The sequence below is a fragment of the Molothrus ater genome, chromosome 16, assembly GCF_012460135.2.
Source record: "Molothrus ater isolate BHLD 08-10-18 breed brown headed cowbird chromosome 16, BPBGC_Mater_1.1, whole genome shotgun sequence".
Lineage (NCBI taxonomy): Eukaryota > Metazoa > Chordata > Aves > Passeriformes > Icteridae > Molothrus > Molothrus ater.
Window position 1 is genome coordinate 3,049,107 of NC_050493.2, and position 60,948 is coordinate 3,110,054.

General features: G+C 50.2%; 6 protein-coding genes across 9 annotated transcripts; 3 read left to right on the forward strand and 3 right to left on the reverse strand.

Annotated features, from left to right (window-relative positions):
• Positions 1-27,503: 27,503 nt before the first annotated feature.
• Positions 27,504-29,212, forward strand: ATP5MF (ATP synthase membrane subunit f). The gene is made up of 4 exons (XM_036392418.2): positions 27,504-27,596; positions 27,691-27,798; positions 28,620-28,736; positions 29,058-29,212. The coding sequence occupies exons 1-4, from the start codon at positions 27,584-27,586 to the stop codon at positions 29,084-29,086; spliced, it is 267 nt and encodes an 88-aa protein (XP_036248311.1). The 5' UTR covers positions 27,504-27,583; the 3' UTR covers positions 29,087-29,212.
• Positions 29,213-30,132: 920 nt separating this feature from the next.
• On the reverse strand, positions 30,133-36,886 carry CPSF4 (cleavage and polyadenylation specific factor 4). 2 transcript variants are annotated; one of them, XM_036392417.2, is made up of 8 exons: positions 36,634-36,882; positions 35,661-35,711; positions 35,031-35,183; positions 34,206-34,301; positions 33,988-34,081; positions 33,213-33,285; positions 32,568-32,660; positions 31,076-31,337 (listed from the first exon to the last, which is right to left on the reverse strand). In XM_036392417.2, the coding sequence occupies exons 1-8, from the start codon at positions 36,734-36,736 to the stop codon at positions 31,269-31,271; spliced, it is 732 nt and encodes a 243-aa protein (XP_036248310.1). In that variant the 5' UTR covers positions 36,737-36,882; the 3' UTR covers positions 31,076-31,268. The 2 variants fall into 2 exon arrangements, with proteins under 2 accessions (XP_054372525.1, XP_036248310.1); XM_054516550.1 differs by lacking the exon at positions 33,213-33,285 and having other exon boundaries at positions 30,133-31,337; positions 36,634-36,886.
• Positions 36,887-37,151: 265 nt separating this feature from the next.
• PTCD1 (pentatricopeptide repeat domain 1) lies at positions 37,152-41,654 on the forward strand. The gene is made up of 8 exons (XM_036392416.2): positions 37,152-37,642; positions 38,184-38,324; positions 38,507-38,725; positions 39,075-39,176; positions 39,494-40,246; positions 40,483-40,599; positions 40,926-41,108; positions 41,340-41,654. Exons 1-8 carry the CDS (start codon positions 37,178-37,180, stop codon positions 41,517-41,519), a joined length of 2,160 nt encoding a protein of 719 aa, XP_036248309.1. The 5' UTR covers positions 37,152-37,177; the 3' UTR covers positions 41,520-41,654.
• Positions 41,655-42,107: 453 nt separating this feature from the next.
• BUD31 (BUD31 homolog) lies at positions 42,108-44,136 on the reverse strand. Of its 3 annotated transcripts, none has more exons than XM_036392853.2 (5): positions 44,065-44,136; positions 43,542-43,694; positions 43,006-43,128; positions 42,674-42,840; positions 42,108-42,369 (listed from the first exon to the last, which is right to left on the reverse strand). In XM_036392853.2, exons 2-5 carry the CDS (start codon positions 43,633-43,635, stop codon positions 42,319-42,321), a joined length of 435 nt encoding a protein of 144 aa, XP_036248746.1. In that variant the 5' UTR covers positions 43,636-43,694; positions 44,065-44,136; the 3' UTR covers positions 42,108-42,318. The 3 variants fall into 3 exon arrangements, with proteins under 3 accessions (XP_036248746.1, XP_036248750.1, XP_036248748.1); XM_036392857.2 differs by lacking the exon at positions 44,065-44,136 and adding an exon at positions 43,818-43,915; XM_036392855.2 differs by lacking the exon at positions 44,065-44,136 and adding an exon at positions 43,791-43,809.
• A 161-nt stretch (positions 44,137-44,297) lies between these two features.
• PDAP1 (PDGFA associated protein 1) lies at positions 44,298-51,772 on the forward strand. The gene is made up of 6 exons (XM_036392779.2): positions 44,298-44,392; positions 47,342-47,433; positions 49,270-49,377; positions 49,732-49,853; positions 50,660-50,811; positions 51,430-51,772. The coding sequence occupies exons 1-6, from the start codon at positions 44,383-44,385 to the stop codon at positions 51,486-51,488; spliced, it is 543 nt and encodes a 180-aa protein (XP_036248672.1). The 5' UTR covers positions 44,298-44,382; the 3' UTR covers positions 51,489-51,772.
• A 1,781-nt stretch (positions 51,773-53,553) lies between these two features.
• Positions 53,554-60,586, reverse strand: ARPC1B (actin related protein 2/3 complex subunit 1B). Its single transcript, XM_036392859.1, is given in 11 exon segments — positions 53,554-53,840; positions 53,990-54,080; positions 54,503-54,593; positions 54,596-54,698; positions 54,781-54,856; positions 55,408-55,614; positions 55,902-56,009; positions 56,431-56,653; positions 57,328-57,432; positions 58,047-58,120; positions 60,472-60,586. Coding segments are annotated over 10 exon segments (1,107 nt in total). The 5' UTR covers positions 58,111-58,120; positions 60,472-60,586; the 3' UTR covers positions 53,554-53,801.
• Positions 60,587-60,948: the final 362 nt, after the last annotated feature.

The window sequence follows — 60,948 nt, forward strand, 5'->3', positions numbered from 1 at the left end:
GAGACAAGTGAAAGGTTTCCAGGTCATCCCAGACTTCTAGGGCAGAACTGGGGAAAGATCCTGAAGGAAGAGATGAAATCAGGGTGTTTAACCCCTGCCATGACAGCAGCCATGGGGGGCCCAGCACCTGTGGGGTTGGGCGCTGGGAGAGTTCACTTCTGCTACAACAGAGAGCAGTGGTCCTCAACTCCTCTGCCTCTGCACCGCTTCCAAAAATCCTCCAGATGGGAGCTGGGGATGGTTATGTTTGTTGCCTTGCAAACAGCAATGTCCCCATGCAAAGTGGTCAAACAGGGAGCTGTCAAACTTCCCTTTACCCCCTCTGCACCCTCCAGACAGTGCATGAGAGGCACCTTGTTTATGGGCTTGACACTGGGTATGACTTAACCAGCTTTGACAGGGGTGATCCTATTTATAGGAGGAGCTCCTAATGCCTCTCATTCAATGTCATGTTTGGGGAAAAGTGAGAAATGAAACAGAAATGACCCCTGAGTTTCTACTTTCAGTAATGGAAATTTCAGCTGCTGACCTGGGCAGGTTGGGCAGCACTGAGCCAGTTTACTCAAGGTCACTGAGAAGTTCACATCACAGTCCAATTTCCCCTATTTGAATGTCCTTCCTGGCTTGGCTTGGCACTCCTGACGCATTTTCAAGTCTGGATCCCTCTCAGTTTGGAGCCTTCCAGAAATTCAACTGCAACTCAGCCCATTCCATAAGGATGTGAGGAGCTGAATGAGAGGTGTTGCTTCCTAGATTGCCACTCAGAGTTGCTAAAGCACCCTGATCACAGGTCAAGCACAGGAACAACCAACCAAACACCTTTATTGCTCCTTACACACCAAAGGCTTCAGCAGAGGTCAGATCTCATCAGGGCCTGCAGCTCCTCCCAAGGTTTAGGCTGGAGATCAGGAAAATGTTCTTCCCCAGAGGGTCTTTTAGCACTGCCCAGGCTCCCCAGAGAATGGTCACAGCCCCAAGGCTGCCTGAGCTCCAGGAGTGTTTGGCCAATGCTCTCAGGGACAGGGTGGGATTGTTGGAGTGTCTGTGCAGGGCCAGGAACTGGACTGATGATCCTGGTGAGTCTCTTCCAACTCAGGATATTCTATGATTCTACAAAAACTCTTTTTTTTTAACCCCTGTAAATTTTCCTAGCATCTCAAAGGATGGCTGGCCATGCATTTGGCCCTTCTGAAGCCCTCTGGTCAGCCCCTCCTCAGAGGGAGCATCCAGAGGTGCAGTGCTGTGTGCTGAGCCGTGCCAGGAGACAGCGTGTGTGCGAGGCATCCTGAGCTCCACCATGACTCAGAGCCAGTCGCCTTTTTCCCTGCAGTGCAATTGTACCAGGCCCTGACAGCATCAGCTGGCTTCTATCACTGCTCCACATCAGAGCTGTCAGTCCTGAAGACAATGGAAGGTGTGTGGAGGGGGAGGAATTGAGCATCTCTGCGCTCTGTTGGCTTCCCAGAGTGATGCCAAAGTGGCGAGCAAAGAGGTTTTGATGAGCAGCAGCAGCAGCAGAGTGTTTGATTAGCAGCCTGCTGCTGCAAGAGGCTCAGCGAGGACGTCAGTGACTGTGGCAGCACTGAAACAAAGAAGCGACACTTCTGGAGCTGCCTCCACTGCTGTTCTGTGGGGAAGAGCTCGGCTGGTGGTGATGAGAGCTCTGGAGGGCACACAGCCACTGGATGGTTCATCCATGCTCACAGCTCTGTGGATGGAGGGCATCTGCCTTCAGATCTACTGGCTCCAGTGGGGTCTGCAGAGGATTTGAGTCATTTCCTCAGTGCAACTCATCTTGCCCACGTGTGACTTCTCAAACTCACCAGTTGCTGTGGCAGTGACAACGACAGAGAAGGAAGAGACTCGAGAAGCAAAGTCCAGGGGCATTTAGTGAACAAACAAAAGCCTCAAGCGAACCAAAAGATCAGATCTCACTGAGTCCTCTGCCAAGGAGGAGGGAGGGGGGTGTTTGTGCCTCCTTCAGGGTGTCTCCTGCGGCCCAGGTTTGCAGGGAAGATCACCCACCAGGGTTCTCAAGCCGCCCCTGTCCCGTGCCTCTCTCCCTCGCGCTCGGGGGCCGCTTCCTGCGAACGCCCACGGAGAGATTCGCACTCTCCCTGCACGTCCCCGGTGAGATGTGATGGAAAAGCTGACAGCAGCAGTGCCCAGGTCTGTCTGCCTGTCAGCTCTGCCTTGTTTCATTCCTTCTCAGCAGACTTGCACCTGCCTGCTGTCCTCGTCTTGCACTTAGGCACCAAAGTCCCCCAGCACAGAAATCAGCTTTTTATTCTGCTTCTGAAGCACAGAACACAAGGGCTTTGATGCCATCTAGATATTATGTTTATCCTAAAACCAGGGCTAAGGGAAGTTGTTATATTGATTATTTTCCAGACTCAAAGGTTAGGTTCAAAGCAGGGTAAGTGATTTGGGAAAGGTCTCGGTAAATCTGTGAACCCTGTCAGAACAGGGTCTGTTTCTCTCAAAACTCAATCCAAAACCTGAAGCAGAAGTCCACCCTTCCCTTCAGGATGGACTTAAGACTGATTCCTAAAGTGCTGAGGCATTATGTAAAATAAATTAGCTTGGTCTGTGCAGGCCCAAGCACAATGGGTTTCTAAATTAAGCCCTTGTAAATGGAAATGGTAAGACAGGTGTGAGAGAAGATACCTACAGGCTGGAAAGCTTAATCAGAAATGAAAGTTGCTGAATGGACCAGCCAGTGATTTCAGCAAGTATGATGTGGCGTTGTGCAAAACAGCAACAAAATGGTCATTGTTTTATTGATCCCACACAACCTGCTCTGCCCGTGCTATTGATGCACTCAGGCACTGTGTCACCGTGCCCCTGAGAGCTGCTGCAGTGACAGAAGTCACCTCTTGTCCCTGGGCCCTGCATGGCCCCAGCCTGTGAGTTTCCATCCAGCCCCCACAGGTGAAATGCCCTGTGATGACCAGCTGGCATTTCATCTCCACAGTATTGCTCTGGAAGTGACACAAGGGGAAAAGAACACATTCAGCACCAGGACAAAAGCTACAAAATAAGCAGAAAGGGAGGAAGTTTAAAAATTAATCAGAGCTCAAAGTGCTGTCAAATTTTTCCTCCCCTTGCCCTTCTGGACACACAGCCATCACCAAATATTAAAACTGATTGACTGACCAGGTCAGGGCAGAGCAGATGTGATAATGGGAAAAAAGGGAATGACTTCAAACTGCCAGAGGGCAGGGTTAGATGGGATATTGTGAAGAAATTATTCCCTGTGAGGGTGGTGAGGCCTTGGCACAGTTTGGCCAGAGAGGCTGTGGCTGCCCCATCCTGGAAGTGCCCAAGGCCAGCTTGGACAGTGTTGGAGCCACCTGGTTCAGTGGGAGGTGTACCTGCCTGTGGAAGGGAGGTTGGAACAGGATGATCTTTAAGGTTCCTTCAACAAAAGCCATTTTAGGATTCAGAACATTGTGTTAGACTCTCCTGGAAAACAATTTACAGATCTCTTCCTCCACCCCCTTTCCTCTGTAGCTCATTCCTGTTCCTTTGCTATGAAAAGTTTGGTTGTCTTCTCCTTTTTCTGTCTGAGTCTTTCCATGGCAGTTAGCTGCCATGGTGATAGAAGTTAGAGAAATTAGTAAGAAGAAGAGTCATAATTAACAATTGACTGACAGTCCCATCTGACCTGAGACAGTAGCTGAAAGCTGCCTCCCACTTCAATCTGCTTGCCACGAAACAGCCAGGAACAGGCAGATCCACTAGCCAAGGTGGTCTGGCTGCTGGCTCCATTCCTGCAGGGGCTGCCCTCAGTGGGTTTGGTGCTCAGAGCCTCGGTGAGGATGTGTCACCATTGCCCTCTTCTGGATCCACAGCCAAGCCTGCTCCAAAGATGGGAGATGTCACCGTCAAGTGATGGCAACATGTGGTGACCCCAAGGGAGCTGTTCCACAGGGGGCCACTGGGACCTCGTGCAGGGGCTTTGCACTATTTCACCCCAAGAGCTTCAAGTTCTTTGTGTTTCTCCTTCCATAATGGTAGGAGAAAGCTCCCTCCTTCCCTACACTGCAGGGCAGGTTTACAGCAGATGGTGGCTTCAAAGGGAAGGAGATATTAGAAAACAAATTAACGCTAAATATATGACTAATTCAGGATCTTTGTGAGTGTGTACCACTGTGAAAGGTGGGTGGTTCAAAACCTCCCAGGAAGAGGGGGGGATCTCAGGTTCAAAAGGAAGGAGATGTGGTTAAGCTAAGGAACTCCTTGCCACAGGATGCTGAAAAGGCTAAAAATATATGTGAACTTAAGAACCTGGAAAAGTTTGTGGAAGAGAAATTCAGTGAGGCTTACTAATTACACAGAACTTCTAGCCATTTATATAAGTTATATTTCTACATTAAATACATATTTATGGAAGAAAAGGCTTCCTAGTCTATTCAAGGTACCTTCTTTTGGGATCATAGGACATGATCCTGAATCAGCCCTTTGCTGGCACACTATAACTCGCTCCTGTTTGTATGAATATGGAAAAGCAGGGGTCAGGTCCTCAGCTGCTCCCTCAAGGTTTTATTCAGCTTGAGGCAGGTGAAGACTCAGTAATTGCTCAGTAACACACTTGGGGCCTGGCCCACCATGGAGCCCTTGAGATCTGGTGTTTTTGTAATGCACAAAATTATGCAGAAACCTCACTGTTTTGTACAGGGAGGAAAATTAGCTCAACTCAACAAGGCACATTACTGATGGACTGAGCGAGGCAATTTTTCACACTCAGCTGGAAAGAATTTCTGCACTTGTCTGTCTGCTGGAGATCGTGCAATATGGTAACACAGAGAACCAAACCTGACACTGGAAATTATGGGGCTGTTGTCAGCATCCAAGCACTGAAAATAGGCAGGAAATAGGAATCTGGTGATGAGTTTCAACAGCTTGACCCTGGTCTGTAATGGACTTTAGAGTCAAGAGCAGGTTGATGACAGTTGTTAATCCCTTCCAGCACAGCCCTCCCTCACAGCTCTGCCCGTGCTCCCTGCTGTTAAATAATGTATCTCCCAAACAGGGAAAAAATAGGAGCAGGCATCTCCTGTTTCACCTGGCATGGGGGAAAGGAAAGATGGGGGAATGATTGTCCCTGACAGCAGGGAGAGTGATGGATCAGGGAGACAGGGGAGGTGCCTGGCACATGGAAGGAGAATGGTGGGTCCAGGGTGAAGGACAGAATACAGGGGACATATATCCCTGAGCCAAGGATTTAGGGGGAAATTGGAAACTGGCACACACACCTCTTGAGTCAAGGGTGGATCAGTGAGGTAGAGTGGGATGCAGGCTGGGATTGTCCAGAAAAGTAAGAATGGAAAGCAAAGTGCTCCTAGTCCAGTGCAGTTGGTCCCAGCACAGGCTCTAAGTGTGAACAGTGTGACAGGAGGGACAAACCCACAGCTGAGGTGTCTCAACATTGTCTCCAGTGGGTTTCTGCCAAATGAAGATCCCAGCATTGAACTGCAGAGGTCTGGAGAGGAACCTGTGAGACAGAGGTGTCCAAGGGTGATAAATGGGACAGAGAACATGCAGCACACAACATGAATGAAAGAAGCTCCTCAGGGCCTGGGTGACAGAGTGCCGAGAAGAGAGATCAGGGACTAAAAGTCCGGACTCCTGACTCACGATTAAACTTTGGCACATGTTAACTTACACTGGACAAAAGACACACTCTGCCCCAGTTCCCTGCTTTCCAGCAAGTGTAAGAGTCATTGTCTGCCCTAGAAAGAGAGCATTCTCCATTCATGTTTGGAAGGCTCCTGGAGAGCAGAAGCTGTGCAAGTGCAGAGCATTATCTCCTCAGCATGCTGCAAGAACATGCCAGCAACATTCAACCTCCCCTCAAATCCAGTGGCAGGTCACAGCGATTGGCGGGTCTCGCATGTGTGTGACTGTGAGTCACCCAGGATTACTGATCTTCGTATTAATCTATTGTTGTAAATGACTTGGAGCTGCCTACAGACAATCCTTCAAAGTATGGAACAATGGAGAACCTGCACATCTGAATAAAGCCTCCTCTGCATGGCAACTTATTGCCATCGTAACCAGCATAAACAAGAGCAATTAAGACAATTTCAGAGCATCACCTCCTCCCTCTGGGGTCTTAATGAGAGCACGCTCAGAAGGGGGCTGGAGCAGAAGCAGCAAGGGCTGGGAGTTAACTTGTGCAGGAAAAGAAGGGCAGGGAGAGCGCTGGATCCAGGGGATTGCTCCTCTCCACTCCATAGTGTAACACCAAGGGCAAGCAGGGGGAGAGATTCAATCAGCTCTGGGGTAGATAGCAAAGGCTCTGAGAATCAGAGCTTTTCTGCTGTCTAACCCTCACACCAGCTGTCTCTGCGGCTTTGCAGATTTTGCTGACATATCCAGGTGACCAGAAGTAGCCAGAAGGGGTGAGAAAAACACAGGCACCACACAGAGGGATAACAGGGTTCCGAGCCATAGTTCTGGTAGACTCGGGATTGGACTGATGACCTTCTAGGAGCAAGGTGCTCAGGAAGAAGCTCTTCAAAAGTTGATGATTATCCACCCCAGAAAATAAACACAAGCCTCCACATGGTGCTGTTGGATTAGTGTATGGGTTGCACATGCTCCATAAATCTTTGCTATATGCTACTGATCTACAAGCACTCAGACAACTGAGAAGCTGTTTGTGGGTGGCTGTGCAGTGAGGAGAGGTGGAAAACTGGGAATTTCTCCTTTGAGGAATCTGTCAGGAGATGAGAGGGACTGACCTCTACAAATACTCCAGGAAAGGAAGAGAGGAGACAGCTCCTATCAGTTTGGTGATGGCACCTCTTTCTTTGGAAATCTGGCCCCTTGCAATGGATGGGGCTCTGGAGCAGAGCTTTTGTGAAGGTTTTCATAGGATTGAAGGAACTACATGATTTTCAACTGACTCTTTTCCAATTTAAGGCAGAAGTCAAAAACGTGGTTCCTGCACTGTCACAGTGTATAAATAGCCTGATGGAAGCATAACAGCAGCTCAGTTTGGTATGTATCATGCACTCAAATAATTTTATAAAAAATCCCACAGAATTCTATCCAGTTCCTCCTGCAAGAAGCTCACCAGCTTCTGTTTAATGTGTGTGCAATGACAGTTACCCGTACTTCAGGTGGATCACAAAACTCACCCTAGAACCAAAATGGTTCTTTCCATTCTCTGCAGAGACAATTTTTTCCTTTTAACTTGAAATTTGCTATCATAGATTTGATTGTCTGTTTAAAAAAAAAATGAAGAAAAGTGGCACATTAACTTGCAAAGAGAAGAAAGGAGCTAAATCTGAGACCTCTTATCTCAATCTTCCCAATGCCTAAGTGCTGGATAATTGGAATTGCTGTCTGAGCCATAAAATGCAGTTTTGCTCAGATGTTCCTAACCCCAGATAGTCTTCTGCCTTCTGCTTCTCCTTCAGAAGCACCCTGGTTCTAAGATCTCAGGAGATATGTGAAATCTGACCTTCAGTGGAGAAAGATCCTACTTAAACTTCCTAGAAGCCAGCCAGCATGAGATAAGTGCTTTGCAAAATGAGCAATCCACTTTTTTTTGGAGTCAGGAGTTTTTTGGAAGGACAGGGTCACTCAGCCAACCACATGGACCAGCTTACCCTCAGCTAAGAATGTTCACAGCCCTCCCAGCCAAAGCACTTCTTATCACCAGGTAGGTTTTTAGGAGGGAAATATCTGGGAAATAGTCACCTTTAGGAAATTGGGTCTATCTGCTGTACTCATTGCCTTGTGCTTATTCTATGAGTGTGCAGAGCTGGTGTCCACCTGAAAAACATAGATGAGTCTATAAAGAGAAATAACTATTAGTAGTTGCTGATATTCAAGACAAGACAGCTTTCCCCATGGATTTCTTGCTTGGGTACTGCCTGGAGGGCAACTAGTGAGGACTCAGCAATTCTGAACATCAGCTTACGTATTTAGGAACGTCATGTCAAATGCATCTTAAAATACAGGGAAAGAAAAGGCCATTTGACAGAGAAAAATGGGGAGATATAAACACCTGGATCTGTTCTCTGTCACTGACTCACCAAGTGACATGGAGCAAATCACTTTATTTTTCCATGATTCAAATACCCCCTTGCAAAATGAGGCCAACAGCAAAGCAGGTCCAGCGCTTCCCATAGCGCTCAGGTTTGTACCTGGTGGGGTATGTGTGTGTCAGCTGGGGAGCACCAGAGTTTTCGGTTCACAAGGAAGGTCTGTAGAGAGACATCAGTGTTTGTTAATCCATGCTTTATAACGTTCTGTCATCTGGAAGGGCAGAGCAGAATCGTTATCGTTCAGATGATGACCACTGCGTCCCTTATGAAGAAGAAATTAAAAATAGGAAGTGGTTATAATTATCACTTTGGACACCATTCCAGTGGCATCATTCTCAACACAGTGCTGGGATTATAAAGTAATAGCTGAGGGAATGTCAATTTACAATTCCTTTTTTCAGTGCAGCAGAGTGTGAGCCAGTCCGATCCCTGCTATCTCCTTCCCCGACATCCAGCCGTGCATTTCCCAGCACTGCTCGTTCGGCTTTCTGAGGTCCATTGTAACATTAACAAAGGCAGCCCAGTGATATTGTTACATCCAAATGATGGGCAGCGACAGAGAAAAAACTCCCAGTACCCCTAGAAATGAAAACAATAATCTTGTTCCATTCCAAATGGGAAGAGAATTTCCCAGATAAAGATTTACCTGTCTCCTGCTCTAAGGCAAAGTGCTGTTGCCCGTCCCAAGCTCACTGGCTTTGCTCAAGGAAGTGAGAACCTGCCTTTGGAAACTGCTAACCTTTTCCTGCATGGGAAACCAAAGGAAAGCACTTTGTTTGGGAAAGGCTTGCGCTGGGATTCATAATAAGCCATCATTGACGTGACAGACCTTGTTGTTGACTTGGAGCCAAATCTTGAGGTCCTTGCCTGAAGGATCAGAAGGATTTGACCCCAGGACTGTTATTAGCCTTGACATCACCAGCTCCTGACATGGGATAGTTTTCCAGTGAACTTGCTTGAGAATGTTTAGAAATGTCAAGTGGCCAAGCCACGAGGACACAAGAACGAGAAGGTATCAAATTCGCCCAATTGAACGGGAGAATTTCAGTCCTCCCCCTGCTCCCGCTGGCGATGGCAGCGCTGCTGACAACGTATGTCAGGGTCACACTGCCTTATCAGGCCCCTCTCAGCCCAGCACCCTTCATCAGCACAATCCACGTGTGCCATCCCAGCCAAGCGAGAGCAATGGGATCCCAATGTAAGCTCTGAGACCCATGAGAGAACTTTTCCAGCACTAATTGTGTTGTGGTGGACAGAGCTTGTACCAAACAGTTTACACAGAGGATGGACACTGTGTGAGCTGGACAGGAGCCTAAAAGTTCTGGTTGTGGTGTGGTAGCATTTTGCCAAAGGGTTCCTGGTGTCACGTCACGCTGAGAGCTTTGAGGGTGGGGAAGGAGAGGGGCAGAGGAGACTGAAGAAGCCACAGAGCTGTAGGCACTGATGAGCTTGTGAAGTGCAGCGACTCACACATTTACTTTTACTCCATATAGGCCAGAAGTCCATGCTGAACTCCAGCAGAGGAAAGGCTGTGTGTTAGGTAAAACTTCTATCCAAACTTTCTCCATGCAGGGAATGGCTACAGCACTCACTTCAAGACTTGCAGAATAGCTCTGCTCACCATGGTTTAAACCAAACTTCTCAACAGCCTTTGCCTTTCCCCATTGTCTTCCCTGTGTTCAGTGCTGCCAGCTTTCCTTGGACACATCCACAGCACAGTAAATCTTCCTCCTCTGCTTCTCGACTCAAGCCACTGTTCTGGTTGCTGAAATTAGTCAAGGTCTAACAGGATCTACTATTCCATTCACGCCTCCAGAAGATTTGTGCCATCCAGATGCCCTTACTAAGTGAAACTCCCATTGTTTCATAGAGCTAAAATCAGTTCCACTAACAAAAATGATAAGGTGTCAGAATCCATATTGATCATATATCCACCCATCTCTCTTGCCATCTCTCAGCAATTTCCGCAATCCTTGAGAGCATCACTTGTTAGTGCGCTGCAGGAACTCATCCAAAATGCTTTAAGATCCCTAAATTAATCATGGAGGATTCACCTTCCCTTCCATCAGGGAAAACAAAAGCTTGAAATTCAAGGGGAGGGCTGGAATCTCCCCAGCTGATTGGCTGGAGGATGCCTTCGCGCCCACACGTCCCACTCAGTAACATTTCCAAATATTTTTGAGCAAGCTGAAAACAATTGTGTTGGAGGGGCAGGGGGGCTGCTAATACCCTATCGGTTTCACATTCCTAGGAGAGTTCCCAGCCCACCAATCTGCCATCCTATATCAGGCAATGAGCCCTCAGCTGGAAACTCTACCCTGGCTCTACCTATTGTCCAATGTTTTCCTTCCTGCCAGATGATTGGAATTGCACCAGTTGTTAATTTTACACCTGCTGTTTGTGAATATCCCAGAGTGACCTTTCCGACAACAGCCACCCCAGGGGATTTCTTGGTGGAGAGATGCACACACATGCATGCAGGAGCAGATAGAAAGGGAACAGGAAGGGGCCTCCTGATGAATGATGAGGGATTAAAATAGCTCTTGCTGGGGCCATAGTGGGATATTGGACAGCAGGAATGATGAAGCGGATGTTTGAAACATAGCGAAGTGTCAATCTAAGCACAGAGGGCAAAATAGTGTTAGCAGATCCCTTCCTCTTTCCAGCTCTTTCCTTGTGGCCCGCTGGCTGAGCAGTGCAACTCCCAGAGCCTCTTACAAAACAAGAATGGCTCCCTTAGACTCTGAAGCCAAGGTCTGGAGAGTCTGAAAACCCTTTTATTTGGGAATCTGAAAGGAATATCTGCCCTGTGGCCCCATTAATCACTTCTTACCTCGATGTAACTGACCCTAATGCCAGCTCTGGAAGGTATCAATCACCCCAGAAGGGATGTGTCAGTACAGCATGGACAGGAAAAGCCATTGGCTTCTCATTCCTGAATTCTAGCTGGCCTGAGGAAGTCACAGGTGCTCAGATATCACTGTGACCAGTTTTAATACTCAGATTAGGTTAAGCAGGTCTAGCCCACTTTGGAGTAGATTAAGAGCACTCTGGTTTTTAAAAATTATTTGTGGTGCCAGAGATGGATCAGAGGAGAAACTGTCCATGGGCTGTAGCCACACAACCTCGACATTTCCTACAGCAAGCTGGTACTTGGCTGTAGAAAGTGGAGTGGTATACAAATAGGAGCAGGAGATGGCAAATTTTCCTCTGAAAAAAGACTGAATATTGGATAAATAACACAGTGGTGGATGTCTGCTGAGTGGTAGCAGATGTTCAGGGACAGACAAGCCTGACCCTTGTGGAGGAGAAATCACTGATGTGGATATCAACAGAATTCTGTGTGTACAGTGCTCAGTCCCAGGCATCCATCCCCCTGGTACAGCAGTGTGCCAAGCAATCCCTCTCCCAGAGATCTCAGCTCAGGATAATGCACCCTGTTCCTGGAGAATGGCTCTGGCTTGGGAACATTTCCGTTCAGAAATATGAGGCAAATCTTGTGTCCATTCTCTAATCTTGCCAAGCACAAATCAAATGGAAAAAAGCCTTCTCAGATCTGAACCTCGGGTCCAAATCAAGCTGTCCTCAACTCCTGTAATTTCTCGCTACAGGATGAGGGGACCCCATGCTGTTCTAGAGGCTCCTTTGCAAGCGAGGCTCTCCCCACAGCTCAGCTAATGAGTATATCCCACTGTATCTTGAGCAAAATGGGAGCTCCAAGGGTTGGCCACTTCCCAGTTTTGAAGAACAACATTCTGACAATCTAAACTCCTGCTTTAACCCCAAAAGACATTCCTCACATCTTCTCCTGATCAAGTGAAGAAGACAGAGCCATTTCTGCAGAGAACCTGTCTAAAAATGCCAGGGGAATAATGACAACACACCTCTAAAAGAAAGGATGTCCCTAATGCATCATTTTGCTACGGTGTTCTTGTGAGTCCTTCTTCTGAGACTTTCAGGCCACCAAGCCACTACTTTCTAAATATTGTTGGTCAAAAATTCACTCAAATGAATGGACAGCTGCAGACAGGACGACATGCTTTGGGCATCATTGGAAAGGGTCTGTGTGTCAGGTATCTCGAAACTCCTAGCAATCAGGGGAACAATACTTGTAATCTCCAAAAAAAGAATTCCTTAGCTGAGTGAAACCCATGGTGGAGGAACAAGGATGGCAGATGAGCTTCTCTCTGCAGCCTCATCAACATATTAACGGCCATCTGCATCTCTGGATTCAGCTCTGTCCTTGGCCAACTCAGTTTAGAAAAGGTTTTGTTTTTCTTGGGCTGGTTTTGTTTACAGCTGCTTGACTGAGGCAGAGAGGTCACCAGCAGCTGAGTGCAACCCAGGCTCTCCCAAGTGTACGTTCTCCAGTGAAACATCTGGTTACAAGGCAAGGTCAAACGGGCCTGAAATGGGAGAGGGCCACAGATTCTGCCCGCTGAAGCCAGCTGGGAAAAGAACAGGCTTTTCTGGGTATGTTGGAGGATTTGGCTGGGAAAAGAAAGGAGAAAAAGAAACATACTGCAGAAAAGCTGAGGATCAAGAGGCTGGTTCTTTCATCAGTTAAAAATCAAGACCACCCTAGTTGTCACACGAATTGCTGAGTCTTATTTAGCAGGAATTCTAGTTGCTCCCAAACAGACAGAAGGTCTCTTCAAATCCTTCATTTATACATAGTATCAGTGAATGTATATGAATACCTCTATTCCCCATTATCCTGGGATTGCCTCAAATACACATCTCAGTCCTTCTCACTCTGTTCTTTCTGATTTTCACTGCTCACAAGGCACTGGAGCCAGAAGGATGAAGACAGATCCAACTTGCAGCACATTGCAAACCTTGATTTCCTGAGTTCCTTGGGACAAGGACCACCCAGCTGCTCAGTGTTTGTCCAGCACCTGCACCACTGGTGCCCAAGTCAGTGTCTGGATGCAATAATGACACAAATAACAACATTGTTCAGGATCGATGTGAGAGCTCCTGCAAACCAAAGAAACCATTCAGGAAGCCCAAAGAATAAATCCTTCCATGCAGCCCGTGGGAATACTAGCAGCAAATATTTAGGGTTTCTTTGTTTTTAAAGCAAGGCTTGTTCCTCTGAATAAGAATCAGAGAAAAAACCCCCATGTGAATTGGATGAACCAAGCACACAGAACACCAAGAGAGGAAGCTCATCATGCAGACACAGTGGGAGGTGTTTGGTGAACCGGGATTGATTCATGGACAAGCAAAAAACAGTGGAAAACACTAAATTCACATTATGGTGTTTATGTAGCATGAGCTGACCAGCCTTAATAACACTAATGCTTAGTACATGATTTCAGAGAGAAAAAAGTGAAGAATAATTGTCTGAGCATGGCACCAAGCACTGTTTCTAAGCTGTGATACTTCCTTCTTCTGGACTTTCACTAAATATCCTGACCTGTTTGTGCTTGAGCATCCTTCTCTAAAAGGATAAGGACAACAGCAGTCACTCACCTACTTTGGTGGGTAATGAATGACTCAGATAGCTCTCACTGACCTCTTGAAGTCCTGCACACAATACCCGATGTGTCATGCAGCACCTCACAGCAGCCAGAAAGCTGTCACCTCCTAATGCGCCTGCCTTGCCAGCGTGATGGGCAGGGCAAAGCCTGCACAAGGTCCTTTGGCACCTCTGTCCAAGCTGGGAATGGTTTGCAGAAGGATCCACTGTGCCATGGAAGGGTACAGAGTTGGGGAAGAGCTTGAGCAGGGTGTGTGCTGCCATTCCATCGGGCCCTGCTGGAATCCGGACATTGCGGGCAGAGGGATCTTTTGAGGCTCAGCACATCAGCTGCTGCCTTCATGCACCAGAAATAAAGGACTCCGAATCCAAACCTGGAAGCCAACCAAAATACCAGAAGATCGTTGTGCTTCTCATGTGCATAATCTGATGCCTAATTTGCATGCAACGCTTGTGTATCTTAATCCCAGCTTTCCAGAGGATGCTGTCCCATCCCTGATCCCATCAACAGATGGACTCCATCTGCCCAAATGAAAGCTACAGTTTCACCCTGCTCAGATTTTCCCACCAAACTGCTGGATGCAGCTGTTACCCAGGCCCCTGCCTTATGCAGCCCTTGGTCTGAATGCAGAGGTTTTCCTTCAGAAGATTGTTACCATTTCAGTCACCCTTCAGGCTGCCTGGACATGAACGAGCTCTGTGCTCCAATAAATTCCATCAGCACTTCCCAGCACACAGCACTGGCTGGAATCTGCCTGGCTTGGAGCACAGATCCAGTGTAAAACTCCACACAGAGCAGCCAGTTACTCAAAACAGTCTATACAAGGCACATCTGGAGTGGGACTCAGCTGACACATATCTGGGAGTGCAAAAGCAGCCACTGCTTGCTTGAACGCAAACATCACCTTTAAGAACTTCCTTAAAATCCTTTTAAAAGCCAACCACGTGATTTTGGCAACTTCATGCACCCCTCATGCTGTAGGTAATACTCAGTGAAAAGACATGTTTGCTCTGATCCTCTGGTATCTGCAAATATTGAAGAGATAAAATGGAACCTGGTCCCTTGCTTTCCCCAGAAAAGGGAAAACCTAAGACATAAGTGAGGCCCTGGCGCAGGCTGCCCAGAGAATCTGTGGCTGCTCCATCCCTGGAAGTGTTCAAGATCAGGTTGGACAGGGCTTGGAGCACCCTGGGATAGTAGAAGGTGTCCAAGGCAGGGATTGGAACAAGATGAACTTTAAGGTACCTTCCAGTCCACACCATTCCATGATTCTATCATTCTGTATTTCATTCCCCAAATAACAAGCAATAACAAGAACACAAAGTCACATCCTTATTCCTGTCTCCCAAAACTAAGGCAGGGGCATTAGGAATAGGTGCATTTGCAAACCCACAGAATTAGATTTGCTAGGACACACTGAAGAGTTAAAAGAGTAAAAACACCAACTGGGAGTGCTAAGTAAGCACATGTGGGAAGATGCTGTAGAAACTGGGCTTGAGAAGCCACACAGTTAAATGTTGATTCATCCTCACCCCTTTCCTTCTCTTCTGTCTTTTCTCTCATAATGGGAGTCTCTCTAGAAAAACCTCATTGTGTATTTAGTGATGAAAGCCGGGATGAAAACCTTCCTGCTGCCCAGCCCAAACCCAATGCTTTATGAGCAGAGTTTTGTCATAAGGTAAAGGGTCAAATAGTTCCCCTCTCCCTTTACTCATTTACCCCATGGTAGGTAAATTTGGGTCATTCCCAACCTCTAAAGGGCACAAGGGTTTCTTTTGCTATTGAGGCTGTACCAAATTAGCAGTAAAGTTTTTTGAGGCCTCCCCTCTCTCTGCTGCCAGGAGGGAGGGAACCACACTGACTGAGAAACTGTCTGGGACTTGGGCACTTCCCTTCCTTTTTCTTTCAGAAATGTTTTGATTAAACCAGTAAAACCATTCATTCTCTCTATCACTCCTTAACTTTATTTTTGTTACTTCTAGACAGCTCGGAACACCCTTTCCTAGGTAACGTTCACTAAATCTGTCTCAGAAGCCAAACCTGCTGCCTCCCTGCACTCAAGTGACAGAGACACTCCCCTGCAGTCAGATCTGGCATCACCTGGGGAGCACCAAAGAACCCACCCACCTCCATTTCTCTGGCCCCTGGTTCTGGGAGGTGCCATCCCCCAGCTGGCAATGATCCCTGCCTCACTCCCCATGGCTCTCAGTCAGGAGGTGCCCTGAGCCCTCAGCCCCTGAGCTGAGGGGACAGGGAATGCTGTGGGGACAGCTCTGTGGCCTCCCCACAGCAGTGGTTTAAGGGTGCTGACTGAAAGCATCCGCTGTGGCTGGGCAGCCATCCAAGCACGCCGGATCCCAGCTCAGTTGTGCTTCCACAGGGATCACACTCCCGGATCTCCAACCCTTGACTGCAGCGGGCAAAATCCTAAAGCAGGGAAACTGCCCTTAAAGCTTGTTCCCTTTCTAGTTGTTCACAGCAGGGATAAGTAAGGCCTCATCTATAATCACCTAAAACCATCACATGATTCCTGCTCTGGCAGTACAACAGCTGAGCACGCTGCAGGATACACAGCAACACACATTGGAGATGCACCATTACACATTCCCCAGTGCAAGCCCTGTTGAAATGCTGCCATCAAATTATTTCAACTGATCAAATCAGGAAAAAAATAGAATATTAAAGCCCCAGATAACAAATTAATAAGAATAAAAGCATGTAGGTGAGAATTAAGAAGGCATTAACATTCTGATGGCATCTGCTGCCTAAATTAAACTACAGGGAAAAAAAAAAAAAAAGAGTTCAGCTGACGCTCAGGATCAGGACAAATAGTTCTCAAATGGAAATTACAGTTTTGAAAATTATGTACCAAAAAAGGATCCAAATTAGGACATTTCTGATTTGTGAAGTTCTTTCTCCAGGTGGGGATCTCAGGCTTGACTGGAGGGCTGGCAACATGATTGGCAAGATGCTGGAATTGCTCAGTTCCTGCATCCCACAGCAGGACCAAACTGGCCCAGAGCCCAGCTGGGATAGTGTCTTGTCACTTCTCTGATCCCTCTGGGGCTCTGTCCCTTTTTGGATTTGGACCATATGGATATGGTGTGTAAAGTGTGTTTCATTCATGCAAACACCATCTTGGAAAAAGAGGAGGAATTCGGCCTGGATTTCCAAAGGAGCTCAGTGCTAAATTATGTGAATAACTGCATCAGTAATTTACATGAGCAGTTACTGTGACAACTAATAGTGAACAACTTAAGTAGCCAGTTGAGCATGTAATGACCTGAGTTATATGCACCATCATGTCTCTTTGGCACACCAAATTAGGTGTGCATACACATTTTGCATGCCCTGAAGGACTTCTACCTCAGCAACAGCCTTAATTTCACAGCACAAGCCTGATCTCAGCACAGCCAGTTTATGCAACACAAAGAGCTGGCACAAACTCCACAGCCCAGGTCAGAACGGATCCTCAGACAGCTAATTAATTTTTACTGCTCCTTTGTGAACTGTAAATTACCCTTCATTTCCTAGATTTCTGTCCCATTTTTTGCCTGGCTTTCTCTAGTGAAGCAGTAAAAAGGGAAAAGTGCCAGTAATGGGCTCTCGTTGTGATAAAAGCAGCCACGATTCACTCACGCTTTGAACAATGCTCTGCTTATGACCAGAATATAAAGGCAATTGGGTTTCAAGAAAGTGTCCAGAGATAATGACTTTTCCTGTAGATGGGAGGACAGGAGGAATATTTTATAAAAAGAAGGGCGGGAGAAGTGTCTGGTTTTACAGGACAAACACAACTGAGCTCGTCTTCTGCTGAGGGTTAAAAACAAGATAAATGATCTTCACATAGAGACCAAGTTCATCAGTATTGCCTGCACAAAAAAGAAGGGAAACTGCTTACAAGGCTGAACTGCCAACAGCCTCCCCTTCTCATTCAGACAGGAAAAAAGAGCCTCTTCCCGAGAAACAGTGACCTTCAGACCACACACACACCCCCAGTGTCTTCCGAGAGCAGCCCCTGAGAAAACGGTGCCGGAGCAAGGACGGGCGGGGCTTTTCAGCACTGCTGTGACCCTGTGCAAAGACTAAAGCTGCTGATTCTGCTGAATCCAGAAAGCAACACCCTGCCAAGAAAAGATCTACCAGTGTATACGGTCCCGCAAGCCGTGGTTCCAGTCTCTGTTCTCTGCTGATGCCACTGTCCACAGAACTGTAGAATGGGTTGGGTTGTGTTGGGTTGTGTTGGGTTGGGTTGGGTTGGGTTGGGTTGGCTGGTTGGGTTGGGTTGCGTTGGGAGGGACCTTCAGCTCACCTCGTTCCAGCCCCTGCCATGGGCAGGGACACCTTCCACTATCCCAGGTTGCTCCAAGCCCTGTCCAACCTGGCCTTGGACACCTCCAAGCATGGGGCAGCCACAGCTTCTGTAGGCAACAAAATTAATCTAAACCTTTGATCTGCAGCCACACACTGATCAGAGGCAGAAGCAGCTGTCAGGAAGAAATCACAACACACCTGAGATGAACTTTGCTCAGGCACTGCTGAAATTAAGGACAGATTTAGCATTGTGAGACTCACTTCACCCTTGTGTCAGGACACCAGCATTTGCATTAAACCCACAAATAACAAAAAGATATTACAGGAATTTTCTTGTGGTTGCATCTACCAAATACCCCTTGAAAGGCCACGGCCACAAGAACATACAGAAGATCTCCAGGTCCCAGCTGTTGGGATGCTGCAGGAATGAGAACACAGCACTGCTGGGGTGCATTTATGGGGCCTTCAGCATATGAGGTACTTATATTGCAAAACACCACATTCCTCAGCTCTGACAGAGCCTCTTTTATCTCCGTGGCAGATTCCTGAGCCGCAGTCGCTGCCAGAGGAGGGTGCACAGTGAGTTACTGGCCAGGGACCCTGAGCTCCTCGTGCCTCAAGTCATTTACCCAGAGCACCAGTGACGTTATCGGGTTCAGCCCATATTTACTACAGCTACAAACTGATTCAGAGAAACCTGGAGTACAGGATTAATCATTACTCTTGGGATGTTGAAAATGGATACCAGAACGGACTTCCAAATTAGGTATCTAAAAGTCCTGCATCTCCCAGGAGAGCCCCATTACATCTCCCTACTCCTTCTAATGGAATCCATAGTATGTGAGCACGGCTTTGCCTCCCACAAGCCCTCCCTGCATAATTATCCCCAGCTCAGATTGCTGCTTTCTGTAATGGCTGGAGAACCACTTTCTTCAGGCTACTGAGATGTAAAGAGGAAATGTTTATTGCAAAATGCAAGTCAACCACAGCCAGTGGGTCTGGGCCATGGTGGAGGGATACAGAAATGGCTTCTTCTTTTTTTTGGCCTCAGAAATAGAACTCACTAAAAATAGCAGTTCCACAGGAACAAGACTGCCTGAAAATAGCTGTTTCTCAGGAGCAGGGCTGGCTGCTTCTGAAAGAAGTAGCTATTAATGTATAATTGTCCCTGAGGCTGGTTTCTGAGAAAATGCTGTACATACAGAGGGCTGTAAAGAGATATGTTCACAGCAGGGAACACAGGCACCCCTCTCTTGTCAGAGGTCCAGTGAACTGCAGTAGCTCATATCAGTGTATTTGGTTCACTAATCATAGGCACAGTTAGATCCATCTCAGCACTGGGAAGTATTTCCATCTGTTCTGGTTAAGGCAGCACTCTAGGATGCTCTTACTAGCTAGACTGGTAAATAAGAAAACCTCCATCACCTTTAACTCAATGTGCCTCTCCCAGGACTGAGCAAGCCTTACAAGCCAGAGCCAGCTCTGAAATCCCAGCACTTTCTTTCCACAGAAGATCCAAGAACTTTGTTGAATTGCAGGTTGTGCAATCTACTCCCAATTTCCTGCTCTACTCAGCACTTAAGAGTTTTCTTGCGCAGATGCTACAGGGCAATAAATCTTCTGAAGAATGGCTCTACATTTCTCCCGCTATGGTGTTGCCTTTTAATGAGGAAAGACAAATTGTTTGTGAGATTGGCTGATTGGTTGGTTATTCCCTAAAATGTCCCACTCATCCCTCTCATAACACCATGGGTTCAACAGCTCATTTCTTCTGTCTTCGTTTTCCTTCCCAGCACAGTCAGACAATATCTATATCAAGGCCATTCTCCTCCTGTTCTTCTCCCCTTAAGGAAAAATCCATCTGGCCAAAAGCAGCAGAGATTATGAAAGGTCCAGAAAAGGCAAATTTTGGAAAGCAGCAGCTTTAAGGAAACTGCAGTGGGGATGAAACACAGAGGGCCTGGCTGCTGCCATCACTTCAGTCCCTCAACACCAGTGCCAGAAGCCGAAGTAGCCTCTGCTGGGAGCAGCCCGGATCCCCAAGGCTGTGGGACTGGGCTGGGTCATCACAGGATGGAAATCTCAGATTGCTCCTTCCAGGCTCTGCTCTAAGTGCTGCTTCAAGTCATATCTCCTCTGTTCACTGGTGATCTGACACTTCAGCATTCCAGTAACAGGAGAAGGTGCTTTCCACAAGAAGCTGAAGTTCTACCCTCCAAGTGACCCAAGACTGGTCTTCTACCTTGAGAAATTACTCTTTCTTTTCCTAACAGAATTCCAGGAAAAAAACTAAATGGCACCCTTCTTGTCCTTACCCCAGGCTGCAGTTTCCAGCATGGAAACTACTGGTTCCCTGGGAAGGTTTACATTGCATGTGCAATGAAGACCAACATTCCCAGGCTCCATTTTATCCTTATTTGCTTAGTAGAGGGAACCAGAGATGCTGCAGCCTGGATGATTTCACATGACTACAACTGGAAAACATCTAAAACACAAAATATACAGTGCCAGAAGTGTGGTGCCTGATGTGGCCCAGTAATACTGGAGCAGGTACACACACCCTGTCACACAGCCATGACATCCAGCCACACCATTCTGATCCTTCCCTGTTGCCAAGTGGTTTGTTATATAACTGCACACATAAAGGGAAAGATCTGTAAAATATAGAGACACAAATATGCTCCTTGCTTTTTTATTTTGCTAAAGTTTTGAAAAATGTCTTGGGATCCTCAAAACCAATAGCCCATGAAAGACAGAGTACTTGATTCCTGTTGGATAGCAGCAGGATGAGGATTTTTTTTGCAGCTCAGATCAGTTTGATTAAACAAGCGTTTTGTTGCAGCCGTCATACAGTGCTCGCTAAAAAATACTCCACATTTGTGTAGCATTTATCATCCAAGAATCTCATCATGTTTTACAAAATGTAATTAATTAAACTTTACAACTCCCCCCAGAGAGGGATAAGGAAAATGGAGAGCTGCTTTAATCCATCACTGAACTGCAGCAGGTGCTGGGTTAGAGGAAAGCAGCTTTTCAGCAGCACACAGCAGCACTGGATCAAGAAGAGAACATCTCCAGGCAAAGTCACCCAGGGAATATATCCCACACCTTGTGTTTGCATGAACCGTGCACTTCCACGAAAGGTTAAATGCCAATTCTTGCAGAGAAGAGGGGGATTTTTCACCCCCACCCTGCTCCCCAGGTTTGTATCTGAGGCACCCAGCAGCACAATGCCTTCCATTGAATCCCAAGCAGTTCTAAAGCCCAGGGGCACCCACGACCCTGCCTGGAACCCAGGAGGCAGAAGATATAAAGCCACACAGCTACAAATTGCATCTCACAGTCCTGGAATGTTGTGCAAGCTGGTGCTTAAAGTGGAGGGAGAGTAAAGTCCCTTTAATCCCTCGCTTACTTCCCTCTCCCCTCCCCATCCGTAAATCCACACCTGTTAAAGGTCACCCTGAAATGAAATACATTTAAATGCTTCCTGCTGCTGCTTGGCTCCCCTGTCCTGGTCCCCTGTGATCCCTCCCAATCCACCCTGCAGAGCAGAGGGAAGGGGGGTGCCCACGTGCCCTGCTTGAATGTCAGTGTCTCATGGCTGAAATCCCACCCGACTCTTAGCTGATCTTTAGAGAGGAATCTCCCTCTCACCCTTCCTTTAGGAGCAGATAGGATGACATGGCCATGGGGCAAGCCTGATTAGACAGATCTGTTACGCCACTTTCACTACCTAGGAAAAAGGTAGAATTTGATCTGGTGCAGGCTGGGGAGGGAATGCAAAGGATCACTTTTGTGAGAAAGTATGGCAACAAAACCACAGGGATATGTGCCAGGAGAGAATGATGCAAACAAACACATGGAGGGGGATAGATGGAGCAGCACCAACTCATTCACCAGTGATCAACAGAGCTGTGAATCCAATAGCAACTGCATGTATGGATTAGAGAAAGAGCCTTTGCCTAACCCTGGGATGCAAACCCTTCCAGTTCTCAGAGGGAAGATGTGCTGGGTTGAGACTGGCTGTGGTCTGGGATCTGCAGGAAGCATCATCAACCGGTGCCACAGGGCTTTGGAGGCAATAATGTCCCAAAGCCACCAGTGTCTTTGGTCTGAGTGAGGCTCAATGTCAGCAACTGAGCTTCTTCCAAGAAACAAGGTAGGAGAGGGAGAACAGCCATTGGCTGCTTCAGCTGGGAAGGTCAGAGAGACAAATTCCACATTTATTTTCATCAGACATAAATGTGGGAAGAGAGAAGTATAAGGATTGTGCTGGAGGAACTGACAATGGATTCAAAGATGGTAACAAGGTGATTTATTTTAAATGTCTGTCACATCAATTTAATTAGTCTCCAAATCCTCCCCTGATAATATGAGGCCCATTTGTACATCCCCCCTGCTGGCCCACTCACACTTAGCCAAACAGACACGTGGATAAAATGGAATTTATCACACCAATCTTCTCCCACTAATGAAGGCAGATCGCCCTGCCCTTCTGGACTGATACCACCATGCCATTCCCACTAGGTACATATCTTTCCTCATTTTAGCATGAAGAAACTGGGTTTTACTGGTCCCTGGTTCTATTTTCATGTTTGTCTCTGGGAAGCAGCCTCAGATACAGCTGTTGCTGCAGCAGATTTATCTCTGTGAAAATTCCTGCTTTGGTTTTGCAAGTGTTTTAATTAATGTACATTATTTTAGTACACTTTACTACTGATAGCATGTAATTATCTCCCCACAGGTATATATTTAGCTAACCACCAGGCTGATCAAAGAGTTATAAAATAAGGTACTTTTGCAACTGACACCAGATACAAGCAAAGGCCAGCAAGACGGGGCCAAAGGAGGAGGGAGGAATTCCCCCTCCCCACTCCTAAACCCAGGGCTCAAATTTCACCACTTAAAAAGATAATCATAACATTAATGTACACATTTTATCACAGGAGCAGGAAGATGCATCAACACTCCAGTGCTGTGAAGGAGAAAAGAACTATGTACATGCTAAACTATTAATCATTGGTAAGTGATCTCCTCTGCAAAGTGTTTTGAGGTTGATGAAGGAAAATGGCTCCATAATAACACAGAGCAAGCAATCTGCTTGCAATCACAGGTTCATTCTCTCAACTGCTTTTGCCATGTCAATCCCTAGGTATTATTATCTCTGCAAGGCAATTCACCATTTTCCTGAGGAGGTCTGGCCATGGAAGAGATTTCAAACTCCACACCCTTTTCTTATCCTATTCAATGCTGGAGTCTGGTTTCCACTGCAAGCACAATTTTAGATGAATGATGCTGAAACCCCAGCAGCTGCTCTGCTCTCACCACACCAGACTGTTCATGCAATTAAAAAATAACTGACTAGATGAAGTAACCTGGGGCCATAACTTTTCTCCAAATTACTGGCTGATAGAACGTGCATTTCTCTGTTGAGCTTCTGCAAGAGCTGGTAGCCTGTGATTTCTCTTTCTCCTTGATGGCTGCAGCTCCTTAACCTGTGCTGGTGGGAATTCATCAGATTGAAATGAGTGCTTTGGAGCCAAGAGGCTTCCTGTGCCAAACCACATGTTTCAGAACCGTATCTGGTCCACAAACCACTGAAGGTTTGATCCTTTATTAAAAGCACTGGGTGCTTTGTCATCAGTTTCAGTGGGCACAGGATCATTTAGGTAAATCCTCGTTTCTTGACCTTCTTGAAGGCCACTCTGTGCTACCTCACACACCTGCAGAGACTGTGTCTGTATATTCCTGCAGGACCACTGACCACTCAGGTGAGACCCTGAGTCTTCAAAGGGTGGCACATGGAACAGGAAACATGATCCCAACCTCTGAGGGAGGCTGTTCTGCTTTTTATTTCTCCTTTTCAGCAACTCAGATGAAGTGTGACTTAACTTTTTGGGCCACATCTGAATCTTTGGACTAAAAGCTGCAATATTATGTGTTACCCTTGTTAGTGGAGAAAGGAAATCTCTTTTGTGTCCATTGACATCTTTTGCAAAATGCTCTGTGTTTTTTGAATTGATTTCTATTTTTATTTCTACTTCTATTATTTCTATGCCATTATGTACAAACTTCACAGCATTTTCTAGAGAGGTCTTCACTAAGATGAAAACCTCAGGGCAAGACTCCATTAGGCTTTTATTTTTAGAGGTTGGGTTAAACCTTCTTGAAATTGGTAGGTTTAACTGCATTCCTTTATTTAAGGTAGCTGAAGGAGACATTAAGTCTATTGCCACCCACAATACAAGATTGCTCAAGAAGCTGAAGGCTCTGGGAGGACAGTTTGGAGTAGGATATTAAAAGGAAAGAAGGTTACGTGTGGATGCTACAGTTCAGGTGGAGGAAGAGATAGAGAGACAGAGTATGGAAACAAGCAGAGAACGGAAACTTCAAAGAGCCTGAACAATCATTGATATAAGACCTGGACTGAATACAAGGATTTGGGGTCACATTGCTGCCGGGAGCAGGTGTGGAGCTCTAAGCAAGGCAACTGGTTCTCAGTGTGTGAATTCTTCTGTGGTCAGGAAAAAAGGGCAACGAGAATTCTTGTAAGCAAACAGAAACACATCAGAAACATCTTTCTTTGTCACAGATCCTCCCATCTGGATCCACCAACAAGACCCTGAGTTTTGGCCAGCAGCACAGGTCATAAGCAGGAAATGTGCAGCAAAACCTCCTGCACATCTGTACCATTCCACTCTTCCTGCTGGGTCAGGTTAAGGTGGCATGAAGAGAACAGCCCTGTTCCTCTCACCCTGCCAGCATGGGCAGCTCAGGCCAAGGCTTGAGTCACTGCTGCCTCTAATTGAATTGGAGATGGATCCTCATTAAGGATGTCCATTCTTACCCTAACAATCCAAATTTCCCCAGATCTTGCTATAAGCAGTTTGAGCAGCTTTATGTGCTCTTCTACTCTGCAGGGAACTCCTTAAAACGAGGCCCCCGCCACTGGCTTTCTTCCTGTAGGTGAATTAATCTGCCTTGCATGAGTAATCCTATTTAAAACAATAGGTTGCCTTGCAAGAATGAGGGAAGCAAGTTTGGAGCATGATTTTCTGCAAGTACTGTAAAAAGGGCACATAGTAGTTCATCAGGGGACACTTCAGCCATAAAACGACAGTTACCGGTAAAGTCCAATAATAAAATAAAGGATAATTTCATAAGAGGATTTTAAACTCATTTAGCAGGTCTAAATTTGGAACCCTTTCTTCAGGTGATCAGACACACTATACATTCCTAATCTTACTTTCTGTTAATAAGAAAAAGAAAATTAAAAATCAAGCAGCGAGCAATGTATTCCTTCTGCCTTTTTTTTTAATGGTGTTATGTTATGTTATGATGTTATATTATTTATGCTATGCTATAGAAGTTCTCAATGTAAATAAATTAATTTTGGTAAAATAGAAGGTGAAGCTAGATGTGGATATCAGCCTCTGATGTGTGACACAGTTCCATGTATCTTCAGACAGCACAAGTCCCTCAGCTCGTTTAATACCAGGTAACACAACCCTGCAGACTCCAAGAATCCTGCAGTGGCAGGAGGGAGGAGTATGGAATAAGACTCTGTGAGCTGAGAAGTAAAAGCTGCAGAGATTAGTGTTTATGTGGGAGCCCTGTGGGCTCCTTTCAGCGTCCTTAATTTAGTTTTCATCTCTGATCCGCTCTACCAGTCCTCTGTGGGATGGAGATTTCATACCCTGGAATCCCGGGGTGCTGTTTGACCTGTCAGGGGCAGCGGGGGAACGGCTGCTCCCTGTTTACCGCTGCAGCACTCTGCTATTCAGCTTCGGCACAATAAACAACAACAAACCCTGACACTGCCATGAACCTGCACGAGACGATTTGAAGCCTCTAGAGGTCACTACACGGGGACCATCAGCAGCAGCCGCTGCCTGCGAGTGACACCTGCTGGAGTTACACCTGGTGCCACCACCCTGGGCTGCAGGTGTGCCCAAACCCCCAGCAAGGCTCTGGGGAAAAACAAAATAAATCTGGGTGGCTCTTTCCCGTTTTACTCTGAGCTGGTGCGGTCTCACCTCAAGTTCTGCATGCAGTTTTGGGCACCACAATACAAGATATAAAGCAATTAAAAGGAGGGGTAGAGAGATGGGGAAAGGTCGAGGGGAGAAGCAAAAGAAGGAGTGGTTGAGGTGACTTGGGTTGTTCTGCTGGAGGAGACTGAGGGGAGATTCATCAGGGCTGCAGCTCCTCCCGAGGGGCAGCGCAGGGCCAGCTCCAATCTCTGCTCTCTGGAAGCAGGGACAGGACCCAGGGAATGGCTGGAATGTCAGGGGGAATATCAGTAAAAGGTTCTTCTCCCAGAGGGGAGGGGGGCACTGACCAGGCTCCCCAAGCAATGGTCGCAGCCACTGGCAGGGCTGCACAGGCTGTTCTGTGCAGGGCCAGCAGTTTGATTCTGATCCTTGTGAGTCCCTTCCAACTCGGGATATTCTGCAACTCCTGTTTCAGGAAGGTAAAATTTATTTTTATCTGGACCTTAACTGCTCCACCACTCTGGTTATTTGGGTTTATTTACACCATGTACCCCAACCCAGCCTCTCCTTTTGCCTTTGACACCCTTCCAGAGGAGCTGGAGCAGAACACAGCGTGTTCCCACAGGGTAAAGTCTTCAGTGGGTACTGAAAAAGAACTTCTTACAGTACAATAAGTGACAATTTCAATGTATGTTGCAGTATATGCTGTCTGTGAGCACATATTTACTGTGTTAGAGCTGTAACTTAAGAACACACTGGAAAAGGTTCATTTGTGGGACATCGACAAGATTGCTGATGGAGACGTGTGAAGATGCTGATGACAACTTGTGAATTTTTCTATATTTCCTCACAATCTGAAGCACTGCAAGGAGGGCACCTGACACCCCGTAATGTGGGACGGTGCGAGGCGCTGCCCTGGGGGATTGAGGGACATGATCAGGAGTTGTTTACCATCCCCTGAGGAAGAGCACAGCTGATGAAGGGACCTGATGGATTGGAAATGAAGGGAAAATCCCTCAGGTGCCCCAGTCCTCTGCCAGGCTGGCAGTGCCTGTGGCAGCTGGGGCAGAGTGTGCAGCCCCCACTGGGGAGTTGGCTCCTAGAGAGGAGATCACACAATCACGGAATGTTAAGGGATTGGGAGGACCTTAAAGATCATCCAGTTCCAATGGGCAGGGAAACTTTCCACTAGATCACGTTGCTCCAATCCCCATCCAGCCTGGCCTTGGACACTTGCAGGGATGGGACAGCCACAGCTTCTCTGGGCAACTTGTGCCAGGGCTTCACCTCCCTCACAGGGAAGGAATTTTCTCTGTATATCTAATAAAATTTCCCCCACTTCCAATTAGTACCCATTACTCCTTGTCCTGTCCTTAGGACAGGCTGGACGGGCTCAAGGTGGCACCGGGACCGCCATTGTCCCTCGTGAGGGGACAGTGACACACCCAACATGGCGCCGTGACACACCCAACATGGCGGCGGCCGCGTCCCGCCCGCCGTCCGCGTTCCCGTCCCTAAGACAGGCTGGACGGGCTCAAGGCGGCACCGGGACCGCCATGGTCCCTCATCAGGGGACAGTGACACACCCAACATGGCGCCGTGACACACCAAATATGGCACCGTGACACACCCAACATGGCGGCGGCCCCGTCCCGCCCGCCGGCCGCGTTCCCGCCCTTCCCTCCTCCCATGAGCCCCCGCGCGCGTCCCTTCCGGGCACACCAAGATGGCGAAGCCGGGTGAGTGCGGGGGGGATCAAGGTGACCGCGGCGTTCCCCTCCTTCCCTCCCTCAGCCCCGCGCTGACCGCGCTCTCTCCCTCTCCCTGCCGCAGTTCTCCTCAAGGACACGAAGCTGATGGATGTGAAGCTGGGCCAGCTGGGCAGCTGGCTGGCCATGAGGGACTTCACCCCCGGCGGCATCTTGGGGGCCATTCGGAGAGGTGAGGGGGCTGCGGGGGAGGCCCGGAGGGTGCGGGACCCTCATTCCTTCTCCTGACGGAACCAGGGAAAATCGCACACAAGAATCCCTGCCTGCCAGAGAGGATGTTGTTGCCTGAGGGAACGGTGTCTGGCAGCGCAGGGGCTGCTCCGTGGCCAGTTCTGCCTTCCCAGAGCAGCTTCTCCTGTAACATCTCGTTTTTCCCTCTGTAAATTTATTTTTCATGTGGGTTTTATGCACTGGATGTTTGTTCTCAGTGTTTCTTCTTGTATAAAGGGGAAATGGGATGCCCTTAGTCCTTGAACCCGTTGACTGGAAATTTTGGGGTTTCACAGCATCACAAGTAAACAAAAAAGAATTAAAATGCAGTTGATCCCTAGAGATGGTAAAAGAGGAGACAGAGCCGTTATGGATCACTTGGGCCCAATGTCATTTGCTGTAGATACAAATGTCATTCGGGTAGATTTAAACACAGAATGTCAACTGCAAGTGTCTGCCTTTGATAATACATGTGTGCATGTATATAATGTGTGGAACAGTTAGATAATTCCAAAGCAGCCACATTTAGGAAAAAAATGGGAAAATTGGGGTTTTTCCCTTTTGTGGTTGTTTGGGTTTTTTTTTTAAGGCTTAGGTCTATTAACTTGGGATCACCTTGCTCAACCAACACACAGGTTGCCTCCTCTCAGACTTGCTTCTGAGACCTTCAGATGTTTCATTAGAACCAATTTCCTGAAGTTTTGTGAATCCAGGCTGCTTCTTTCTCTCACAGGGTAACAAACAACTCATCTGGCTGCTCTGAAACATTTTTCTCCTCCACAGGTCATGAGAGATACTACAACAAATACATCAATGTGAGGAAGGGGGGCCTCGGGGGTCTCTCCATGGTGCTGGCTGGGTATATCATCCTCAGCTACATGTGGAGCTACAGTCACATCAGTAAGTAAAAACCATGGATGAGTGTGTGCAGGGCAGCTTGGAAGGTTGCCTGGGGGATAAAAACAATCACCTGCTGCTGCTTTTAGAAATAAAATGAAAGATTGTTGGCAAACAAACTTCTTTTAGCCGTAGAAAACTTAAATGCTGAGTTTTTTCTTGGCAACAAAGAAAGTTTAGACCTTGGTGCCTGTCTGCCCTGGCAGCACCTAGGAAATACATGCTCAGGGGTTTTTCAGAATGCTTTCTTGCCTGGAATTTCAGGTGTGGTGGGGTTTTTTTCTTGAGAGTTCAGCAGAATTAACTTGCTGTGCTTTGCTGCAGAGCACGACCGCAGGAGGAAATACCACTGAAACACCCTCAGAAGGTGAAGGTGCAGCTCCTGGCACAGCCACCCTGACAGAAGACATCAGAACTATGGATATTAAACCTGTACTCTTGTGACCAATAATAAAGTGCATACACTTTACATTTCCTGAGCTGACAGTCTCCTAATTGAGTTGTTAATTGTACTGTGCAAATAAATTTGTATTCTGAGAGTTTCACCCCTCAGGGTAAGTTCAGAGGGAAAGCAGCTGCTCCTTGGGCTGTATTATGAACTGGGGGAACTGTTGGCAACTGATTCCTGTTTGATAAAAATGATAGCACGGGATTGCTTCTCCCTGGCCATTAGGGACAGGCTGGACAAGGGGCTGAGAGGATGTGTTTTGATTTGAAAGAACATCTGAGCTTTGTGTGCCCTGTGGGTGTTTCTGGTTCTCAGTCAGGCTGTCACCAGGGCTGCAGGTGTTTTGGGCAGTTTTCCATCATTGCAGAGCACTGTGTGAGATGAGGCAGGGCTGCAGCTCTCCTCCTATCACTGCCTCAGGTAACCCAAAATTTCCACGAGAGCTCCTTTCACTGCCAAAATTGGGAGGTCATTTTGAGTGGGAATAAGCTTCAATCCATCAAAATAAAGGAAAACTTTACTTCTTAAATGCAGCTTAAAGGAGCACCTGAGGGTTGGCCCCAGCTCTGAGCTTCCTCATTCCCCAAAATCACACCAGCACCTGGACCTGGGCACTGGTGCCCACCTGAACCATCCTTGTCTGAACAGCAGGGAGAGTGAAAACCACTGCTTGAGGGACATGAACACTCTCCCAAGAGCTTCAGTGGTTAGAGGAAGGCTTTCAGTGTTGGAAAACTGGTACTGAAGCCCAAAAGCTCCTGAACTCAGTGGGGAAGGTGATCAGACACTGGAGTGTTTTGTTTTAGCTCCCTTTCCACATGCCCAGTTACAAACAGGTCACAGCTCAGCCTGAGGGGGGCACAGAGTGTTATCAAAGTGTCTGATGGTCTGTGACTCCAGACATGAAACTTCCACAGTGAAGTAAGTGCAGTCATTGACACCAACACAGGCTCTGGTCACTTCTCTTAATCCAGCCACATTTACCTCGTTCTTCAAGAAAAATAAATTCACAGCCAGCTTTTGCCATCAGTACATTTCAATAAAAACAAAGTATAAAGGCAGGCAGCAAATGAAGAGATGGGGTAGAATCAATAAGGCTCACATTGTGGGTATTTTTTTCTTTTAATTCACATTTTGTCATTGGCCCTTTTGAAATAGTCATCTCAAAATACACGGGGTTTGCATTGAAAAAAAAATGCTTTCAGAAGGGATCTCTACCAACACTTTAAAAGCAGTGTTCCATAAGAATAAACAGCTCCACTTCTGCTCTCTAGTGTGGGAATACCTGCTCAGTGTGAGCTGTTTGATGGGGGCTGAGACAAGGCTCTTCTATTCCTACTCCAAGCCGTGCTCTTGTCCCTCCTGTCTGCAAGTGGGAACTGAGCACAGCTGCAGCTTTCCTATAATCATTGCTCCTTATTGTCTGGCTAACCAGAGAGATGCCAATTTATTCTCCCCCTGATCAGTTCTCTCCCAGAAGATTGATTTCTAACCTTCAGTACAGCAAGAAGCACAGAAACAAAGTGAGTGGACACAGGTTTTACTGCCTGATGTACGTGAGGGGTTTTGTCAGCCACCAGCACAAGCTCACCAGGCTGACCTGGAAACAGGACTTGGCTTTTGAAGAGCTACAGGACAGCAGAATCCCTGCTTCCTCACTGAGGAGAAGGCATTGCAAGTGTTAAGTTTTCCCAGTCAGTCTTCCTGCTTCCACAGGGAGGGCTGAAACGCTGCAGATTCTCCAAAGAGAAGTGGCAGAAGGAAAATACTTTAAAGAAACACTGGCCTAAGATGTGTTTATGTGGAGTGCTGCACCAGTAAGGGCTTGGTTTATCTACTGGCTTTTACATCTACCTTTCATAAGGGCTCAATGAACACAGGCGGAGGCCAAAACTGATTTTAAAAAGGTTAAAACTTAAAAAAAGTTGGGAACAATTACAAAAATGTTGCTTAGCAGCAGCCAGCCTCTGACCAGTTCTTTCAGTAATGGCATTAAAAAAACAACCTGATTAATAGCTCCAGACATTGTGCTAGGCAGAAACCTTTCCTCAGTGGTAACAGCTCCCTTGCACCTTCCTGCTGCTCCTTCACTGTCCACTGAGAAAGGCCAGGTGTCCTTTGGTGCATCTGTTGGCATAATGACCTTTTTCACCACACTGAAACAGAAAGAGACAGGAATTATTGCAGAGATACAGCTCTTTCCTCCTAGCTGCCTTTATTAAGCACCCAGCAAGTGCTCCCATTTGGAAGCTTTTCCACACGTGGCAGATGCAGCATTTAGCAGGTGCAGTGAAACAGGGCGTCAGGAGGGACAGGATTTATGGGCTGCTACCACGCCTTGGAGCAAAATCTGCCTCTATGCTGGGAGTAACCTGATGCCATGTTATTCTAAGGCATTTTCAAGGAGAGAACCCTCAGCACACAAGGAGGAGTTCAGCATTAGAAGCTTCTCAGACTACTCCACGTGATATCCACCATATCCATGGGTACTCTCCTGATCTTCATGAATAAACAAAGAAAAGCACCTCTGAACTTGAGAAAGTCACAGATTCGTGACTTTGCATCTTGAAGCTACTCAAACACAGAGAAATGCCAGTATCTGGTGCAACAGCCTTCTCCAGATCTGTAATTTACTTGCAGATTAAAGAGGCAGCTATTAAAGGTTTTCAGTGAAATGGATTCAGCTATTTAATATCCCTCTCCAATCACAGTGACTTTCACCCAAACAAGCACCTAAGGCTCAGAGTGGACATGTAAAATGTTGTAACTGTCAGGGCTAAAGGGACAGGAAGATTCTTTGTCCTTTTCTAGGATTAAAGGAATCCTAGAAAATCCTTTTCTAGGATTAAAGGAAGATTCCTTTAGTCCTTTTCTAGTGACTGTGGCTTTTGTGGAAAAATAAGGAGATAGAAACTTGATTGTGTCCAAATTTTCCTGGCACTCCTCAATGAGCAACCACGGTGAACAACTCATTCCTTGCTTTGACACCACAGGGTGCATTTACAGCTCAAACACTGAGCAGGCTTTGCAAGCCTAATTTGTTACTTTCAATGACCCTCCAGGAAAAGAGAATCTACACCCACCAGTGTAAGCAAATCAGCTTATGAGACAGAAAGTTTCTATTAACTCTTATTTTCAAATGTGCAGCTTGGCAGTCTCCTTCCAGTCTTCGGGGCAAGGTTTTCCTGTTTATTAGCAGACAGCAAAGTCCTACAGAATTTGTCATTGTCACAGCAAGAGAGCGACCTCAGAACTCAAGGCCAATTCCCACAGCTGTATCCAGGCACCACACAATGTCTACTGAGCAGAGCTCAGAATTCATGGACCTTTTGACACTGTGAAAAAGCCTTTTTGCCTTCCCTCCTGAGCCCTCCCCTCTGCATTACCTTGTAGCAGGTGACCTGCTCCAACGGCCGGGGTCCTCTGTTCCCACTGTTGTTATTTTGAGATTGCATGACTCCAATGACTTGGGGTGTCCTCTGTTGGGTAGGAGAAGAGTTCTGACTCGTTAAGTGCATCAAGGATAAAGATCTTTGTGGTTTTTGTTTTGTTAAGAAGGGAAAAGAGCACCCCATATGTCAAATGATCAATTTTCCTCCAAATCTGTGTGTGGGTGCTCTGCCAGCTGGAGCACCAGAAAGAAGAAATCAAGCACTGAGCCTTACAAAGCCCAGTGATCCTGTTTTTCTCTGGAAAGCAGATTTGGAGAGTAGGTTTAGGCTGCTAAAATATCATTGCCATCATGGAGGGATGTCACCCTGATTACAAAACCTGGCAGACTGCTGCACACCACATCTGATGTGTTTCTGTGTAGCGTGGGAGTGTTCTGTGACATGATCTCCATGTAAAGTTGGAACAATTGTGGGGTTTCATCACTACAATGGCACTCAGGGTTGCTCACTGTTTAATTCCCCCTTCCAAATCCAAGAGCCTGGGTGCCCAATTTTGACCACTTGAAAACCTATTCTATTTTAAAGCACTGTGGGAGAGGTTTGAGGGTGGCTGTGTGGGGAGGCAGGGAATCTGGGTACCTTTTGCTGTGTTTGTGTTGGCTGAGGCAGTGGTGGTTGCTCTGTGGTTCCCATTGGCAGTTCAAACCGAGGGCTGGTTTAGATGGAAACAAGAAAATTGATTCTCAAATCATATGCCAACATTTTATCATCAGCTCAGTCAAGTAGCTCCAAACAACAAAACATTCAGCCAGTTAAATCTGGCTCACAGGAAACAAACCTCCCCCTCCCCACTTCTCTTTACATATGTGTTGCATATCCCTCTGCCTCCTGGAATATAAATCCACGTGATTCCACTGCACTGATGGCACCTAATCACCATGCCAGTCTCACTGGGAACTCCCTGGAGAGGCCCTGCCCCATATCATAGACTGGTTTGGGTTGGAAGGGATTCACAGCTCATACAGTTCCAACTCCCTGCCACAGGCAGGAACACTTTGAACTATCCCAGGTTGCTCCAAGCTCCATCTAACCTGACCTTGGACACTTCCAGGGATGGGGCAGCCACAGCTTCTCTGGGCAACCTGTGCCAGGGCCTCCCCACCCTCACAGGGAAGAATTTTTTTTCTAATTCCTAAACTAAACCTACTCACTTTCAGTTTGAGACCATTCCCCCTTGTTCTGTCACTACATGCTTTTGTAAATACTTTTTCAATCCTCAAATCAGTAAAAATTTGGCCCAACTAAACACTGGCAAATCTCCAAACCATTGGGAAGCATGGGAGCACCCTCATTTGACATGTACCAGCCCACAAGGGAAACACAAGGCTGCAGGGCAGGCCTGGAGCATACTCACTGCATGAATTTACAGGCAGGGCCCTCTGGACAGAATCCTACCAGGTAATTCACACAAATGACTCTCCGAGTGTGCCGATGTCTGCACAGGGGACCTGCAACAGCAGAAAGCTCAGCAGTTCACATTCCATACACCCAGATCCCAGCAGAACATGCAAAGATGGAACAGCAACACTCCCCCCTAGATCTGCAGGCACAGGAAATGTGGGAGGCACATACCGTGTTTGCAGAAGCCTCTGTCATACCAGGGACAGTCTTTGATCTTTGACTCCGGGTCAATGTGCAAGAATGGACATTCCTTGTTACTGCATTCCCCTGTACCAAAGGCAAACGCACTTCTCAGTCAATTGTGCAGGTCTGAGATCAAAATGACTCTCAAAATGTTACCTGGATCATGCAGCTCCCACAGAGCTGTTACCAACATTTTTAAGTTCAGGCACAACAGTCTCACTGCCTGCCTTAACCTCCATGAAGAGCTCCAAGGACTCACCCCTGGTCAGCCAAGTTCTACCAGACTGGATATTTTATGTTTTTAAAAATAATGAGGGAACTAAATTTTAAAGAGCAGTCATGGTAACAAATCCCAAACATTTAGTGCACCATGGAGAAGTGTGGAGAAACTACAAATTGCACACTAACCTCAATCCAAGGAAACCTACAAGACTGTAAGTTTCTGGCACCAAGTTGCCTCATTATGTCCAGATCTCCAGAGCTGGAAAGCAAGTGCACAAAAGTTTTGCACACCCATGCCCTCTGCTGCTCATCAGCTCCCCAAAATCAGAGTCATGCAAAGACCAGCTGCTCAGCCTACTCATCTCATACCCAAAAAAAAAGAACTTAAGGCAAAAAAAAGCAGTAAAAATCCCCCCTCGTCCTGCAAGGGACAAGCAGTCAAGTGAAGACATCTAGAATACATCACAAATTTATGTGGATAATAAGGTGAAGCAGATCTGGAAAAATGTCAGTCTAACATCAACCACAGAAGAATGTAATGCCATGAGGAGGGACCTTCTTCAGACTCCCACACCTGCAGGAGCTGCTTACCAAATTTGGAGTAGAAATAACACTCAGGCATCTTGGTCATGTCATACTCGTGCAGGAACTCGCACTGGTCTCCCTTTTTGCACAGTCCTCGTAGCCAGTGTTTACAAACAACTGTCTTTTCCCCACTGATGTGTCTGAATGGGCACATGCCTCCTGTGGAAGGGTGGGAGAAGGGAAAAAGGAACAATTAAAGTGTGTCACACAGGGCAACAGCAACCCCTCTGCAAGACATCACCTATGATTTTAGCCTTAAGCGATAACAGCAAAACAGGGAGTTCCAAAACAGCCTTGTGATACCCTCTAATGAGCTTCACAGCAAAGTCTTCAGCTCTTAATCCTGGAAACTATAAACTACAGAAACTAAGAGGCAGATCCACAGCAAAGACTGCCTATGGTGAGTTCAAACCTTCTTTTAACAGTAGCTCTGTTTATTTACTTCCCGGCTCCCTTAAAAAATACCATTATTTCCCAATTGCTGCAGATATTCCAACATCCTTCAGTTTCCTCCTCTATCTAGGTTATCCCCTCAGCTTTACAAAACAAGAGCACTATAATCAGTGCTGGAAATCTGTTTTCACCCCCCCAGTCCTGTGAGAATAACTGCCTTTTCCAATATTCCACACAACTTGCCTTTTCCACATGCCGCCTTTAAAAAAAACTCACAGACAGCTGCGCCCGATTCTGTGGAGAGAACAAGGAAACATTATTTATTTTATCAAAGCTTCATGGCAACCTTTAAAACATTTCCTACCCTAGAAAGAAAATCTGATCTCCAACATCGAGAGAAAAGCAACATTTTGGTTTGGGGAATTTACTTTCCTGCGGGAGTTCCTTGTGAAAGCCTGTCACTCAAAAATATCTGTTTTCTTCTTGAGGGATAGGAAAGGGAACTCGCAGGGAGATTTGGAGGTGCTTGTTTTGCTTTTAAGTTCTTGACTGGGTTTTCCTCTGCTGTTAAGTCAGTCATATCACAGAATATCCTGAGATGGATGGGACCCACAGGGATCATCCAAGTCCAACTCCTGAGCCCTGTATTTGTAGTCGTGGCATTAAAAGTCTTATATTTCTTTACCAGAAGTGCCTGAAACAACCATTAGCATGTTATCCCTTGCAGATCCTGACAAAGAGGAACGTTCAAGGGAGTTAAACATAAGTTTAGTAGCCCTGCTAGAAAAATCCAGCAAACTGTGAGTCTCCTGAGTCTGTGTCAGACTGAAGGAAAGATTTAAGAGAGTCAGCCATGGATATACCTAAAGCTGATGAATCTTCCCATCAAAATACCTCATCTACCAAAAGGGAATGAAAAAGGAAATAGAAAGTACTGTGCAGGAGAGTGATGTTTATTTACGGTAACATCTCAACTTTAATTCTCCAGCCTGGCTGGTAGTAACTAAGAATTTCACTAAGTAGAAAAGACAAACATCTGGGTTGACAGAACTTCACGAGGAAAGCGGAAGCCGGGTAGATCTACGGGTAAGACCTGAGGAAGACGCTCAGAACCTTGCAAACCTCCCAGGCAGCCCAGCCCAGCCCTGCCCTGCCCACCCTCCTCGGCCCCACGGCCCAGCCCGAGCCCCCCGCGGAGCAGAGAGCCCACACGCACTGTCCATGCCAGGGAAGGGGAGCGGCTGTGCCCCCAGCTGCTGCTCCACGGCCAGCTCCAGGTCGAACGTGATGTGATCCACGCTGGCGATGAGCTCTTGCATGGTGGCAGCTGGGGGCCGCCGGCAACGGGAAGGTAGGGGCGGAATGGTGGCGGTATTGGAGGCGGCGGGCGGGCGGGCCCGGGCGGGCCCAGCCCGGCCCGCTCCACTCCGCGCCGGCAGCGCCTGCAGTGAGGGGAGGCGGCGGCGGCAGCCCCGTGGCCGCCCCGCGCCGCCCGCCCGCGGAATGACGGGACCCACGGCGGGCACGGCCGCCCGGCGGGCAGCGCGCGCGCTCCGGCCAATCAGCGCTCGGGGCACCCCAGCCCAGCGGGCAGCGCGCGCGCTCCGGCCAATCAGAGACTACCGGGGACACGCCCCTTCCGTGCGCGCAGGCGCCGTGGGTCAGGGGCGGGGTGAGAAGGGACGGTGTGAGGGCAGGGGCGGGTCTGGTTTTGATCTCGCTCCCGGTCCCGCTCTGCACCCGCAGACAGCGGGCACGTCATGGGCTCCCTGCGGCTCCTCATCCCCCGCTGGTGCCGCTACGCCTCCCCCGCTGTGCTACGGGCGCGGTGCGCAGCCCCCGGGGTTGAAGCCGGGCAGGCGCCGCTCCTGTCCCGGCCCCCAGGCCAGGGCCCGCTGCCGGGCTGGAGAACGTGCGGCTCCTCCCCGGCCTCCTCCAAACTGCCCGGCAGCGACCCGAGAGAGATCCGTGCTGGCAGCTCCGCTGGAGCTACCGAGGAGCAGAAGGATGAGGATGATGATGATGATGATGAAGGTGTGGAGTTCGGGACGCTGTCTGATAAATTTTCCTCTAGGAAATACTACCACAAAACCACAGCGCGCTTTCGGGATTTAAAGCTTCAAGAAGAAGGAGAAGAAGAACCAGAAAGAAAACCTCGACGTGGCCCTAAGAACACTCCATACTGGTACTTCCTACGGTGCAAGGCTCTCATCAAAGAGGACAAGGTTTGAGCCCAGCTCTTCTCTTGTTTTTAATAGCACTGATGAAAGATGCAGCTCTGACCAGCTCTCTCTCACTTGGCATCTTTTCAGAAAAAATTAAAATAAGGATTTCCTATAGAATCATAATAAAGCAGTTTGCATTGGAACAGACCTTAAAGCCCATCCAGTTCCACCCCCTGCCCTGGGCAGGGACACCTTCCACTATCCCAGGTGGCTCCAAACCCTGTCCAATTTGGCCTTGGACACTGCCAGGGGGGATCCAGGGGCAGCCACAGCTTCTTTGGGCAACCTGTGCCAATGCCTCGCTTCCCTCACAATAAAGGATTTCTTCCCAATATCTAACCTAAATCTCTCCTCTGTCAGCTTAAAACCATCCCCCCCATCCTGTTACCACATGTCCTGGTCCAAAGACCCTCTCCAGCCTTTTTGTGAGTAGCCCCACACTTCGTAGGGCTTGCACTGCAATCTGCCACAGTTCATATATTAATATCCATTGTAGTTGATTCTCTTGCTGCCTCATGATGGATTTTTCTCATCCTTGTAGCTGGCAGAGGCTCTGGAGCTGTTTGAGGTGCAGATGCTGAAGGAGGAGCGTGTCCAGCCAGAAGAAGGCAATTACACTGTTCTCATTGGTGGCTGTGGCAGGGTTGGCTACGTGAAGAAGGCATTCAGGCTCTACAATGATGTAGGTTTAACTTCTCCCTCAAAATATTTTCTAAGCTAAAAGCATTTCAAGCATTCAGTCATGTTCCTTTGTCTCCAAAAGTGTTGGCACCTTCATAGCCTGAAACTCTTAAAAAAAAGTTAAAAAATTCAAGCTGTCCTTTTGCAAAAGGGCCAGTTCAAATCCTTCTTCTCTTCCTTCAGATGAAAAAACGAGGGTTAATCCCCACAGAGGCCACTTACACAGCCCTGTTCAATGCCTGTGCTGAGTCCCCCTGGAAGGACTCGGGGCTGCAGAGCGCCCTGAAACTGCGGCAGCAGCTGCAGAGCAAAAACCAGGAGCTGAACCTCATCACCTACCATGCCCTGCTGAAGGTCTGTGCCCTCTGCTCAGACCTCAGGATGTGCTTGGATGTACTCAAGGTAAATTGGTTGCTTTTCTCCTGTTAAACCTATTCTGTGCTGTGGTTAAAGCTCCTGGAAGTTGACATGTCGCATCGGGTTTTAATTTCATTTCCAGCAGGGATAATTATAGATCATATGTTTCTGTTTAATTGGTCTTTATTGTTATACAGTGAAATTGTATGTACCAAATACAATTGGTATTGGTACCAAAGTCTAAGCTTAATTACCTGAAAGGAGGCAGCTTTGGCTTTAAAACTGGCTGGGTGTGTCCAAAACTTGTTACATCTATCCCCAGAAGATGAAGGTGATATTTGACTTCACCACGCAGGGTAACTGGGAAGTTTAATACTCTCTCTGCTCTTTTCAGGAAATTGTGCAGAAGGGCCATGTCCTCACAGCTGAGACCTTCAGCTTCCTCCTCATGAGCTGCATAAAAGACACCGAAAACGGCTTCCGATTTGCCTTGCAGGTTTGTCCTCCTGTTCTGAGAGAGGGGAACGTGCTGCTGTGTTTAACTCATCACCTGAACACATGGAAATAGCAGTGGGGTGGTGAAATGGGAGGAGTTCAGCTGCTCCTAGCACAAGTTCTGAAAACCAGACTTTGCTCAGGACATCTCATACATTGGTAAATAACCCTGGATCATCTCACAGGGCTCTCCAGCTCAAGGTCACTGTCCTTGTCATGCTGTACATTCACTCCTTCTCACACAGATCCCATTAACAGATGTACTTACAGGCTGCTAGAGATGCTCCTGTTATTTAATATCCATCTTCCCCTCTTCAGGTTTGGCAGCAAATGAATAAGTTGGGAATCAAGGCCGACAGCCACACCTACAACCTGATGCTGCGTGCAGCCAGAGACTGCGGGATCGGCAACCCCGCTGTGGCCTCTAAGCTCCTGCTCAGCCCCCCTGAGAACTCAGCTCAGCTAAAGCTGCCACCTGGCAGGCGGAAGGAAAAGGTGAAAAATCAGAGGAAGAAGGGATCAGAGAGTGCTGCTGTCCAGCTGGATGTGGAAGCTATGGAAAAGCAATTGTTTCAGGAGAGTTCGGTGCAGCCCGAGGAACGGATCCAGCCACAAAATGAAGATGTGGCTGGGGCTGGAGCAGGACCAGCTGCTCCTGACAGCCCCAGAGTCACTCACAGCAGGGCTGGAGCTTTGATGAGGAGAGCTCAGAGTGAGATGGAACAGGAACAGCCACACCCAAGCCAGAAGCTGCCTTTGTGCAAGCTGCCCAACTTGTTGGATTCCAGGGTGGCTGACACAGCTGTGATTTCCCTGGGGACAGTGGCCACACCATCCCACAGACTGGCCCTGATGGGGGATGTGGAGGGATTCTTGAACAAAATGAAAGAGGACAATGCAGAGCCCAACATTAAAACGTTCACATTACTGGCTGAGCTGGTGGAACCCCAAAGCCCCTCAGAATCCTCTCTGCTGGCATTGGTGGATGATCATAAAGTAAAAGTAGATGTGACCTTCTTTAACACTTTAATGAGGAAGAGAAGTAAACTGGGAGACCTGGAGGGAGCAAAGGTGAGAGAAAAACCTTAGAACCAGCCTCATAACCACCTGATGTCTCAGGCTTCTCTTTTGCTGAGACCCATTTCTCTGTCCACAGTAGAAACTGGGATCTCACACCATTTCCCACAAGGTGGTGCTTGGGTTAATTTCTAAATATTTATGGATTCTGTTCTAGCATGTCCAGCTCCCTGTCTGGAAAGCTACAGTAAGAATTTTTGGGAAGTGATGCCAACACTTGTATCTTGCAGAGCATGCTGCCAGCTCTGGTGAAGAGGGGACTGTCACCTAACCTGCAGACATTTTGTACCTTGGCAATTGCCTGCCACAACCAGCAGGATGGACTGCAGCTGCTCTCGGATTTGAAGGTAATCAAAGAAAACTCCTCTGCTCCCTGGGGTCTGAGCTGCAGGAAGAGGCAAAGTGAAATGTTAATGCTTTTAAAACACCTGCTGAGGTTTTTGTGATGAGTGGTTTTGTTCTTTTCCCAAAAGAGCAGCTCCAGAGTAGCTGGAGTTCAGTTGGTCTCTCTTAGCTTGTGCTGGCACTGCACAAGCTGCTTCACAGGTCCTGTGATGAGAACTGTGATAGAGCTGTGCTCATTGTGTCAAAAGTGCCTCTCTGCCTTTTCCCCTGCAAGTCCTGCACTAGTCAGCAGATGAACTTGTTTAACCATAGCATTTGCTCTTTCCAGAGGTCTGGAATAACTCCCAACAAGTACATCTACAGCAGCCTGATTGCTGCAGCTGTGAGGCAGCTGGATTACAGTTACCTCACGGAGATCCTGCGGGACATGAGGAACACACAGGTGCGTCCCAATGAAGTCATCATCCGGCAGCTGGAGTTCGCAGCGCGCTACCCTCCCAAATTTGACAGGGTAAGGAGCCACCACTGGCAGGCTGTGAAGGCTTCAAAAGGACACCAGCAAGGGAGGGGAATCATAAATATGATGATTTAATGTCTGCCTGAGTGTCCTCTGGGTTTGTCTGGTGTGGCTGAGGATTACTCGATCGCTGTTTCTTTGGTAGCATCTTGTAGCTCCTGCAGGCTGGTGCTGAAGTGAGCTCTCATCTAACAGAAACTTCTTCTGGTGGCTTTCTCTTTGCAGTATAAGCACAAAAACCCATACCTGGAGAAGATTGATGGTTTCCGTGGCTACTACTACCGGTGGTTAAAGGTTATGGCTGGAGAGGAGACCCCCCACCCCTGGGCCAAGTACAGGACAGCAAAGCCTGGGGGGCAGGACAGCGAGGCAGAGGCTGTGCAGGAAAAGGGAGCAGGATGCTGAAGTTTCAAGTTCTTCCAGCACAAGGAAGATGCATGACTTGCTTCTTTAAACTGGCTTGTAGTAAAGCTGCTTTGTGTATCCCCAACCCCCAGTTCTTGCAATAGTTAAATAATTAAATATTTCCTTTTGTTTTAAGGAGGAGCAAATGCATATGCAGTGAATTTCCTTCAACTGCTGAGGATTAGATGGGCTGTAGTTTAGCAAAGCCTGTGCAAAACAAGGAAGAAGCAAAATCAGATGTAACAGGGGTTCAGCTCAGTGCTGGTTTTGTCTGTGTCCTGTCACTTCACATGTGACCTCTAAGTCTCTAGACTGCTGGCATTCCTGAAGGGATCTGTGCATTAATTCCAGGTTACAGACCTCAGCAGAGAATTCCAGTGAAATGCAGCTTCCATCTGCACGTGGTCAAGGAAGAACTCAAGAACGTACATTAGGGAACTATTTCCTTTCCACACAGCCTTTTAAATGGACTTAGTTGAGGAGAGAACGCAGAGCAGCTCACTGTGCAGAGCAACCTTCAAGCACCCAGAACACATCCAACAGGAGAAGAGGGGCACAGCAATGTTTCACCAGAAGATCACACCACTCTCTCAGGAAGGCAAGCTTTATTTTAAAATAAATGGCTACACAAAACCCTACTCCAAAGCACCCCCCATTTATGCATGATCCAGGTGATCATGCTGATGCTTTAATTTAATACAGAAATAGCCCATCACAGAAAATGGCTGTAATTGCACTCATAGTCCATTGAGGAGGATGTCCCTCAGAGTTCAAAAAACAAGTTTGATGGCAAAAGGCTTCACCCAGAGCAGCCTCTGCATCCACAGTGAGTGCACTCAATGATTCTGCCCTGAAAAACAAACATCAGGAGGGTGTTACAGCCAAGCCACAGCCAGAGCAGCAAGTTCAGACCTCCAGCTAGGGAATGGTTCTGGGTGGGAAGGGTTTCCACAGTCTGGTGTTATTTCCCATACTTTTAACAACCTTAGATGAATGCCAGAGCTGACAGTAACTCCAGCACCAGCTGGACACCAATTCTACCAGCAAAGGCAGAGGCAATGACCAGGAAGAGCAGCACTACCCCCTCTGCTGTCCCTGAGCTGGGAGAAGTCAGAACAACTCCTGCAGGGCAGAGGAACAAGCTGGAGACTCACCACTTCCAGCTTGCTTTTGGGGACCCTGCAGATGCAGTTGGTGCCAAAGTTGGTGTCCCGAGTCTGGATGCAGCGCAGGCAGCAGAGGTTCTCATAGCCCTGCTTCTTCCACTTGGCAATCAGGTTTTTGTCAGCATAGCCCTCCTTGATGCAGTACTCATAGAGCTCTGAGGAGAAGCAGACAGTCACAAGTTACCAGCTGTAGTAACCAGCAGGTAAAGCTGCAAGGCCTTCCCTCCACCCTCCTTCCCCAGAAACCTGATCCCACCAGCTCCCAGTTCAGTTCACGGGTGAACACCTCACTCACTCCAGTTTGGCCCTGCCCTCCTCACCTCTGCTGATTGCTTTCCTCTTGTAGAAGAGATCAAAGATGTAACGTGTTTTCTGGTGGTGGATCCTGAAGATAGGCCAGAGGGACTCCACTTTCCTCTTCCCTTCGTGTGGCTCTGTCTCAGCTGGGAGGGAACACAAACACCGGATGCAGTGAACTGTTCCAAGAACGTTCATAACTTTTAATACACGGCAGGGATAAAACTGAGATTAATGGGAGGAGACTCAAATGAGAGAGACTTGACCTGGAACAGCTCCTTTAGGATACAAAACCAGTGGTAATGGGATGACATGACCCGCACTGGGATTGGGGCTGACTTCATCCCCACAGGAACTACCAAACACCCATAGAGCTTCATCCCTCAACCAGCTGTAACCAAACCTCTGTGCTCCATAACCCCAAAATTAGGGACCAGCATGGCCCAGGATCAACCTGCAGCACCACTGCAGGCACAGACACAGAAAAAGTTCCCCTGTATCCATGAAGCAGCTCTTGTGAGCTTGTTTTGGGGTCCTATCCCTGAGAACACCCACTCACCTTCTCTCATCTTCTGGTCCAGCTCGTCCAGCGTGGGCTCGATCAGCTCCCAGCCATCTGGGGGAGGCTTCCTGCTCCTCTTCACTTTGGGCATTGCCTGGGCAACGAGAGGGCCAAAGGGCGAGGGGAACTGCCAGCACTCCCTCAGAATCACTGGGAAAACGGAAGAAAATCAACTGTCAGACATATTTCTCCTAAGGCTTCTGTGCCCCCTTCCCGTTCTCCACTAAGGATAAAAATGAGCTTTACGGAGCTCGTGAAAAGCTCTGTGACTACCGCACACTAAGTCAGTTTTTCTCCTCAGCAAAGCGCGGCAGCCACTCCTTCTCCGACAACTCCGGTCAGATCCCGGTGATGGAGAGGCCGCCGGCCCGGCCCGGCCCGGCCCGAGCCCGACAGCCCCACAGCGGAACCCGGAGCAGGCGGGCTGAGGGGAGGCCGCAGGTCCGGGTGCCGATTCCTGTGCGGACCCCGGTCCCTGTCTCTGATCCCTGATCCCGATCCCAGTCCCGGTCCCGCTCACCGCCGCTCCCGTCGCGCCGCCGCCGCCGTCACCCGGGGTCCTCTCGCCGCCGCCCCGCCCGTGGCCGCGCCCCTTGGGCTGCCCCGCGCGCTGCCTGAGCAAAGCGCTCCCCGCCCCCCGCGCCGCCGCCCCGAGAGAGGCGAGAGCCGCCGGGGGAACCGGCCCCGCTCCGCTGCCCCGGCGGGAGCACCGTCAGGGCGGCGCGGGCAGCGCAGCGGCGGCGCTCGGGCAGCCGAGCGCGGGGGCCTCGCTGGGGGCGGTTCCGGTTCCGGTTCCGGGCGCCGCTCGGGCCGGGGGGGCCGCGCCGCCATCGCCGCGATGCCGAAAGGTGGTGGGGGCCGGGCCGGGCCGGGCGTGCCCTGCGGGGAGCGGCGGCGGGGGGAACACGGGACTCGGGAGAGGAGGGGGCTGGGGGGTGTGTGCGCCGCCCCGGCCCCGGCGCGGGCAGGGCTCGTGTTCGCCCCCGGCTGTGGACATGCCGCGGCGGCTCCGTTCTCCCGCTCTCCCGGCCTTGGCGGAGCCTGCGGGGGTCCCTTTCCCGGTTCCCGCGCTGCCCCCGCGGCAGTGGTTGCGCTCTGGGGAGGGGTCTCGGGTTCCCTTTCCCCGTTCTCGGGGGCTCCGGGGCCGCCTCGCCGCGTTCCCCCGCCCCTCACGGCGCCGGGCCCGTTCTGAGCTCCCCGAAGCGCCGCGGCGGCGGCAGCAGCAGCCCCTGGGGGTGCCCGCGGCTCCGGGCTGGGCTCCATGTGCTTGGACGGGAACCGCGGCCGCTCCCCTGGCTCGGGGCTCACGGAGCTCGGGGAGGGGGAGCAGCCCCGCCGGGGGTACCGGGGGCTGGCGGCCGTCCCGGGACGGGGTTCGGGGGCTCCAAAGGCGGCTCTTTGATGATGCTGCGGTTTGGGTGCTGCGGAGCGGGCAGGGACTTGCTCCTGGTGTGATTCAGGAGCGGGGATGGGGCACGGCCGGGCTGGATCCACCCAGAACCTTCTCCTCATGCACCATCCGCATAATTGGCTCTCGCAAATCCCGGTCACACACGTTAAAAACCAGCCCGCATCGTTCCTCTCCCTGCAGTTTGCTCTGCTTTGTTTCACCAGCAGTTCCCAGCCTTTAGCACCAAACTGATTCTTGCTTAGGATTTTTTGAACCACTTCGTTTTGGGTCCATTTGCAGAGTGATGGGAGATGGGGCTGAAGCTTTCACATGGTTTTTGTGAAGGCAAAGAACCACGGCAGGTTATAACCCCATTTTTCTTATTTAAATGCCTGTAACTCAGGATTTCCTGCTCTTTAGTTCGTTGTACAGATTTCAGTGTTTGATTCAAACCTTTTGCTTTTTGGAAGAAGAGGGGCTTTGGTCATTTTCCCCCAAGTCAGTGGGAGTTGTTGGATTGATGGTAGAAGAGTGGATTTTGGCACTCACTGTTTAATATAAAAGGGAGGGATGTAAAGAAGCTAATAATAGATTTTTTACAGGATTATTTCAAATTAATTTCCTATTTTCCCCCTCCAATACTTCGATTTTAAAAAGAAGAGATTCCGTCAGTATCATTCCATTTTCTTCCATCTAATTTTCTTAATTAGTCTGTTTGAAGCTGAAGACAAATGTGTTTGAACGTGGGCCTGCCTGGGCACCACTGGGCTTTGCTGCAGGTGAAATCTGCAGGTGATTCTACTTTAAAAGTGCTTCACAGAGGTGGAAAAGAAGCATTATCCCTGTTTTTGCTCAGTGGTGTTGGACCAACTCCCTGTGTCTGATGTGAAGTTTGATCTCCCTGTGGGAGCAGAGCCCCATCCCTGCTCTGTGCTGAGCTCTCGTGGGCTTCATTCTTCCATTTGCTTCTTTTTAGGCTTTTCATGTAAAATAATTTCTCTTTAGTTGCTTCTCCCCCCTTATCAGCAGTGTTTATTTGCAGTTATGGCAGTTTGTGTTCCTTGGTCCTGAGCCCAGTGTGGAATTCTGGCACAGCTGGGTGAGGAGCCCTGGCCAGGCTGGGAGCACAGTTTGGGTATTTGGGGTTGGTGTGTCACAGATGTCACTGCTGTTCCCTGGGGGTGATGCCATGAACTCAGGGCAGTGAGGTCCTGTGTCCCCAGGAGCATTCCCATGGCAGATCTCCTTCCAGAGGGTGTCAGTGCTCCCACGAGGGAGGGCTGGGAGCAGACAAACAGAAAACTCCTCTCTGCCTGCACCAAAGCTTTGGTTGTGCTCCCCAGCTGAACCCAGGGACAAGAATTTGGTCTCTGCACTTCCCCATCTTTTGGAAAAATATCTCAGGAGTTTCTGTAAAGCTTCACAGTGGGGTTTTGGGGCAGAACTAAGGCATTGTGAGAGTTTGTGCTGAGCCAGGAGAATTGGTCAGGAAATGTTGGATCTCTAAGGCTCCCAGCCCAACAGAGAGCAGATCTCCCATGGATTCCACACAGTGCCAGGAGGGAGGGATGGATGATCCCTCACCCCTTCCCATGCCTGTAAGGTTCCCATGTCCTTGGCAGGTGAAATGGGGAGGATGAGGGAGATCCAGAGTTTCCTGCTCCTCCCATGGCACTCCAGGCCTGCTGCAGTGGCAGAGCTGCCCTGCCAGGGTTGTTTGCTTTGTGCCAGACTCCCTCACTCAGGGCTGTGGGTTGGCTCTATCCAAATTGCTTCCCAGTTCTTTGGGTTGGAATAATATAACCAGAGCAGTGGCTTGAGGGGAGCATTAACAGCTTCAGCAGTTCACTAATCAACAGAATTTGGAACTTGGGGCAGTGCCAGCCACACTGACTCCCCTTCTTGGTTCCTAGAGCTTGTTTTTATTTTTCCTAGTAAAGCAGTAAAACTGGAGGCTCCTTTTAGGACTTCTTCAGCTCCCATTGTAATTCCCAAAGCCTTTGTCCAATTAGCTTCCTATTTTTTCGTTGGCACAGTGGGAGTGGTTAAGGAGCCAAGCTTGTTGGAATGTTGGTTGTAACCACAGGAACACACTGTGATTCCTCCTGTGCAGGAAACTGGGGTCTGCTGTGGGACTGAGCATCCCCTCCCAGGCTGAGAAGGGAATTGGAGAGGCCATGAGCACAGGCAGGGAAGGGTGATACCAATAATCCCAATTCTCTGTGCATCTCACCTAAAAATCTTGGAGCATTTCACCAAGTTCACTGAGGGGTTTTGTTTAGGGTCTATCAGAGGAGCTATTTTGGTTTGTCCTGTCCACACCTAAAATCCAGAGAGTGCTGCAGGAGGAGCAGACCTTTCTGGAAGTTACCACTAAACCATTTGTTATTTTTATTGTTTTGTGCAGGTAGAAAAGGAGGCCACAAAGGCCGGGCAAGGCAGTACACGAGTCCTGAGGAGATCGATGCCCAGCTCCAAGCAGAAAAGCAAAAAGCAAGGGTATGTGTTTGCTCCTTTGTGTTCTTTCTATCCTAATTCCTGCCTTATCCAGCCTGGTTTTCACTGCTCAGGAGCAATGGCAGCTTAGCCAAGTGCTGCAGATCATTCCAGCAGCGATCACAGCATGGATCCCAAATGTCTCCAGCTGGGGAGACTCCAGGGGTCACCCAGTCTGGTTCCTGAGGCCTGGGAGACCACCCAGGGCAGCACTGGGAGGTTGAAGGACAGGGAGCTGATTACACAGCAGCTCTGGAGATCTTTTCTCTCCATATTTTATCATTTGAGTCTCCAGTGTCAGCTCATTTTTATCCATGTTCTGCAGCTTGGCTTTGGAGAGCAAGGGCCACATCTTGACATGTTACTGAATATTGAAATGATATTTGCCTCTTTCTATCATAGATTTATGGACCAGACTCCTTTGACTTCTTCCTGGACACAAGATTTTCTTGTTTGCCTCTGCTTTGTAGGAGAGATAAGAGTTTTCTGTGTGGGGCCTCCTTTTGGTGTGTTTCTGTGCCCTAGCATTGGACTGTAACAGCTCCCCCCACTTCCACCATGAGCTGACTGCTGTCATAAAACCCTTGGCTGCATTTTGGGGCTCTTGCTCTCTTTATTCCCAACTTATCACAGCTCTGGTGACACTCTGATATTTTCTGTGACTTTCTGGAAGTGCTGCCTCAGCCCAAATACACAATTTCAGCTGAGGCCTCACAGCACTGACCACAGGAGGATAATTACACCCCATGAAGGAAATCCTGGTGAATACCTCTGAGATGACTCTCTAAAGCAGTTCTGAGCCATAGTGTTGAGTCCTTTTTAATGTTTTGCCCAGCTGGAAACTCGAGATGATTGTTTGGTTTGCTGCTTAGCCACATATTCCAGCTTCATGTTGGATTTCTTCTTCCAAACTCTAACTCCTCTGGGTTAGTTTCTGATTCCACCTTCTTGGTTTCATGCCGTATTTCCAAATTCTGAAACCACTGATGAGTCTCATCCTGTTTTCCAAGATAATTCCAACTCCTACAAGTGTGATGTCATTCACAAACTGTGTAAGTGTTCTCTGCTTCCATGTTGTTAATAAAAATGCTGACTGGAAGTGGAACAGAAAAGCAGGACCCACTTGAAATGTGTGTCCTGTTTCACAGCAAACCAGAGAACTGCTCTTTGAGAAGGATTTATTTTTTGTGATAATCCATATCACATAGTGATGGTTACATCTAACACTGATACATTAAGGAAAGCTTTAAAAACCCCCTACAATTAACAAAATTACTCCTCTTACTGTTCCTTGCTCATCCACTTTGCTGGTTGTTTGATGAGAGATGTTGGTAGTGTAAAACAAGCTGTTCACACCCATGCTGGCTCTTCTTATGATTCAGAAATTAATTCCCAGGTTCTGACTGGTGGAAGCTGTGCTGAAAAGGCTGTAATTCCTTGGATAATAATGTTCAGGTTGGTGGTTGTCCATTTTCTCCTCTAGGTGTTTTTATTTATCCACACCCAGGATAAGCTCTAAGCTGCATCCATGTAGTTCCAGTCTCTCAGAAGATGCAGTGGAAACCCAGACCAAAACTCTTCTGGAGAGCTTTGATTTGATGAAAGTAAAGTGCCAGTGGTGTCTTTCACAGTAGTTTTCCTTTTAGAGGGAGCAGCAGAATTGTTTGGAGGTGGTGCTGTTGCTGAGGAGGAGCCCTCATTCTGTGACAGCCAGAGCCCCTTGGTGGCACAAGGCCACATCAGGAGCACCAGTGCTCAGAGCTGGCTCATCCCTCCAAAATCTCATTTAAGAGCTGGGTTTGGGGTTTTTAGTGACATTAATTTCCTCTGATTTTGTAGGAAGAGGAGGAGCAAGAAGAAGGAGGAGAAGGAGCAACAGGGGACCCTAAAAAGGAGAAGAAGTCTTTAGATTCAGATGAGAGTGATGAAGATGATGAGGATTATCAGGTACTGCATCTCAGGGCACTTGATGCTTGGCTGAGGGGGAGATGCACACTCTGGATTCTGAGCAGAGCTACCTAGAGTGCATTTTTTATAGAACTACTTTTAGAAGCCAAAAAACACTCACTTGACAGCATTTTGCCCTCAGAATGAGAACTTGTGAACATTTACAAATGAAATACAAAGGCAACAAGATATTTAAAAAGGCTGAAGGTGCCTTGATTCATAAATGTTTTTTCTGGCTTGTAGTCAAATCTTGCCTTGTGCTTTTGGGGTGCTTTGCAGTGTGTTTGGGGAGCCCTGGTACAACCAGAGCTGCGTTGAGAGCTCCTCAAGCTCCCTCTTGTTCTTGACCCGCAGCAAAAGCGCAAAGGAGTGGAGGGGTTGATAGACATAGAGAACCCCAACCGTGTCATTCAGACAACCAAAAAAGTCACTCAGCTGGACCTGGATGGACCCAAGGAGCTCTCACGACGAGAGAGGTGAGTGCTCCCTGCTCACCCTGCAGTTTCACCCTGGAATTTGATGCAGGGAGGTGTTTCCCCTGCTCTGTGGCAGTGTTTCAAGGAGGCCCTTAAAAAAGTGTGTTTCTGCCTAAAGCAGGCACTGAGCAGCAGCAGACTGAGCTCACTGTGCTTCAAAATGTGCTTCCTTAGAAGCTTCACAGGAGTTGTTGCTGTGGCTATCCTGGAGCCAGGCAGCCTGCCCTGGAGCTCTGAGAGAAAGGGATTTAGGCCATTCCTTTCCTGCAGTTTTATGGCCAAAAATCAGAACAGAAATTCATTAACCAGAGGTCACTTTGGATCCACTCTAATCCTGCTGCAGAAGGTGCTCTAGTGACAGGTAGCATTTTCCCAGATTCCAGGTATTGTGGTGAAATTTTTATCTGGCCAGATTAATTACCTGAAAACCTAAATTTAATCTTCTAGTTTCATTTAGCAATGGTGAGGTTTGGAAGGGAAGGTTTAATCTTTTTTATTTGGGATAGATTGCTTCAGCAGAAGGACACCTTTGAGGGTAAGGCAGGGAAAAACATGTCACAGTTCTTGTGATGTGGGGCTAATTCATTTGACCTCCTTGTGTGTCTGTGTCCTTACTTAGCTGAAGGAAGGTAGAAATAATCTCTCACCTCACCCCTGCTCAAACCCTGCAAATAGACAGAACCTGTGCTTGAAAACTGGTAAAGGACCCCCAGTTTTGGGGTTTTTCCTGGTTGGAAAGCCCCACTCTGCCTGTTCCTGTGGGCTTGCCTGGATACTCTGGTGACTGGTGTGTTTCCTTTGGGCAGAGAGGAAATAGAGAAGCAAAAGGCAAAAGAAAGATACATGAAAATGCACCTAGCTGGGAAAACAGAGCAAGCCAAGGCAGACCTTGCCCGATTAGCCATCATTCGGAAGCAAAGGGAAGAAGCTGCCAGAAAGAAAGAAGAAGAAAGAAAAGGTTAGAGAATAATTAATCATTATCTCCTACCTTTCCAAGAGGCACACATCCCTCCTCTGAGCCTGTGTGGTGTTGCTGAGTGTCATCAACTCCCCTCAGCAAAGCCAGGCTCAGCTGTTACCCTCTCATAAAGTTCTTGCTTTATAAACAAGAGCTTGGACACTGGAGCAGGGAAAGAGAGAAGGGAATTGCCCTTGATATCCATCTCATCCCCTGCCTCCCAGGCAATGCTGGCTCCAGTTTGGGGGTTTAGCAGGCTCCTTGTGCTGGGTGATTTATCTGCATGTGGGGATCTGAACTGCCCAGGAGTTCCCAGCACTCCTTCCCTTCCTGGCCTTCCCCTGGGAGGTGTGAACCAGCAGTCTGAACACGGCTCCTTGGTGGCTTCCACAGAGAAATTTGGGCACCAGGGTGATTTGTGAACACCTGGAGAGAGCCCAGGGATAGAAGGGAACATCAAGAGGGGCTGTGCCTCTTACTCTGAGAAATTGTTGGGAAGGGTGGGATTTTTCCATGACCCAGCTGGCAGGATTCAAATCCCTGGGGCTGCCAAAACTGCCCCAGTCCCTGATGTGCACCATGAAATGATGAAACCCTGTTTGTTGTTCTCCTCCCCAGCAAAAGACGAAGCGGCCATGGCAGGTAAAAGACTGCAGTCACTATCCCTTAACAAGTAAGCCCAGGCCATGCAAGAGGAGGAAACACCAGGGAACTGTGCCTGGTCCTGCCAGGAGCTCTGCCTTCCATCGCTGCCACGCAGGGCACCCTGCAGCATTGACCTCACCACCTCCAAGAGACACTGGCGATGTGTTTGTCCTCATCCTGGCACAGATTTCCATTTGGGGTTAGGGGCAGCTGCTCTCTGCAGTGCAGAGCTGTGCTGGACAGCAATTCCCTGTAACAGTTTGGAAACATGAATGTTTTTGCTGTTTTTAGGATCAAGAACTCGTAGACGGTGGGAGGGGGGCAGGGTGGGAGGGAGCTGTGTGGGAGGGGAGGTGCTTCAAGTACTAGATTGCAAGAAAAATAGATTGTGGGGTCGTTTGGGGGTGGGGCATGGGGTGGGGAACTGACTTGGTATGAAATCCCAAAGGATAATGTATCTGAGGAATCCAGTTGGCAAAGAGCCCATCAAATTTTGCTGCAGGGTGTTGCAGTATAAGCTGGGAGCCTGACTTCATGGACATCTGGAGTGCCGTTCCTTCCTGGATTCATCCCTCCTTTCTTGCAGCCAGTCTCCCCTTTTCCCTCCTCTTCATTTTCTTTTTCTCCTTATTAGGGATAGTGCCAGTTTTTAACCACATCATCCTTTGTTTAAAGGAGAAAAAACAAACAACATTTATTGTGTCAGATCCAGATGGAGAAAAAAAAAACCAAAAAGCAAAAAAAAAAAACAACAAAAACTTGATCAAGTTTAAAAACCACCAAGAGAACTTGTATATTTGGCTGATTAAACTGTAAGTTATCAGAACTGCTGTGGCCTCGTGTGTGTGTGAGGGGCACAGCTGGGGGGTCCTGGGGGAGGCTCAGCTGCACTTGGGGGCTGCTGGTTGTGATGTGGGGTTTGGCTCTGGGTCAGGAGCTCCCTCAGCACACACAGCCTGAGGGAAAAAGCTTTTCCTGCTGATTCTGATGGATGTCTTGCACAATCTGTTTACCACGGTGGAGGAAACAATTACCCTCAGGCCTGTGTCTGGCCTGCTCCCCTGTCAGCAGGGCGGTCACTGCACTGCCAGCTCCCCTCAGATGTCTCTGGAGGGGGGCAGCTCCAGCCTGCTGTGCCCCAGGGGCTTTGGGAGCCCTGCTGCCAGCCTGTTCAGGGACACCAGTGCTTCCCAGACTTCCCAAAGGCTGGACATCCAGCCCCAGGGCTTGGAGCACTGGAAGTCGCTGGGAGAGGGGTTGCAGCTGTGGAGATGAAGGGTGACAAACAGGATTTGTTCTCGTGCTTGGCTGCAGGGACTTGGGCACAAGGGTGTGACACAGGACTGTGCCCCAGGGACTGTCACCGTGAGCTGCTGGCTCAGAGCTCAGACCAAGCCAAGGTTTGGGGTAGGAAATGCTCCCAGGGAGCTGTGGAAAATGAGAAGTGCTGGCAGAGAGGTGCCGGTGCTGTCAGCTCCAGGAGGGAGGAGCTGGTGTGTGGGGACAGCCTGACATGGGACAGTGAGTGAGCCTTGGAGCACAGGGAGGTGGATGGGGCAGGACAGGGGGAGGTTTTGGGCTTGTGCTGGGATGGAGCAGGGCAGGAGCCACAGGGGAGAGGGTTGAGGATTGTGAACACATGGAAAGGGGTGGAAAAATCTTCTCCAAGTAACAGCTCCCACTGACTGAGGGCTGGAGCAGAACTCAAATATCATTGTCCCTCTGGCAGCCAGTGCTCCCTCCCCAGGCTGGGGAAACTGCAGGAGTAGCTGGGCAGCCCAAGGTCTCTGAGCTGGCTCCAGGTTTGGGAATTGCCCACCTGCCAGGATTTTACCAGGGAACTCAGAGAATGATAAACCTGTGCTCCCTGGCTACTTCCATCCTCTGCCCTCCATTTTTCCTAACACCAATCCTGGTTTGAAATGGTGCTGAAGCAGGGAACAGAAAAGTGACATTCCCCTTCTCCCCACAATCACAATTCCCCCTCAGCACTGGTGGCAGAAACGATGTCACCACCTGTGGCACAGCACTGTGCTCTGCCCTGATCACACCTGTGTTTGCACTGAACTTGTTCTAAAAAAGTGCAAAAAAACCCCATTTTGATTTATTCAGGAAAATCCTTTATTTGCCATTTCTCCAAGCAATGTATGACCAGCACCGGGAAGGATGGTAACAAAAATAGTAAGAAAAATGGGGTTTTTTTGTCTGGAAACAGCCACCAGGGCTGGCTGGCAGCAGGGACAGGCACTGGTGGCATTGTGGCACAGGGTGGGGTGGCAGAGGGCAGCAGGCAGGGACAGAGCAGGGGCAGCTGGAAGCTGGGATGCCCTTCCCAGGTGGCTCCTTCATTTGATCTTGAGATCCTTCAGCGCTGACTCCAGGCTCTGAAATGAAACAGGAAATGAAACAGGAGGGTTTTCAGCAGTTCATGGCCTCCCAAAGAAACTGGAGGTGGCTGGGGAGCTGGAAGGGGAGAACTGGGCTGGTTCAGTGCTGGTACTCCCAGCCTGAGGGCTCCACGGGGATTCCTTACCTTGACATCCCAGATGCTCATGCCCCCGTCCATCCCCGTGGTACAGAACTGGGAGCACTTGTCCTTCCCACCAGTCAGCACTGAGATCTGGCTGTGGGTGCAAAGAGGGAGCAGGAATCAGTCCCAGGGCTGAGCCCTTAGGGGTGGGAATGGGGCTGGACCCCTTCATCTCCCCCACAGTGCAGGAAGGCACTGGGGATAGACAGGGATGCTTGGAGATACCCAGGGATGCTCCAGGGATGCTCCAGGACCATCCCAGCTTTTGGGACTATACCTCTCTACCTCCCCTTCCCACATTCAAGGATTCTTTGGGGATACCCTGGGAAACTCAGGGACACCCAGGGCTGCGTCAGCTCCTGGTGCTGGAGCCTCAGTCTCTCCCTCCCACTTGCTGGGATGCCCAGGGACATTCTGGGGATATCCAAGGATGCTCCAGGGCTGGACAGCAGCACACCCAGGGGATGCTCAGGGACCATCAACCCCGAGGTGACCCCAAGCCTGGCCAGCCCCCACCTGATGCTGTTCTTGTGCAGGGTGTCCAGGCTGGCGTTGGCCGTGTCCGAGCTCGCTTTCTTGTCCAGGTTCTGGAAGCGCTCGCGGGCGTGAGGCCGCGCTGGGAGCTCTGCTTGGGGACATCCAGCTTCCCCCCGAAGGTCAGGGTGCCCTGGCTCTCCTCGTAGGTGAAGAGCATCGGGCAGCAGTCGTGGCCCTGGGGAACGAACGTGCCCTGCTCAGCACCCCCCGGCCGGCTCCAGCCGCGGCTCCCAGCCCGTGTCCCTGCCCGCACTCACCGCGGCCACCAGGCTGTGCTCGGTGATGAAGGTGACAGCCAGCAGGGGCAGCGTCTCGGTGCACAGGGAGGCAACGCTGCCAGGTGTGAAACACCAGCTGAGCTTCAGCCTCAGTGCTGAGGCTGGCACAGCTCATCACACGGGTGGAACCCAGGAGGGGAGACATCCCCTCCTTCACCCCCGGTGATCTGGGGACGTTCCAGGGGTGTCCCAGGTCCTGAGCCCTCTGTGTCCTACACCCATGTACAGGGATGCTCAGGACCCAGCGATGGCCAGAGATACTCCAGGGATGCTCAGGGATGCTCAGGGATGGTCATAGATACTCAGGGATACCCAGGGCTGCTCCAGGGCTATTTCCAACTCCTGAGGCTGAACCCCTCTACCTCCCCAAGTACAGAGATGCTCAGGGGGTACTCATAGATGCCCAGGGACGTTCTAGGGCTAACCCAGCTCCTGAGGCTGAACCCTTCCATCTCCCCCCACCCACATGCAGGAACATTCTGGGATTGCTCTTGGCCCAGCCCAACCCAGATACCTCCATGCCCATGTTGGTTTGGGGGTCAAGCCCTGCTGCCCCCCCCAGCACAGCCTCCCCCAGTCCCCCCTCCTGTCCCCAGCCCTGCTTACGCCATCTTCTTGCCAGCATCAGCGAGGCACAGGGTGCTGTCGTGGCTGACCCAGGCCACGCGGGAGCCGCTGGCCGAGAAGCTCACGCTGTGCACCCACCCACAGCTGCTGCTCGACTCGAACATCAGCTCCCCAAAGGGCATCTTGGAGCCCCAGGGTGTGGGGCTGGGCCGCTCCTCCACCTCCTTGATGTAGGCTGAGAAGATCCTGGGAGGGGGAGAGCCTTGCATGTGTTCCTGGATGCAGGATCTGTGCCACCCTCATCCCTGCCCCTTGCCTCAATTGTGGGACTCAGTTTCCCTGGCAGAGCCTGTGGGGTGTCCCCCTAGTCCCCATGGGTGCTGTATCGCTGGGATGGTCCCAACACCTCCCTGCATCTCCCTTGTGCTCCATTCCCTGCTCCAAACAGCACCTGGGGTGAAGCCTGCCCCCCAACCCATTCTTGGGGATTCCTCAGCATTGGGCCCCCCTGTCCCCCAGCCCCTGCTCCTCACCTGCACTTGAAGTCACAGGAGCCAGCAGCCAGGAGGACATTGTTGGGGTGCCAGTCCAGGCTGAGCACCGTCGAGCGGATGGGCTTCTTGATGTGCTTGCACACCCACCTGTGTGCAGAGGGGATGGCAGCAGAGGGGCAGCATCACCATCCCCAGAGCCCCCCTGGGATTCTGGGGAGCTGCCTGGTGTTGGTCAGGGCTCCAAGTGCACCAGTAGCAGCTTGGGCATGGGGAGTCCATCCCTCCATTTCCCCATCTCCACCTCCAGCTCCTCCAGTCTCTTATTTCCCAATCCATCTCCATCCATCCATCCATCCATCCATCCATCCATCCATCCATCCATCCATCCATCCATCCATCCATCCATCCATCCATCCATCCACCCATCCATCCATCCATCCATCCATCCACCCATCCATCCATCCATCCCCATCCATCCATCCACCCACCACCACCCATCCATCCATCCATCCATCCATCTATCCATCCATCCCCCATCCACCCTGCTCTTTCCCCCTCAGAGCCTCACCAGTCGTTCTCCTGCTCGAAGTAGCAGATGGAGATGAGGCGGGAGCCGCTGCCCACGGCGAATTTGTTCTCCCTGGGGGACCACTTGACGCAGCGGGCGGCGCGGTTGATCCTGAGGATCACCAGGGTGGGCTTCCAGACGTTGCCCTTGAGGGTCCACACGTAGGCGTTGCGGTCGGTCCCACACGTCACCAGCCGGTTGCTCTCGGGGGCCCAGTCGATGCCTGGAAGGCAGAGGGGGATGATGGTGGCCCAAGGTGGCCCAGGGAGCCTCAGGAATGGCAGTGGTGGCACTCAGGGCTGGGGGTGTCTGAAGGCGTGGTTGTTCTGCGTGGTTTCTGCTCCACAGCTCCTCTTTGCCCCATACCATCCCTCCCACCTCAAAGCATTCCATGTCAACCCATCCCACCCCATCTCTCTCATCCATCCATCTCATTCCACCCCATCCTTTCCCATGCCTCCCACACCATTCCATTCCATCCCAACCCATCTCTATTATATATCCATCACCCACCCATCCAACCATCCATCCATCCATCCATCCATCCATCCATCCATCCATCCATCCATCCATCCATCCATCCAACCATCCATCCATCCCTCATTCCACCCTATGCCATCCCTTCCCTTCTACCCATCCCACATCATCCCAATCCATCTCACCCCATTTGTCCTATCCATATCCCTTCCCATCCCTCCCTCCCTCCCTCCCTCCCTCCACCTCATCTCTCCCATCCCATCCATCCCACCCTGGCTGCCTCCAGCTGGGCACAACCTGCTCCATTCTCCTCCACCCCTGCACAAGCCCCATCCACTGGGTGCCAGTGCCACAAGCAGGGCTGGCAGCAGCTCTGGGACACCATCCCTGTCCCTGTCCCCTCTGCCAGCCAGGACTCACCTGTCACCTGCCCATTGTGCTCCTTCAGCTCGTGCACTTTGCTCCACTTGGCCCCATCCTTGCGGTAGATGTGAACCTCGTGGTTGTTGGGGCACAGGGCGATCTCTGGGGGTGACAACGGCCAGGACAAAGCCCTCCCCTGGGTCACAGGCTCTGCAGGACCAACCAGCACCCACCCCCCCCTTCCTGGGCTCCAGGTCCCCACCAAGCCCCCAGCCCTGCCCCTGCACTGCCCTGATGCTGCAAATTGTCCCTACGGGAAGGGAGAACCCCAGACCCCACAGCCAGGGTCACCCCTTCCCTACAGTGGTCCCATGGGGGTGGTGGGCTGAGACAGGACAGGATGGGATGGAACAGGACGGCTGGGGGCGCACAGTTCCCAAATCCAGCCCCATCCATCCCGCCCCGCCTGCCCGGCTCTCGGCCGCAGCACAGAAAGCTCTTTTTGTTCTCCCACATCCCCCGGGCCGCGCTCGGGAAATGCCATCGCCCGTGAATCACCCGGCTCCGCTCCGCGTCCCTCCCTCCCCGGCCGCTGCCTCGGGGCCGGCCGCTGCTCTGGCACCCCCGTGCCCGGCTCTGTCCCGCACGGGCACCGGGGGACACCGGGAGGGGCTGTCCCAGCCCCCAAACCCAGCCCTGCCCCGCTCCGGGGATGCGGAGCCAGGACAGTGCCCGGGGATCCCTCGGGAATTTCGGGGAGCCCCAGGCGTACTCACGGGTGCGGTCCTTGTTCCAGGCATGGCAGCTGATGGGCTCCAGCAGGAAGCTGTGGTAGGCCATGGCTCACGGGCTGGGGACAGGGACAGACCCCCAGGCTGTCAGGACAGGCTGCTGCAGCCACAGGGATGAGCCCCCAGCCCCACAGAATGATCCTTCCCACTGGGATCAGCCCTGTGCTGCAGCCCACCCCGTCTCTCAGCTGGGGAGAGGGTTTTCCCGAGGGTCTCCAAGCTCAAACTCTCCATTTCCAGGAGCTTCTAAACCCTGCTGCCGTCCTGCTCCAGGTGGCTGGAATGTGCTGGGCAGGAGCTGCCTGGGCACACAGGGACGTGGTGCCAGCAGCCCCATGTGCACCCTGGGGTCCCACCACGGGCGGGCAGCACCTCCTCTCTCCACCCCAGCAGCGCCAGATCCACTCCCTCCTTCCACACCTCTCATTTAGGAAGAGCCAAAGCCCCACGGAGACAATTCCACCCCATCAGGACTGATCCCTGCTCCTGGCTGAGCTCCCACCATTCCTGCTGCTCCCCAGCTGCCATGGGATGGAGCAGTTTGTCCCAAAGGCTCCCCCAGGTGCCACGGGAGCGGGAAGGGCTCCGGGCAGCACCGCAGTCCCTTGGCCGTCCCGCCCAGGGAGAGCAGGGATGGAGGGAAACACCTCGCCAGGGCGTGGCTGACAACGGGAATTACTCACAGCCTGCTCTCGGCTATTTTGGGAACTCCCCGAACACGTCCCGTTTTCTTTGGCAGCTAAAAACGTTACAGGGGAAGGAAAAAAAGTCCCTCCATCCCTGAGCTGGAGAAAAAGAAAATCTGAGGAGCTCCATCAGATGCCTTCCGCGTGTGGAGAAACTCCAGGGCTGGTGCAGGACAGCCCTGCTGTCACACAGCCCCTGGGCAAGGACATGGGCATGGATGAGGAGGCAGCTGCCCTATCCAGCCCCACCGATGCCCTGGGATGCAGCACAGGGTGTCCCAAGGAGGGAACAAAGCTGCTGCTGCCACCAAGAGCCTCTCCCTCGAGCCCCGAGGATGGAGCAGCACCTCGAGGGACGGCCAAAACCATCAGCAACAGGCACATGGCAAGAGATCAGGAGAGGAAAAATGTGTGAAAAAGGGATTTGGCTGAAATGGGCACCTGGCTCAAAGGGCTCCCTGCAGGAGGGATGGGAGGCAGGACACACTGAGGTGCATTCTGGCTTCGACACTAAGAAAACAGCCATACTTTTACTTTTCCCGGGTGGTTTGGGAGCTCACAGGCATTAACCCTTAACCCTCCTCGCTGGCGTCCCTGCTGCTCCCTTGCCGAGTGCCAGCCCGAAGGGACGAGCTCAGCCGCCGTGCCAGGGACGGAAACCTTTGCCAGACACGGGAAGGAGCGAGGGCTGCGGGGCCCCTGTTTTTATTTCCCCTCGGCCCCTTTCGAGCCAGTTCCCCGCTCCTGGTGCCCCGCTCCGCAGTGAGCCCCGGGCTCGGCAGCCCCTTCCCCAGCTGGGAACAGCACCACAGGAGCTGTGCTTACACCCCCCACCGCACCGCCTCAACCCGGGGGCTCTTCAGGGAGGAAAATGGGAATTTTCCGAAGGCCAGACAGGGCGGGACTGGGAGCTGGAACAGCTCCGTTATCTCCCCGGCCAGTCCAAGCAGTTCGGAAACATCCTCGGAGGAGATAACCAAACCTTGGCAGAGCCCAGGGCCGGGGGCTCCTCCCAGTCCCGGGAGGAAGCCACACTCCAGAGGAGATGGAGTTTGGGTTTTACGAGGCTGGCGGGGTGGCGGGAGGAGGGTTTGTACCCCATGAGGATCCTGCTGGGAGCTGGGAGCCCCTGAAACTCTCCCCGGACACTGCGGTGGGCCCCTGCACCACCAGGACCCCAACAGCGACCCCCGGAGCCCCTCTGCTCCCTGCGGCAGCCGAAGGTGTCACCCCCTGCTCCTGCCAGCCAGGCTGGGGACACCCAGTGCTGCTGGGGTACCCCATGAGCCAGCCTGGCCCTGAGGGGACACCCCCGTCCCAGGGCAGAGGAAGGCGGCTCTGAGCCTCCTCTTCCTCGCACCGCGCAAAGCGGGAAGCAGCTGATTCCCGAGGAGGGGAGGACAGATTGCGGCAGCTCTGTCTCTGCCGGCACCAAGCCCGAGGGGACCCCCAAAGGAGGACTCTTTCCACCCCCCAGAGCTGTCAGACCGCCGGCAAGAGGAAAAAACCCTCAAACTTGCTGACAAAGCTGGGCAAAAAATCCCAAAACATCCGAAAGGCAGCCACAGCGATGCTCGCAGGGGGCAAGGGGCTGCCTGCACCCCCCTGACCCCAGCCCGGGGGCACCCCCCGAGCCTCGAGCAGGGTGTGGGGGCCAGGAGCGGTGACAGCCGCAGCCCCTGGGGACAGCCCCGGCTCCCGGCAGAGCCCAGAGCGCTCCTTACCTTGGCGGGCAGCGCGGGCGGGGCTCGGTTCCTGCACGGCGGGGCTCGTTCATGGACTCTGGGCAGTCGACACGAACGGAGCCCGGAGCGAGCGGCGGGAGCTGTGCCTGCCCCGCCGAGGCAGCCCGGCCGACTTCCCTTTTCCTCTCCGAGAAATGCAACCACTTCCTTACGTGGGCGTTGGGGGAGCGGAGCGGCTCTGCGGCCGCCCTGCCCCTGTGCCTGCGGCCGGGCCGCTCCGGCACCGCCGCACGTGGAGGGCCCCGGGCCCGGGATGCTCCCGGCCCCCGCTGGACGTGGGCAGCCGGCCCTGGGTGCTCCAGGGCAGGACAGAGCCAGCAGAACAGAAGGGAAGGATCCCCGCCGGCTCCCGCTGGCAGCGGGTGTTGCTCACCCCCGGCCCCTGAGGAGTTTTCAGAGGGATGGGGACTCCCCGATGTCTGTGCTGGTCCCCACCAGGGAACAGCCGTGCCCGGA

What these genes read in the sequence shown, in the direction of transcription:
- ATP5MF (XM_036392418.2), top strand. An exon ending in CTTGGGGGCCATTCGGAGAG is followed by an intron (nt 27,799 to 28,619) that starts GTGAGGGGGCTG and finishes TCTCCTCCACAG; the next exon opens with GTCATGAGAGATACTACAAC. An exon ending in GTGGAGCTACAGTCACATCA is followed by an intron (nt 28,737 to 29,057) that starts GTAAGTAAAAAC and finishes GCTTTGCTGCAG; the next exon opens with AGCACGACCGCAGGAGGAAA.
- CPSF4 (XM_054516550.1), bottom strand. Translation starts at nt 36,736, where the DNA reads ATGCAAGAGCTCATCGCCAGCGTGGATCACATCACGTTCGACCTGGAG. An exon ending in TTATTTCTACTCCAAATTTG is followed by an intron (nt 34,302 to 35,030) that starts GTAAGCAGCTCC and finishes CCTTTGGTACAG; the next exon opens with GGGAATGCAGTAACAAGGAA. An exon ending in AGCAGGTCACCTGCTACAAG is followed by an intron (nt 31,338 to 32,567) that starts GTAATGCAGAGG and finishes TTTCTGTTTCAG; the next exon opens with TGTGGTGAAAAAGGTCATTA.
- PTCD1 (XM_036392416.2), top strand. Translation starts at nt 37,178, where the DNA reads ATGGGCTCCCTGCGGCTCCTCATCCCCCGCTGGTGCCGCTACGCCTCC. An exon ending in TGTGCTTGGATGTACTCAAG is followed by an intron (nt 38,726 to 39,074) that starts GTAAATTGGTTG and finishes TGCTCTTTTCAG; the next exon opens with GAAATTGTGCAGAAGGGCCA. An exon ending in AGCTGCTCTCGGATTTGAAG is followed by an intron (nt 40,600 to 40,925) that starts GTAATCAAAGAA and finishes TGCTCTTTCCAG; the next exon opens with AGGTCTGGAATAACTCCCAA.
- BUD31 (XM_036392853.2), bottom strand. Translation starts at nt 43,635, where the DNA reads ATGCCCAAAGTGAAGAGGAGCAGGAAGCCTCCCCCAGATGGCTGGGAG. An exon ending in GGACCAGAAGATGAGAGAAG is followed by an intron (nt 43,129 to 43,541) that starts GTGAGTGGGTGT and finishes GTTCCCTCCCAG; the next exon opens with CTGAGACAGAGCCACACGAA. An exon ending in GAGGAAAGCAATCAGCAGAG is followed by an intron (nt 42,841 to 43,005) that starts GTGAGGAGGGCA and finishes GCTTCTCCTCAG; the next exon opens with AGCTCTATGAGTACTGCATC.
- PDAP1 (XM_036392779.2), top strand. An exon ending in CAGAAAAGCAAAAAGCAAGG is followed by an intron (nt 47,434 to 49,269) that starts GTATGTGTTTGC and finishes CTGATTTTGTAG; the next exon opens with GAAGAGGAGGAGCAAGAAGA. An exon ending in GAAAGAAGAAGAAAGAAAAG is followed by an intron (nt 50,812 to 51,429) that starts GTTAGAGAATAA and finishes TCTCCTCCCCAG; the next exon opens with CAAAAGACGAAGCGGCCATG.